This window comes from Hibiscus syriacus, unplaced genomic scaffold, assembly GCF_006381635.1.
Source record: "Hibiscus syriacus cultivar Baekdansim isolate YM2019G1 unplaced genomic scaffold, ASM638163v2 tig00005936_pilon, whole genome shotgun sequence".
Lineage (NCBI taxonomy): Eukaryota > Viridiplantae > Streptophyta > Magnoliopsida > Malvales > Malvaceae > Hibiscus > Hibiscus syriacus.
Genome location: NW_024062072.1, coordinates 60,955 through 131,106, shown reverse-complemented (window position 1 = coordinate 131,106; position 70,152 = coordinate 60,955). Strand labels below are relative to the sequence as shown.

Here is a 70,152-nt window from a genome sequence, read left to right as displayed (position 1 = left end):
TGAAATTGATTTGACTTTTTTTATTTGTATAATAAAGTGTTTTCTGCAATCAAATCTAGCTATTTTTAATTATTAACTTAATTTTTTTAGAAAAAAATTAAAAGGAAAGATAAATTCAAGAATTTTGAATTGGATAATGAATAAAAACTCTGTTAATGATTAGAGCGTGGAGGAGCGTGTGGATTTTGAATGAGAAAATGCAATTGAGGTTTATTATTTAAATATTTTTGTATTATTTATTAAGATAAATTATGTATTTAATTACCTAATTATTCTTGTTCTTTTTCGGCCAACCAATAATTTTCTTTTTCAAAATACTCAAATTAAAATTTATCTATAGACTGCAAACGAAAAAAAAGAACAAAGGTAAAAAAGGGGAATGAAAAGGCACAAGCCTACTAAAGCGGCACTAATTAATCTATTTCACTCATTAAAAGAATCATAATTATTCTTAGAGATCAAAAATTCGAGCATCAACAATTGTGATGGTGATTAAGCGTTAATTATCAAATAGTTGAGAATATTTATAACATATACTATTTTATATTCATTTTTAGCTTAATAAAAAAATACTAAGTAAAATTACAAGTTTATTTTTATTTACAGTGGTGTAATTGTTTATTTTTTTATAAGTTTAAATATTTTTTAATTTAATATTTTTTATTTACTTAACTATTTACTTTAGTCATTATTTATTTTATTTACTTATTATCTTTTAGAGCTTAGTATGTATATACTTTTTTAATTATATAAAATTCTATGGTTAATCTATTTATTTTAGTATAGATATTTTTATATTTTAAATAGTTATTTCATTTTATGTGTTATCATTTAATATTATTAATTTATTTTTTTGTGTAGTTATTAGATTATACTTTTTTATACATAAGTTTAATTTTATTTAAGATTATGAAATATTTGCAAAATAATTTTATTAATATGTTGAGTTAATATATTTCACGGTAAAATGAAAATACTCAGATTGGATGTGAAACACGTTTCTACTTATCAACTAAATAGGATAAATAAACTATTTTTTATCAATTATATTTTGATAATTGTTATGTAAATACTATTTTTAGTAAATACTTTATACATTTATTTCAAATTTACAAGTTGTTGATTGTTTATTGATTCATTTTATTCATAACATAAAGAGACATCCCCCTCAACTATTAAGATGTGCTTACACAAGCCAGATTCCTTTGTGTACCGAGTGCAACACCTCTACTCGGTCTAGTTGGAAACTGAATTGAATATGTCACATTGACTTATCGAAACTGTTGAAAACATTTTGATGTTTAATATAACAAATTAAGTATAAATGAATTTTAAGATTTTACAAATGATTTTCTAAGTATTCGATTTAATTACTCGAAAATCAAATTATTACTCCAAGTCTTCAAGATCAATTTCAAACCTTACTAAATGTGTAAAATTGTGTTTTATACTTAATATATTTTGAAACAATTTTCACAAAGTATTTTGAACCAAAATCAAGCCTAAAATCAATTTTTCAAAGTGATGCACGATGCACCAATCCAGCATCGATGCACCATGGAATAAATTGAACATCGAATGCATTTCATGCATCGATGCACATACTATGCATCGATGCACTCAGAGTTTTATGAAAACATCGAATGCATTTGATGCATCGATGCACTAGCCCATGCATCGATGCACTCAGGCTATTTTGAAACATCAAATGCATTTTATGCATCGTTGCACTCTTAGTGCACCGATGCACTAAGGTCCAACAGTCAAAATATTTGAATTTTACCCTTGATGCACCGATGCACCTTGGGTATGCATCGATGCACTGACGCTCTCAACTGATTTAATTAATTGTTTTCACACTTAAACGACTCTATTAACTTCACTAATCATCCCCAACATTCAGAATCATTTGAAGGAGTATTTAAACAAGCTTAGAAGCCATTGATCAACAAGAAAACACAAGAAACAAGAATCAAGAGAATCAAAGAGAAAGCATCAAATCTCAAGTTTGAGCATTTCAAGCCTATTTTTCATCAATATTCATTTTGCTTTCAAGAACACTACTTGTACTCAATTGTATTCATTTTTTAGTGTTCTTTTCTTTGTTCTAGAATTGTGCAAACCGTTAACAAGCATCATTTCTTCAATGGAGCTAACTATGCCTATTGGAAGAATATGACGTTGTATTTCATTCAAGTAAGTGACATGGGAGCATGAAATATTGTAGAAGACGGATATATCAAGCCTCTCACTCATCCAAGATTGTGAGTGAAGGAGAGACAAAGTTCCAGCTCAACTCCAAAGCCATCCATATCATATTTTTGTGCTCTTGGACCAGATGAATATGAAGAGTTTCATCTTGTACAACCCGCCAAAGAAATATGGATAGACTACAAGTCACTCATGAAGGCACCGCGAGGTAGAAGATCTAAAATTAGTCTTCTAACACATAGCTATGAAATTTCAGGATGAAACCAAATGAAGATATCAAAGCTATAACGAATAGATTCTCACGATTGTCAATGGTCTCAAATCATATGGAGATCATTCCAAACGAAAAGCTTGTGAGGAAGTTAGTTTGCTCACTTCCAAATCGTGGCAATCCAAGAAGACGATAATCATCGAGGCTAAGAACCTAAAGTCCTTAACTCGTGAAGAGCTAATCGGTTCCCTCCTCACTCATGATGACTTGAAGATGAGGTGACCTCGTAAGATTGACGAGACACCAAAGAGAAGGAGAAGAAGAAAAACATTATAGTTTCTCTCAAATCCACAAAAGATGAGAGTGATTCGGATGAAGATGACGATGACGAAAGGAATTGTTTACCAAACGGTTCAAAAATGATGGACCTTACCGAGGAAGAAAATTCAACAAAATGAAGGCCTAAAAGAACCAAAAGAGAAGGACCCTATCATTTGCTATGAATGCAAAAAAACCGGGCATTCAAATATGATTGCTCACAATTGAAGAGAAGGGTCAATCAAAGAATAACACAAGGCTCATGTGACTACATGGAGTGATGAAGAAGGTTCCGATGAGAGGAACAGAAGTAGCAAACTTGTGCTTGATGGCATTCGGAAAGATTATAAGGTAACCTCTAACTCATTTGAATTAGATGATTTATCTTATGATGAGTTATTAGAGGAATATAATGGGTTGACTTCAGATTATGAGAAATTATTTTTGAAATATAAAAATGATGTTTCAAATTGAAAAATGAAAATAAGCTCATATATAAAACCAACAATGATTTTGAAAGTAAAATTAGTGTTATGGTTTAAAATAACCCCTAGCTTGGTATGAAAGATTGCCAAATTTTTTAATTGAAAAAGGTTTTTCCAAAGGAAGGTTAACACTACATTATTTTTAAAGTATAAAGGTAAGATTTATTAGTAGTTCAAATTTATGTTGATGATATAATATTTGGTTCTACTAATGATGTTCTTTGCCAAGAATTTTAAAGCTAATGCAAAGTGAATTCGAGATGAGTATGATGGGGGAGCTCTTATTTTTCTTGGGACTCCAAATCAAGCAAGAAAAGATGACATCTTCATCAATCAGCTAAGTACGTCAAAGATATGCTCAGAAGTTTGGACTGGAAAATGGGAAACCTCATGACACTCCAATGAGCTCATCACAAAGCTTGACATAGATGAAGGAGGTAAATGTGGATGTTAAATTATAGGTCATGATTGGCTCTTTGCTTTATCTAACTCCAAGTAGACCGGACATTTGTTTAGTGTTTGCTTATGTTCTAGATTTCAATCATGCCCTAAGGAATCACATTTACTAGTTGTTAAGAGAATCTTTAGATACCTTAAGGGCACTCCTAGATTAGGACTTTGGTATCCTAGAGACTCTAGCTTTAGCTTGCATGCCTTTTCTGATGTGGATTATGGAGGATGCAAATTAGATAGGAAAAGCACCTCCGGTACTTGCCAATTCCATGGAAATATGCTGATTTCTTGGTTTTCGAAGAAACAAAATTGTGTTGCATTATCTACCACTGAAGCATAATACATTTCAGCTGGTAGTTGTTGTGCACAAGTTTTATGGATGAAATAATAACTTTTTGATTATGGAAATGAAGTAGGTACTATTCCTATAAAGTGTGACAATACTAGTGCTACTTGTCTCACTAAAAATCCTATCCAACACTCTAGAACTAAGCACATTGAAATTATACATCACTTCATTAGAGACCATGTCGCTAAGGAAGATGTAGTTCTAGAATTTGTTGATAATTTGCACCAATTAGCGGATATCTTTACAAAACCTTTAGACAAAGAAAGATTTTGGACACTTAGGAGAGAATTAGGTTTAACTAACCTATCTTCACTTAGTGTTTAAAATAATTTTAGCACTTTTAAGAATAAATGAAAAAGGCTTATAATAGTAATTTTTGATTGCATTCATTACTATTAGTTAGGGGGAGTTTATGTTCTTTGGTGAAAATTAATTTTATGTTCAAATGTAGTTTAAGAATTAATTGATTGATTGAACATGATTAATTTTCAATATGAGTTGCCAATACCACTAGAGCTAATTAATTTAGCATTCTGAGTGTTTTAAAACAGTTTTTGACATTTTTGTGCTTCATGCATCGATACACTTAATAGGGCATTGATGCATCCCTTTGAATGTGCATCAATACACCATGAAGGTACACCGATGCATGCCTTGAATGTGCATCGATGCATCTTTTGGGTTTTAGGGTTTATAAGACTTATTTTCTCATTTGTTTTAAACCCTAAAAACTAAACTCTCTCAGCCTTACGCCTCCTCTCCCTCTCCTACTCTCAAAATTGCTCCAAATCCTTCGGTTTTGATCGAAAATCTTTCTACTTCAAATCCTAATCTTGCTTTTATCATCAAATCATGCAAAACAACATCACATTCCTCTCAAATCCGAAATTTTCAAGGTAATTTTTCAAAAACTCTATTTTATTAATTTTTGATCTTAGGACTAGTTTTAATTAGTTCTATGATGAGTATTATATCAGGCATTGATTGTTTGATGATTACAAACTAGATTTTACAACTAACTTCATCATTAAAACTCACAAATTTTCAATAGATTTTTGAATTTTTGAAATAATTTTTTTCCCGAAAATCTAAATTTAATTTCTAAATTTGATGTTTTTGATTTAATTATGTTGTTTTCATGAAAACTATACATATTATGATTTTTCAAAAATTATTTTCAAATAGTTTTCAAAACCTTGCCCATTAGGATTCGGTTTAGAGAACCTTGAATTATTGAGGACTCAATTAAGTTTTGGGATTGATTATTGTGCATACATGTGTTTTAAATTGCAGGTTTCATTCCTTATTCCGATACCTTAACCATGTCCAATCCTAAACGTCCTAGGACTTCATCGAGTCGTTCAACCCGACCTCCTAATCCCGTTCCTCCTCCACGTAATAGTCTTATATGATCATGTTTTAATATGCCTGAACGTCGTAGAGACGACTTGTACTCTAGGTACATAAATTCTTTCCAATCCTATAGAATCCGGGAAGAGCGTATTCATTCTCTTCAAGCCATGATAGATATTGACTTTGAATACCTTCTGATTCTTAAAACTTGGAAGTTTGATAAAATGTTTCACCTCAAACCTATCGTCTATCATCAGTTAGTCCACATTTTCTACTCTAATGTGGTATGCATTCAAAACTAAACTCAATGTGGGACTATAACAATTAGATCCTATCTTTTAGGCCAATATATTAAGATTGACCCCGAGACTATAGCTTTTTGTTTTAGGCTATATGATGATGGGTTATATAATGAGAATGAAACTATGGAATATCCCTATGTTCCAAACTCTAGTGTTAGTACTCTACGATCTTATCACGATCGTTTTCTTCATTTGATGATCTCTTGGTGGTTTAGACCAACCGGAGATAGGTACTCCACTCTTCGTACTAGGGATTTATGGTGGATGCACTGTATCAAGATTAAAAACAAAATAAATCTGTCCCACATAATATTTAGTCAACTAGTGGATACCATAAACATTGTTCCTTCAAAACATGTCGAAACATTAGTTTATGGATGTCTTCTTAGTAACCTTTTTATCAAACTCGGTCTAAACGTCTCTCTCGACAATCCCATCCCTCTCTAAAATTAATCAATCTCACCTCATTGAAGAAAGATGATTGAAACAAGACGAGGAAACTGTCTTTGGGTCTTTCGACCCGGTAAGCAACCCGGGAGCGAGTTCTTCACGAGCTGCTCCTAGCTCCTCTCGTGCTCCTCCTCCTCCTCCGACACCGGCTGTAGACGATGATCCAGAATTTCAGCAGCTTATGCAAGATATCGACGATCATGTACCACATGATGAACTTACACCGGAACAAGCTCCATAAGAGGATCAAGTGCCTTCATATTTTCGTTCGTTTTTAGAGACATTTGATCTACGGTATGCTTCCATCGAATCCCACTTGACTGCTACTCACGAAGCGGTAAATCATTGCTTAGACACTTTGGAAGCTCGACAGATGGAGTTTCAAAGGGAGATGCTTGCATGTATGGATGCTTTCTCTCTTGAGATGCAAGCACGATTTCCTCCTCCTCCCGATCCTCCGATGGAGTAGATCTATCCTTGTTATGCTTTCTTGATTTTAAAACTTGGATTGATTTTGATGTTTCTAGAGTGTTTGTTTTGGTTTGTTAAATGTTTGAATTTGTTAAGAGTTGGATGATTGGATATTTGAACTTATATTATATATTTGGTTTGGTTGAATTTTCTTATTTTTGCATCATTAGACATATATGACCAATTATGCCATTTCACATTTGATTATGAATATTGTTTATGAAAGCTAATGGCTAATCTCTTTTGATCTTTGATCTTAGCAGCTTAAGCTATATATATATATATATATATAATTATTTGGCTATGTTTTTCAAAACCTTGTTTAGAACGTTTTAAAGTCTTTTTGATTTAACAAAAAGGGAGAGAAGTGTAAAAGTGTTAAAGGGGAGAAATGTTAGAGTAAGGGGAAGTAATTTTTCAAAATTTATTTTCAAAGAAAATCTTAAAATTACACACATGTTTTGTTATATCAAAAAGGGGGAGATTGTTGAAAACATTTTGATGTTTCGATATAACAAATTAAGTATAATGAATTTTAAGATTTTACAAATGATTTTCTAAGTATATTCGATTTAATTACTCGAATATCAATTATTACTCCAAGTCTTCAAGATCAATTTCAAACCTTACTAAATGTGTAAAATTGTGTTTTATACTTAATATATTTTTGAAACAATTTTCACAAAGTATTTTGAACCAAAATCAAGCCTAAAATCAATTTTTCAAAGTGATGCACTGATGCACCATGGAATAAATTGAACATCGAATGCATTTGATGCATCGATGCACCAGCCATGCATCGATGCACAGGCTATTTTGAAACATCGAATGCATTTTATGCATCGTTGCACTCTTAGTGCACCGATGCACTAAGGGTCCAACGATCAAAATATTTGAATTTTACACTTGATGCACCGATGCACCTTGGGCATGCATCGATGCACTGACGCTCTCAACTGATTTAATTAATTTTTTCACACTTAAACGACTCTATTGACTCCATTAATCATCCCCAACGATCAGAATCATTTGAAGGAGTATTTAAACAAGCTTAGAAGCCATTGATCAACAATAAGAAAACACAAGAAACAAGAATCAAGAGAGAATCAAAGAGAAAGCATCAAACCTCAAGTTTGAGCATTTCAAGCCTATTTTTCATTCAATATTCTTTTTGCTTTCAAGAACACTACTTTTACTCAATTGTATTCATTTTTTAGTGTTCTTTTCTTTGTTCTAGAATTGTGCAAACAATCTACCTTGTGAGAATTTCCTTGTAAGTTTGCAAATTTGTAATCTTCTCTTTGAGAAAGAGTGTTCACAAGAATTGGGGTATATTCTTGAGGGACTTGTAAGGTTATCTCTTTGGCCTTAAAAGAAAGAACAAATTAGTGAATTTGTTGGAAAATCCTTAATGTGGATAGCTAAGGTAGTGGACGTAGACTTTGGTTGAGAAAGTCGAACCACTCTAAATCGCTGTGCAAATCTTTTTAATTTCTGCAAAAGCTTCCACCAAAATTTTAATTGCCAATTCACCCCCCTCTTGGCCAATTCTATCGATCGATTAACTCAACAGAAACTTAGTTTAAATAGAATTAAAACTAAATTGGACACACAAATATTCAAACATTCACAACTTTAATTGAGGATTAAATTATTAATTTTATTACTCATGAATGTTTAATTAAAAACTAGAATCAATTGAGTCTAAATTACAATTTTATACATTTTAGGGACTTATTTGTTAATATTAAAAGTTTTAAAGATTATTAACAATATTCTTTTTATCGACTATACTTATGTTTAAACACATGCTATTTCAAAATTATGAATTTGAAAACAATTAAGATCAGTTCATATATCAGTTGATAAAGTTATGACTTTATAACTTAATTGTAATATTCAAAATTATGGTATCGACACTTAACCTAGTACCAATATTTTTAAAGGTAATATCTATTTAAGGTTTAAAATGACAATGTACCGATACCTTACATTGGGTATCGATATCATACAATACGAATGATCAAAACATGTAGTTTTATAAATTTTAGAAGCCTCGAAACATCACATCTTAGCTTAAGAAGTCTCAATTAACTTAAGAATGAATGTGGAAGAGGATGAGAGATAAAAAACGAAATAAGTAATGGAGGCATGGGGGTGAGGTCCTACACTAGCCTTTTGTCCCCTAAACCCACATTTTAGCTTTAAAAAATGAATAAAATTTGATTTGATCTTCATTAAGGGAAAAAGCACATCTTTAGCCCTCTTATTTTTCTCTCATGTTTAAATCTATTCCATAAAATTCTCAATTGAGCTCGATTTATCATTCAAAAGGAACAAATCTTGATTATCAACCAAATATACCTTGAATTATCAAATTCTAAGATTGTGTCAACACCTAAATATTGACTCAAAGTTTTTAGAATCTTACATAATCGATACAAATACATTAATTGTAACACCCTCAGACCGATACGAGTAACACGATCCAATCTGAGGTGTCACATTAGGGCCACCAGAGCGACCCACAATAAAAAAATCCGGGAAAAATTAAATTTTTTGTTAAAACGTGTAAAATCATAAAACAATTTATAAATAAAATACAAGCTCAGAAAATCATTTATATATTAAAAGTATAATTCAACAATATCAAGTAATAAAGCAGGTTTCAGAATCGGATATAAAACAGAATACAAACTACATGCCCCTTAATCACATGAACCATACTCCTCAAGCAACGCCGGTGGAACTCATTAACTGATGTCGATAGCTTCATTGATTCGATTCTTTTAACATGAAATGATGAGTAAAGAGTGAGCTTTGGGAAGCTCAGTAATACAAAAGTACCGGATGAATGCAATAGGCCATCGAGTATAAGGTATAACAAATTCCTTAGCGGGACAGTTATCATCAGATTCTAGTGGTGAATTCAGATTCCATTAGCTAAGTCTTCAGTTACAAACAAAAATTTACGGTCTGAAGGAAGTATTCAGATAGATATATTCAGAAGATTGAATTATGGAGTCTAGTGTGTTCCAACAAAACAGAGAAATGTGTACATATCCTTTAAAAACATTAGTAGTTTCAAACATATTTTAAAACCACAGTAATACCCTCCAACCAAACACTGATATGCAGTTCCCCAGAACTACATCCATAAGGACTTACCCTAGGCCCATTGGGCGTAGGAGCCAACCTAAGGAACACCTTGGGTCTATAAGGTCTTACCCTAGTCGAAGCGTAGGTGCCCACTTGAAGGGTGTGCCCTCAGGCCTATAAGGACTTACCCAATGCACACAGAAGAGAAGCCACCATAAGGTGGTACTTTAGGGTCCATAAGGTCTTACCACTAGGCCCAAGAGCCCACCCAAGGGTCGTCTTAGGCCCATAAGAAATTACCAGCTTGATCGATCTGAACCTCTATAAGGAATTACCAGTTTGATCGGAGTTGAACCTACATACTCCAGAATCCTACCCAGATAATATCCCAATAATATGTTCATCATTAAATTGCAGATTCCATGATCTATAAATCATGAACGATTATATTTTCCAGTGAAAACAAGTAACCAGAGAACATATATCATGTAGCCATAGTTCATAAACAGTAAATCAATACATCAGTAAATCCAAAATTTCAAAAAATCTCATTTTAAAACAGGTAAAACAATTATATAACGTATAAGGAACACACTAGAGGATCTAATTATTTTTCGGAGGTACTTAGCAATTATCAAGCGAGGGAAACACGAACTTCTTCCAATTGATTGAATTTAAAAAATGAGATCTCTATAAAAAGGGAGTTTGATAACTAACAGATTCATCAGTTATTTGGGAAGTGATTTATCAAGATCATATATTATTCATAAATTTTTCGGAGGCACTATGTAATCAGTAAGATAATAAAGAATTTATTATATCGAATTATTATATCGAAACTTACTAAGATTCGAATATAACAAGAGTGATTCCATTATTCAGTCTATCAGGGCATTTTAGACATTTTGATTCTTGAAGAATTCTTAGTAATGTAACCAAATAAGGGTCAAACTTGTTTACAGTATTCGGGATTTATATCAAATTATCAAACTTTCGAGACAAGTAGACTAATCAGATTTCAACATAGCGATACTTTCCACTTATTCAAACCGAGGTATGTCACCATTATTCAGTTCTTAATACTGATTGCTCTAGTTGAACTGATCACCTTCAACACCATTATTCCAATGAAGTTTATTTCATTTCTGTATTACAATGGTATCAAGAAATGTCAACGTGCTTGATTTGTGCTTTAAAACCCTTATGGACGGTACAATATATAAGTTCATCAACATTTTCAGACTTATCCAAGTCATCCGCTTAATTCTAGGTCATTGAGGTACTTAGGTTAATTAGTATTCAAGTTTATCCCTGTCATTTTGGATTTTCCAAAGTAATTCAATCATTTTAACAATTCAGATACGTACAATACTACCATTCAGTTCAACTTTGTCATATAATATAGTCATTTGAATATAGGAGATTATTTTAGTTATTCACAGCTCAATGACATTTCGATAATTCTTTTCAATCCAAACATAAACACTTTTTCTGGTAATTTAATCAAGTATATCCTTTATGGATTATTTGTTTCCACTTTCATGGATAATTCTTATCTTTTAACAATATAAGAGTATTTTCGTAATTTTACCACTTAAGGGTATTTTTGTAATTTTACGTAACAAAAGTATTTTCATAATTTCTCATCCAAGTATTTTTGGCATTTAACCTTCAAAGAAATTAATCAGAATTTTTGGATTATGAGATCAATTTATTTACTAACTAACCACTAAACTTAGAAATATTTCCAATCGGTCTACCAATTTCTTTTATGAGCCGTCTGAGTCTTATATAGTGTTATGTCTTTATTCCAACTTCAGTTTAAGTTTAATGATAATTAAATACACCTAATTGATCAATCATTTCCATTCATGCATTTACCATACCAACATGTTCCATAAAGTATACATAAGGTAGTAATATATTACCTCGATTTTTGAGCTTCCCCGATCAAACATTTAAACTCTATTTGATCGCTCTCGAACTTGAATCCAACATCCAATAATATCTCGGATACATGTAAAGAGAAATTACATCAGAAACAGAGCTTAATTGCGAAAACAGATCGAATCAGGAGGTTAATGAGTGAAAAACAACTTATCGGGTTGAATTTGGTGAAACAGACCTAAAAAATGGACTCAGGACGTTGAAAAATATCATGATAATTGTTCCCAAAAAAGTCAATAGTCGGTCAATGACGATCACGACCAGTCAATGTTCGGTACGGTCAAGGCATGGTCTTTCTCGGTTCAGCTTGGCTCGGCTCGGCTAGGCTCGGCAACTCGGCTCGACTCGATAGCTCGGCTCGGTACAGATTAACCCAAACGGGTCAGACCAGTTTAACCGGTTCGGTAGACCCCCTGGATGGTAGACGACGCCCAAGCGCAAATGGCAGCGCATGCGGCAGCTCTGGTTATCGGTTCGACGTGAAATTTTTCAGTCTCATAGATCGACACCTCAGGAGTCTCGTGCATGCGTTATTTTTCGATGAAACATAGCGTAATGTGGAATTTTAAAACGTTCAAACTTTTCCAACGATGACCAACGAGTGAAAACGGCGGAGCAACGGTGGCGCGACGATTTCGATCGGTTTTGAGCGTACGATGATGAAGAGTCCAACCACGCCAATGGTGAGGTAAACCGATGAGCGATGTGGCCGAAATCGAAGAAAATCCCACGCGCAACAAGGGGTTTCGACGAATTTCTTATGTTTAATTTGCGACAATCCATGGCGCTACTCGGCAAGGGGAAAAAGGGGTTTTTGTCGCACGTGACCGGCTCTTCGCCTGGTGCTGGTGGTGTAAGCCACCGCTGGGCTGTGACTGGTGAACGACGGTGAATGGCTGTGGGTAAACCAATTTGGTTTTGCTATGGTGTTTCACCGGTGGGAGTTGATTATGAGAAAATGAGATTTCATTTAGTTTAAAAATATTTAATTTATTTCACATCAATTATAACAACCTAACCTAAATGGCTAATGCTTAGATTTGGTTCCCCTCTTATATAAAAAATACGGGTTCAAATCCCACAAACTACATTTATTTTATTTATTTTACATTGAAAGGATGGGCAATTTTAAACTTGGGTCTCTGAACTTTCAAAAAAATTTAAAACTACCATAACATTTTCAAGATCTTATAAACTGATGCCGAAATTTGATTAAATAAATTTAATTTAAAAACAAGAGAAAATTGGGGTGTTACAGTATTTCACATATTTTAATCCCAACACAAGATTTATACAACAATAAGATCAGACTCGCTTCATATACATCACTGTTAAGGAGTGATGTTGCCCTACCAATAGCACCACAATCATTCTAACCGCCATGTTCACTTATGACACATTATGGATTTTTGTAATTTGCATTCAAAATGAGATTGTTGATTAGACACTTTCACAATTGTTATTCTTTATTCTTGATAGGTTATCTATTATCGTATGATTAGTCATGAATGAACTTGTCCGATAACACACTAATTCAGAAGATTTAATCTAATAAATTTTGGGAAAACATGCTTCACCTTTGTGCTTTCCCAAAATTTAAAGCATTTAAATTTAAAATTTAAAATCTTGAAATGCGAGTTTGATTAATCGCGTCTTTTACGTAGATAAAGAGATTGTCACAAAGACAGAAAGATGTATGCATAATATTTTTTTTTAAAGATACACCCAATACGACACTTTTATTTTACATATTAAAGATAGATACTATTTCCGTAAATAATTTTTGAAATGTGTTGTATTAATAAATATTAAAAAAAAAGAACCGTTCTATTGTGTAATGAAGCCTGCAATTGAAGCATTTACGAGTAAAAAAGAATTATGCGGTGCCATATTATTGAAAGAAACGATAAAGTAGGAAGGATTTATGCAATAGTAATTTGCTATATCAGACCAGGCTATCTTTTTTTCTTATACTCAACATTGATGAATAAAACAAGTTTAGGCGGTCAACGGAATTGAATCCACTAAATGATGAGTCAGCTTAATAGGTAACTTAAGCAACACGGTTTGCTTTTGCCACCGTAAAAGCAGCTAGCATTAAATAGACAACTACATTATTTTTTGCTGGGTTTTAATGTCAACGGAAGACTAGTACGAGCCCAAGGAAATCGTTGGGTAGATTCTATTAGTAGTCATTAAATTTTTAAGACATTTTGGTTACTAAAATAATTATTTTTATTGGAGTCACTATATTAAGGAATATTTTCATTTCAGTCATTGTACCGTTAAAAGCTTCTCATCAAGTTCACCTATCACTTTTTTTTATAAACTAATATTATTTAATAAGACGATGATATGCCTCATCGTTTTACGGTAAGAAAACATAGGAAAATAATTGCAAATGATTAAAGTAATTTCAGCTCCACATATATAACTGGATCCGATCAGAAACTTAACAATGAAAACACAACATAACCGAACATATATTATTTAGTAATCACCTCGTACTATTAAAAAAACCAGAAACAGCAAATACAAGAACACTGTCGCGCACCGCATAGAGTTATTAGGGTTTTCGTGATCCAGTTTCCTTATACGACTATGTTATTAGGGTTTCGACTTCCACTGGCTGTGTCTAAGGCGTCGATGGAACTATTTTGCTGTGTCCACAGCTGTGCATATCTTCCTGCCTTCGCCAAGAGAATGTCATGTGATCCCTGTTCAATAACCTTGCCACTCTCCAGAACTATTATCTGGAAGAAGGAAAAAAAGTTAAAAAGAAAAAAAAATACTTGAGCAGCAGGTAAATCTGGAAAAGATACAACTGACTTAGTTCAGGGATAGATTAAAGGACGAGGTTGGTTGAAAGGGAGAATATTCGAGGAACGGAGTCAGATTGAGTAAATTGCAGTGTTCTGCACAACCCAAATATCCCAACTGTTCAGTAACACAAGACTTCATAATTTCAGTAAAAACCTATGTGTTTTTTTTTCTCTGATGATGAACGCAAATTATTTTAAAATAAGCAAAAAGAAAAGCACCCATAACTAGATGAATTTTCAGGCTGAATAGGTAGTAAAAGATAAATATACAGTTTTAAGGGATGCTGCTAAATTTTTAATTTGGTGCGTACTCTGAAATTGCTGAAACTAGGATTGTATACATTTAAGTGTACATTTTTGAACCAAGACTAATCAACATAGTTGCCATGGAATCTTGTCTACTTGGCAAACGTAGGGAAAGCACAAGGAGAAAAAAAAATGTTTGAGAGGCTAAAGGTATATCCTCAATCACCTTGCATTTCTCAAATGTTTTAACCCAAGGTCATAGCAAATAGTAATTGGTAAAAACACATCATTCATGTAAATGGAGGATTGTGGACAATGAGTTGAAGGCCTGAAAGATGAGGAGGAGGACAAATAACCTTATTTTTAGTAATATACCTATTAAAATAATTATTTTAACAAGTATTTTACAAGAATAAATTACCATATCTCTATTTAAGAGAAAGATTGGAAGTAATGAAAGACATGTTTATTCCAATCATACAAGTTAAAAGACTCTCTCCCTAACGAGTCTTAGCTTAAGATCTCCCTTTGACAATTTCTAAATATTATTAATCATAGGTTCTTTCTTCGCTAGGTAGGAATCACAAGGAAAAGGCTTCACCAATCTTAGCGGAGAGAATTAACAAATCCCAAGTGGTAGAAGCCGGGTCATGAATGGCGCAAGTGTAGCAGAAACCAAGTCTAAATTGGGTAATCAGTTGCAACAAGTATCACTACAACTACAGAAACTTATTTTTATTGCAATGGAAGTCGAAAACAAGAGTTAAATGGGGGTAGGGGAGCAGTAACCAAGGAAACCACAATTTCAGAATAAACAATTGCCCGTATAGGGTCTAGAGTGGTATCGCCGTATGCAAAGTTTTATTTTCCCTTTGATTGTCAACGGACCCATTAATTTTGTTATACCAATGCAAGAAATTCATTTTTCAATCAGTGAACAACCAAAATAGGCAAGATTAGTTTGGCGGCCCTTCATATGTTGGGCGAGGCATAATTATGGTACTAGTAGATGAAGGAGGAACAAAATCTCACACGAGAGGAATTCAAGGAATACTGCACATTGACATTTGACTCAACACTATGTAATAACCCATAACGTAAATTTGTTAACTAGAAACAAACTAAAGCAATTGAGGAGTATTTGCCAAGGTTATCAATATTGTATCCGTAGGCATACCATTTTTGTTCTTATACAAGTATGTTTTCATACTGGCATGTTTCAGTGTATCGTTTTGGATTTATCGGTATTTAAAAAAAACTTCATATCTAGTCCAATTTTTGGTTTCTAATTAATATACATAATATTTACATGCAAATATAAGTGAAAAACACTCATTCAAAGGCGTAAATGCGTTTCTCATAATCAGCTCGAGGTGGAGTCCGACCGAAAAAGACCATTTCTGGGTCAAGTGGAACAAGACCTCAGCCGTCTCTTATTTTTCATTTTTATTGGCATTCCTATATATTTTGCCTTCTTAATAGTAAAAAAAAACACTAATAACTCAGCTAAGGTGCTGTTAATTATATACGTGTAAACATGTATACACACCTAGTGACATGATCCACAACTCGTGAACTAACATGTAGATACCAATTTTAAAATAACACATTCATGGCACATGTTTTTCATAGATATCCATACCTCATCGCACTGCATTGCTGTTGTAAGCCTGTGAGCAATGAAGATTGAAGTCCTATTATTTGCTAGTGACTTCAATGCATTCAATATCTCTGCTTCCGTCGTACTATCAAGGGCACTAGTAGCTTCATCACACAACCTGTGAATAGATATGAAAAGAAAATCATGCTATGTATATGACAAATATAAGAAACAGGCTTTCCTTTTTTGTGTGTGTGTGTGCCCCGGGGGTGGGGGTAGCATATCTTTCGGGTTTGGGGGAATCCATCTCACATGACAAGTAGATTCTCCATGAAAGGGTTAAAAAAAAACTATTTTTCAACCGAACATGGAAGGACATCATCTTATGTCCCTTCGATGGCCCAAATCCATCCGCATAGATAACAATCTCAAAATAAGGAAATCAAACACTGTAAATCAGTAATATATCAAACATAACAATAAAGAGTAGTTAAGATATGTACACATAATATATTACATCAAGAAAGAATGCTTACAAAATGGCAGGAGCTTTCAGGAATGCACGTGCAAGAGCTACGCGTTGTTTCTCACCGCCACTTAACTGGCAACAAAAGTCACCTAATTAGTTAAAATTTCTAGAGAATACCAAAAGGCAATCTATAGAAAGGACCTTTTTCGCATTAGAGTTCTTTGGACTGGAATTTATCGTCAGAATTTATTTATTGAATAGTGCATCTGATAGTTCAAATAAAAATCATACCATTATGACGAAGAAGCCTTAATCAGACATAATACCATTCTTATGATTTAAACAATCGTGAATAGAACCTCTAACCTTAAGCCCTCGTTCTCCAACAACAGTTGAATATTTTTCAGGGAAGTTCATGATAGTCTCGTGAATAGCAGCCCGTTTAGCAGCATCATAAACCTATATGGAAACAAGTGTGACTGTAAAATTATAAATAAAAAATAGAAAATAATTAATGCAGTGAAATATGAGATTAACCTCTTCGTTTGTCGCTGAAAGACGACCATAATGTATATTGTGAAATATTGTATCATTGAACAGTACCTGCCCATAGAGCACAACTGGTGTTCCTCATTGGTTTATGCATAAATAAACAACTACAAAAATAAAAAATTGCCTGTTGAACTAACACTATCTTGAGGCACAACACCAATAGATTGTCGAAGACTACCCAATGTTGCATCTCTTATGTCTTGACCATCAATCCTGATCTGTACAGAGAACTGGCCAGTGAGTCAAATTGTAAAAAGAGGTGCTAAATTTCTGGTCTTAAATGAAATGGCATGGAAGCTGTCACCAGCATGCAAAAAGAATAGCTTACCCAATGAGTAACAATTCAGAGTATATAAATGACTCAAAATTGTATACTCATTATGAAGACTGTAAAGATAACGTCATTAACTCGAGAGTTAAGATTCCCAAAACCAGAAACATGCATTGGTAACTTATAGTACAACTGAAAAAAGTACTTGTTATTACACTTCCTGAATGAGCATCAAAAAGCCTGAAGAGTAATCGAAGAATGGTTGACTTGCCTGAAAGTAAATTTTAAACTGATTAAATCAATGGTTAAATATAATACAATATAAGAAGTTAAGAACTTCGATAACAAAACCACAATTAGCTAAAAGTCTTTAAACATGGTAGCTGGAATAACCAACTGACAATCAAAACTAAAGGCAAGTACGAAAAAGAAAAAAACTTTTGCTTGAAGTTATGAACCACCATGACACCATCTCAGCGAGACATTTCCAACTAAACATTTGAAGCTCCACATGCTTTTCATACACCGGAAAAAGAAATAGTTTATACACCGGAAAAAGAAATAGTTTTCTCAAAGTCATGCATGTAATGCTCAAGTCTTGGGTGTTTGAGCATTCAACAGGTGAGACAATCATAACACTAGAACAGCCATGGATTTAAAGGAAAACAAAAATGTTAACAAATGTTCCATATTGTTAAATCCTAGATGGATATCCGACTTAGAATCAATCGAAAATAGGTTATGTGCCCAGGTTAACCAATCTAATATATGTGAGATTTATTTTATCTCCACTCTAATACTCATCCACAATGGACCTCTCAGGTGGCATGAATTAAAGAAAAAGGGTAACACCTGGTCTAATAACATGTTAAATGAAGAGAATTGAAGAAAAAGTTAAGTCCACCAATATGGTAGTCTCCTTGTATTTATGTTGAAACATTAAGTACAAACAAAGCAGTTAATATACCCTTAACTTACATATGTGACACCCAAAAGAAAATACCAAGTATGAGTTCCCATATGAAGCCTTACCACTTCCACTAGTTCCTACAATAGCCATACTTTTCCCAGCTGGTACAATAAATGATACCCCATCCAGAATCTTTCTTTCTGCCAGGTAACTATTATAATAAAAAAAGATGGTTAAATAAATTTAGTAGACACTAACTCGTGCACAATGTTAAACCAAACTACTGAATGATGAAAAAATAATCAAATTACACAACAACAACAAAAAAAACTAAAGCACATACGGATAGTCAAACCTCAATAACTTTTCTTGACAAATGAAGTTCATGATTTTTGTTTAGATTAATTTACAATTGATTAATTTAATAAGTAATGATGAACTTAAATGGTTTGGTTCATTTAATCCAAATGAATTTAAGATACTATATTACTTGCCAACATGTTAAGAAACCAAATGGGGTCACACATAATAGAACGTGACCAGTGCAAGATTAAAGTGAACATAATTAAATTAAGACTTAAATAAAAGTTGGGAACTTGAGGAACTACATTATATAAATTAAAGTCTAAGAAGACTAGTCAATGGTGCAAGTCATACTTAGAAAAAGGCTAGGATAACCTCCCCTATAAAAGGAAGGCTATGGCACCCCTCTTAAATAAAATTTACTCATCAATTACTTAGGATGTGGCAGTTGGCTGGATTAAGGATGTGGTCTCTTGTCCTGTTGTTTATGTTCAAATAGTTAAAGACATTATTCAAAAGCTTAGTGTTTTTGAAGGTTTTATTAGTTGGGTTAGTAGGACAGCCAATATAGAGGCGGATGTCCTAGCTAAGGCGGGTATTGGTTGAATTATGCTCTGTTAAGGGCTGTTTCTTTTTGGTTTTATATCTCTTGAGGGAGATGGTTTGTATTACTTTGTTATATTTGAGTTTATTGAATCCTAGGGCACTCCTTTCCTCCTTGTGTGGATTAAGGAACTATTTTTAAGTTCCGTTAACCACCAAGGGGGTTTATTGAGGCCTTTTATTCCTATCAAAAAAAAATTACTTAGGCTTTACTTGATATGAAAGACAAAAAAGTGAGAAAGAATTTTTTTTCTTAATGTAATGGTTAAGCTACAAAAGTAGGAAAGTGGTTATGAAACTTAACTATTTGATTAACAAATTTTCCATTTGCATTCCTTTCCATCCTTCATACCAAGCAATGCCTCAATGTTTGAGAATTCTTGAGAGAATTCTAGAAAGCAATTTGAATGACAATACAAACATGGTATTTTGACAAGCTTCCTCTCATCATTGTTGAAGGTTTTTTTCTTTCTTGTCAGTATGAACTTGGTCACTAGAAGCTGAATACTTCATGAAACACAATTTGTTCCAATCTTCCAGACCAAGAGGTATGCTCTATGCAATTAGCGTTGTATGATTCTACAACTCATCAACGTGATCAAATGATTAGGAAATTTTAAAAAATTTAAAATCTGCTGTTTTTTTTTAATCTGTGATTATATTTATGACCATCTCGCAATACAGTGCCGAGTTTATTTTTTATGTTAGAAATATCTAGAAAAATGAAATCTAGTATCTCTCCATTTACCTTATTTTCCTTTCCTAGCCCTTTTCTCATTCAAGCATAGGGTAACATCTGAATCACTAGAATAATCTAGCTCCACTAAAAGCACAAGTAGAGGCAGCTGCCCAATTATATGCCCATACACTAAATGCAAATGCTTGCCTTTAGAACATGACTAACTACGAAGATAACAGCTAATCACCTGAAATGCACATTGTCAAACAGAATTCTTCCCCCATTCAGCTTCAGAGGCTTTGCATCTTTCTTGTCACTGATATCAACCTTCTCCTGCAACAATTATTAAGTTGAATAACATATATTAGAAAAGCAACATGATATGATCCCCATATCATGTTGAATAGTTTTTGAATTACAAAACTGAATTCATCAGTGCTCTTGATATGGATCATGATCATTAGACACAATCAGGGTTTGAAAAATAATGTGAAGCGGTGAAACAAACATACATTAAGAATAGCAGGGCTCGAATGTCAGATAACATGAGTGAGAAAGTTAGTGAGAGAGAGCGTGTGGAGTCGAGAGACAATGTTTCTCCTGGTAGGGGTAGAGCAGTGCAGGGTGGTGGATCGTGGGTAGCTTTTATAGATAATCTTAGTAGGAGAGTACATAGAAGCATTTTATGGGATCGTTTTAGTCTTCATGGCAAGGTGGTTAAGGTGTTCATTCCTTTTGTTAATAGGAGACCTAACTATAAGGATAAAACGTTTGCTTTTGTGCACTTTGCAAGTAAGGAGGATTTGCTTAATGCAAAGAGCAAGATGAACAATGTCATGGTAGATGGGAGGAGAATAGTGGTAACGATTGCGAAATATCAGAAGAGCAGTTTTCCAGGGTTCCATAAGCGCAAAAGTGTAGAGGGGCCAGGAGAGGCAGGTGTGGAGGTATCCAAAAGGAAAAGTCCAATATGTCATGTTGTTGATGCTGGGAAGAAGGAGCTGTTGAACAAGTTTCATGATGGTAGAACTTATAAGGATACGGTTGCGGGAGTGAGAAATGTTGCTGGTCAGCAGGATATTAGCTCTGGGGATAGGAGGGAGGTGAGGAAGGCTTTGGACGTCTATATTCCAATGGAGGAAAGAACATGCTGAGAACGTCTTTAACTGGTATTTGTAAAGCGATTTTTGAAGTTGAGCTCGTTCAGAGGGCTTTACGAAGCGAAGGAATCAATGTCATGGTGGTAAGGTGGGGTTATGCAAAGAATGCATGTTTGATGGTTTTCCGATCAGCGGAGGAGAAAGAAGCAGCGGTGGAAAACAAGTGGGATCTTTTTGGTTCGAAAGGTTGGAGCCAGTTATGGAAGAGAAGTGTGTCCCTTTACCTTATTGTGAAGTTTCCATGGTTGGTGTCCCATTAAATTGCTGGTCAGTTTCTTTCTTTACAAGTTTGGAAGAGAGATGGGGCAAATTAGTGAAGATTTAGGAGCATACAACTCAAAAAGTCATATGCTGTTGAGGGTTGAGAGCCCGTTTGATATCCCGCCTTATGTCATCATTAATACTTATGGAAGATCTTTTATTATTAAGATTAAAGTTGAAGGCAGTGAGGATTTCTTTCTTGCGATAGAAGATGGAGTTGATGAAGAAGGTTATGTGGAAGGAACAATTGATCCATGGGAGGAAACCTCGTCGGAAGATAATCAAGGGGAAGAGCGGGAGGGTCTGCAGGAGCAGTTGAATTTCAAAAAGATGGCAGACACGCAGAACAGGGTTGAAGCATGGGTTAGGAATGCTACAACTGGGGGTGACACGCCTTCCGATGGTAATTTGATAAAAAATGTTGAAGTCAATAATATCTTTGGGGCTGACTTAGGTTCAGAGGGGACAGTACTAGGTGAGGTCCAGAGTCAGCAGCAAGTGTCAGGGGCTTTTTTTGAAGGAAGGATTAGGGTGCAGAGAAGGGGAGGTGTTATCTCGGGAAAAGATAAAGTGGTCACAGATGATGGGCTTAATTCCTGCATGGAGAGGAGAGAGGTGTTTGGGCCTGAGCAGGGAAGCCCAAGAGTTAATAGTAACGGGATAAGTCTACAAAATTATTTTATGGTTTACAAGCTTATTGCGGTCTGTAGAAAGGGTCTGTTTCTTCGGGCCAGCGGCGTCCCATTGGGAGGAGTGCTTCAGTTAGTAAAGCTGAGAGGGGTTTTTATAAGAATGTGTATGCTAGGAGATGGGATGCTAAAAGTTGTAGTGGCAAGTGGTCTGACTTTGTTACAGAAAAGGAGGATCAGGGGAGGTCAGAAGCTTTAGAATGTTGGAATGTCTCTAAATTGTTGGGGGTTAAATTTAAAGGAGGCGAATCAGAGTTCTTAACCAAAGTGGGGCCTTTGGTTAATGGGAGAGAGGATTGATGGTTGGGAGTAGGATGTTGGATTTATGGTGTTAGTAAGATTTTGATGGTAGAGTGGTCTATAATGTGTTGGAATGTTAAGGGTTTGGGTAGGAGGGTGAAAGCTAGAGCAATTAGGAGGTTTGTGGAGGAGAAAAAGCCAACAATTTTATTTTTACAAGAATAAAATTGGAAGTTGTAAGTCCTTTGTTAGTAAGGAAAATGGGAGGTAATTTACTCACTGGTTCAGTAACAGTTCCTGCTGTAGGTTCTGCTGGTGGGTTAATAACTGTGGAATCAAAAGGAATTTGTGATGAAGGAAGAAGTCATACACAGTAGATTTGTGGCAATAAAGGGGTCATTGGAAGGAGTACCAGGTACTTGTTGTTTTATTAGCGTATATGGTCCGAGTGTTGATGCAGAGAAGGAGCAGTTTTTTAGGGATCTATCAGCTTTTTTGGAACAGATTGATTGCCCAATATGTTTAGGAGAAGATTACAATGTGGTTTTGTCTCAAGAGGAGAAAGTTGGAGGAGCAGTGAATCCGGTTTCTATGAACAGTTTCAGAGATTTTGTTTGTCAGACGAATTTGATTGATTTGCCGTTATTTGGAGGTCGTTTTACGTGGTGTAACAATAGGGAAGTTCCCACTTATGAGAGGTTGGATCGGTTTTTGGTGGATCAGACATTTTTCTTCCTTTCCAAAATTAAGCCAGACTTTGCTTCCGAGGTCTGTATCCGACCATAACATCATTTGGTTGGAGAACAAGGAATGTAATTAGGGGTTGAAACCGTTTCGGTTGTTTAACTATATATGTTGGAGGAAGATGGGTTTAGTGAGATGTTGAAAAAGGAGCTATTTAAGTCCGACAAAGGGGAGAATACGGAGTCCATTTCCAAAGTACTTAATCGGGTGAAGGATGTGGCAAAGAGGTGGTCGAGGAGGGATTATCTTCAGCTGCCAGGAAAAATTAGAACGTTGGAAAGAGGAATTCAGAATATGGAAGTGGATTTGCAACAAGGATCTTCCATGGTGTCTATGAAATCTATAGTTGAAGCAAAGAGAGAATTATGGGAGCTACAAAAAAGAAGAAGAATCGATTTGGTTGCAAAAGTCGAGAATAAAGTGGAGATTGGAAGGAGATAAGAATACTAGATTTTTCCATCATTGTGCGGCAGTTAGAGGGAGGATAAATTGTATTAAATCTCTCAAAGTTGATAATGTAGTAACCGAAGATCCCAGTGTTATTAAAGCCTCTGTGGTGGAGTTCTTCAAGGGGTTGTTCAATCAAAGGAATACTTTGGAGGTTGAGGATTTAAATCTGGAATTTCTTAGATTATCGGAAGGACAATGTCTAGCTTTGGAGAAGTCATTTTTCGGAAGAGGAAGTATGGGATGTTATTGTTCATTCGGATAGCAACAAAGCTCCGGGTTCGGATGGTCTAAATTTAGGTTTCTTTAAGAAATTCTGGACCTTTTTGAAAGATGATGTCATGCTGTTTTTCAAAGATTTCTATGGGGGGATGGAGTGGGATTCGGAGGTAAACCATTCCTTTATTTCTCTCATTCCCAAGAAAGCCAATCCGGAGGGGTTGGAAGATTTTAGGCCAATTTGTTTAGTCGGTGGGTTATATAAAATCTTATCTAAGGTTTTAGCTAGGAGATTGAGTTTGTGCATTGACGATATTATAAGCCCGTCTCAATTTGCCTTCATTCCGGGAAGGAATATATTAGACTGCTCATTCATAGCAAATGAAAGCATCGACTTTTGGAGGAAGAAAGGGTTGAAGGGAGTAGTCTTCAAAGTGGACTTCAAGAGAGCCTACGATTCGGTGGATTGGGACATTTAGCTGAAAATAATGAGCAAAATGGGGTTTGGTGATAAGTGGAGGTCATGGATGCAACAATGTATGTCTTCAGCATCCATTTCAGTGCTAGTCAATGGGTCACCTACAGAGAAATTTCACACAGCGAGGGGATTGAGACAGGGTTGTTCGTTATCTCCTTTGTTGTTTAATTTGGCTGGTGAGTTAGTGCATTTGTTGCTAACTAAAGCAGTTGACATGGGACTGTTTTCAGGCTTTGATTTAGGTGTTCAAGATAGGGCCTTTAAGCTTTCGCACTTGCAATTTGCGGATGACCTCATAATTTTCAGTAAAAGCTCTACTCGGGATTTGAGGAATGTTAGAAGAGTATTATTAATTTATGAGTTATTAGTGGGGCTGAAGCTTAATCTAGTTAAGAGCAGAATTTATTGTATTAATGTTGAGAATGAGGTGTTAGAGACTTGGGCTAATGATATTGGTTGTGCGGTAGGATATCTCCCTTCTGAGTATCTAGGCTTACCCTTGGGGTTCAAGAGGAATTCGGCTGCTATGTGGGATCCAATAGTGAAGAGATTTCATGCGAAGTTGAGCGGTTGGATGTCTAATTCTCTGTCGCTTGCAGGAAGAGTAGTGTTGGTTAAATCAGTGCTGTGCTCGCTCCCGGTTTATTTTCTTTCCATTTTCAAAATTCCAGTTTCTGTGCTTCAGAAATTAAATTCCATAATGGCTTCTTTTCTGTGGGGGGTGCGGAGTGTAAAAAGAATATCCACTGGTTAAGTTGGAATTCGGTTAGTAAACCAAAAAGATTAGGGGGTCTAGGGGTCTCGAATTTATCAGTCTTGAATCGAGCTTTACTAGGGAAATGGGTATGGAAGTTTGCAGCAGAGAAAGAGTCCTGGTGGAAAAGGGTGGTATGTGGTGTTTATGACTTGGACCCGAAGTGCATAATGATGGGGAACTCCTGGCCAGTCTGTGCATCATGGATTTGGAGAGGTGTGGTTAAAAATTCCTTCTCCGATGATGGTTTTGGGGATTGTCTTAGGAAGAATATGCGGCTGAAGACTGGGAAGGGGAATTCTGTACAGTTCTGGAATGATGTGTGGTTGGGAGAAGTACCGCTGAAAATTCAGTTTCCCAGACTCTATGTTCTTTCGAGTAACAAATCGGGTAAAGTAATGGAGTTTAGGTGAGCAATGGGCTGGCTGGTGTGGGACATTCAAATGAGGCGAAATTTGTCAGATTGGGAGGTTGATCAGTGGTTGCAGTTGATGGCTATGTTGAATAATATTTCTTTATCTCCATGTGAAGAAGACTGTTGGATTTGGTCAGGGAATGGAGAGGGTTGTTTTTCAGCTAAATCTTGTATCAACATTTTCTATGATCAAGATGGTAGTGAGCAGAAGAGGGTGACCTGGGAGAGGCATATTTGGGTTGGGATTGCTCCTCCACGGGTGGAGACATTTGTTTGGCAAGTTGCTCATCAGAGAATAGCGGTTAAGGAGGAACTACTAAAGAGAGGTGTGGTTGGGATAGATGATCCTCTATGTTCTTTGTGTGGTAGGGAAATGGAATCAGTTACGCATCTCTTTTTGCATTGTGAGGTAGTTTGGGGTCTGGGGTCTAAATTTTTGAATATTTGGGATTTCTCCTTTGTGATTCCAAATAATATCATGGATTTTTTGAATTTGTGGGATGATTTACTCCCGAACTCAGTGATCTGGAAGTTTATTCCAAGGGCGTTGATGTGGTCAGTATGGAAATGCAGGAACGAGATCATTTTTCAGAAAGTAAAGATGGATAGGGTGAGATTGTTTTTTATTGTTCGTTTTAGAATAGCTTCCTGGTTTGTTGCAAAGTTTAAGGAGGTGCATGTCCCGTTAGACTCACTTGTGGGTGATTTAAAACTTGCTGATTTAGTAGGAAGACAAGGAAATGGTAATCCACATTTAATCTGCTGGGTCCCTCCTCCGGATGGGTTCTTAAAGATAAATGTTGATGGAGCGACAAGGGCTGGGATAAGGGAGGTATTGGCGGTCTGATTCGGACAGCAAGGGCATGTTGATTAAATGGTTTTCAGAAAGAGTCGGGGGTGGTCCTCCTATCTTGGCAGAATTGTTGGCGATTAAGAGGGGGTTATGTCTCTTGGCAGATTTCAGTTCTGTTCTGAATAAGAGGATCATTCTTGAATCAGATTCAAGCAATGCTCTGAAGGGGATAAAGAATCCGGGGTTATGCACTCCTATGTTTCATTTATTGGTGAAGGATATAGTCTCTTATGGCAGGGAAGGATATCATTATTAGGCATATCTTGAGGGCTGCAAATTGGAAGCTGATAAATTAGCTAAAGATGGGATAGGGTGATGTTTTGGTTACTGTTTGTTTGTGTTGAAGTGTAGGAATTTGTGCTGTGTTTAGCTGTGGTTTTTAAGTTTTATGTAATTCTTGAGGATGTTAGCAGATTGTGAGGGTTTGCTTATGATGTACTAAAGTTTTCATCTATATATTTCTAGGTACTCTTTTCCTCCTTATTTGTCCTTCATGTTACTTGTATAACATGGAGGGTGCAAAAGGGGGTTTTAAAAAAAAATAATAATAATAATGTGAAGCCCTCAGGTTTGAATCTAACCTGGCCTTTTAGGATGTCCTTCTAAAAATCTGGTTGAAGGCAGGACATTTTTTTTAATTAAAACTTTTGGGGTCAGGTCAAAACGTTTTAGAAAAAATCTGCCCCACCCCAGGATATTTACTAAAATACCTCTTTTTTTATTTTATACGTCAGAGATTAGATTCCAAAACTAAGTAGATTATGTAAATCTGTTAGGATCTTTGTAAAGATATTCTGTTAGTTAGGATCCCTAACTCTAAGGGATTATAATTAGTCCTAGGATCAATCTCTTACCTAGTTTAGAAGCTTCCTAAGATAAAACAATATTTTGAATATTTAAATGTATGAGTCTCCTATACAAAATAATAAGATTTTACTCTGATTTTGACATATATCCATTTCTGTATAGCCAAATTAGACTTTCAATTTTTATAAGATTTTATAACATGTATTGGTAAAAGTTAATAAAATATAGCATTAAGTAAAATTTTGGAGCAGGGCAATCAGAGTCGGGAATGTTTTCTTCTAGAGGCCAAGGTGGGGTTCAAAGATTAAATAAAATTAGGTTCGGGGCAGGTTCAGATACATATACACATAAAAATAAGCTTGGGTCACTTTAGCCCACCCTGTGCCATATCTAGGGATGGTATCTAAAATAGAGCAAATCAGCAAACAATTTTTCTGATTGTCTAGTTTTTAGTTATTTTTGGAAAATGGTTTCATAAACTATAATGTATAACCTCGAAGAATAAAAAAAGTGTCAAGCATCAAAGGCAACAAATCAAGACACTTTTAGTTAACAGATACTTCATCACAAATACCTCAAGTAACTGAAACATGGATTTCATGTCAACAAGACTCTGTATGGTCTCACGATAAACGCTTCCAAGGAAATTGAGAGGGAGAGAGAGCTGGAAAAGTAGTCCATTCACCATAACCTGTATTTTCAAATTAAAAAATAGTGGATATCACATTATTCAACAACTAATTTCTTTTGGAAAAATCAAAAGAAAATAAACTTTTGGGACAAGTACAAGCCAACAGAACAAGAAAAATGTTTTACCAAATCACCAACTGTCATTTGGCCATTCATAATTCCATGTGAACACAAAACCATAGCTGTGGATAGAGATGCACTAAATATCACATTTTGACCAAAATTCAGAAAAGCAAGACTCCGTTGTGTTTTCAAAGCAGCATCTTCATACCCTAGAAAGAGGTAACAAAGCGGGAGTAATAGAAGCAATATCAGAAAAAGTGTGAAGAATCAAAAGCATAAATAGTAGACAACTTTGCTCTCATGTTGTCTAACCCTCTTTGTAAAGTCACCAAAAGATCCTCCTCTAGTAAATGAATAAAGACTCTTGCAGAACTTGAAGAACCACATTACAAAATTTTATTTCACATAAAAACTTAGATAATGCCGAAAGCAGGCATCCTGATCCTCTCAGGATGCAATTTCCATGTACTTACTGTAAGAAGAAAGACAATGACAACTAACACATGCAAAGTGCAGGGAAATACTTTCCTTGGAAGCTCTAACATTTGGAACTTGGAAACAAGTCAAAAGATGTAGGGAGCACATTTGCAATGTAAATATGTGCCTCCACTAAACAAATTTAAGCCATTGGAAGTGTCGACTTTCAAATAATATGTGAAAAACAGCCGAGATTAGTAAATCCATCAAGATAAGGAATTTTAGTATATCCTAAATTTTATTTTCTAATTGTATTTTACGAATATTTCATGATTAGGTTTTATCTTAAGTAGAAAAAGATTTTTTAGGAGATAAAGATTAGGACAAGATACCTAGTTGTATTCTACTACTGTAATTTTCGGTCTATTAAAAACAGGCTGCTTTCTTCATTTCAGTAAGCAATTCGAACAGATTCTCTGTTCTTTCTTATTCCTTAGAAATTCTACATGGTCTGTTCTTTCTTCACATGACATCTCTCTTTCTTATTCCTTATAAATTCTACACGGTATCAGGCTAGGCAATCACCATCAATAATAATACATCATGGAAAACCCAGCCACCCATCCCCCACCCACTCCTATCCTAAACCACAGATTCAATGACAATAAACTGATGCTGCCCAAATCCATCAGCCCTAGTGATTGAGAGATCAGTTACTATTTCTTTTGTTGCTGACAACAGTATAGTAAAACGTTGGATAGTCAATTTTGGTGCTTCAGATCACATGACTGGGGATCTCAGTGTGTTTTACAAATACAACCCACAGCCTAGTCTTTCCACTGTTGGAACGGTCGACGGATCACTCTCTAAAGTGGAAGGGATTGGATCAGTTCAACTAACAAAGGACCTTCTTCTATCCTCTGTCCTTTATGTTCCAACATTCGCTTGCAATCTGATTTCTGTTAATTAATTATCAAGTAATTTGAACTGTCACTAAATTTGATTCCAACCTTTGCGAATTTGAGGTAGTGGATTCAGGGAGGCTGATTGACAGTGCTGAATTGTGTGGTAACCTCTATTTGCTCAAAGGGAACTCTCCTCTACATGGAAAAGTTCATTCAAGTTGTGTAACCAACTCTGTTCCTACAATTTCTCTTAATTCTATTGTTTTAGATCCAGTAATGTTAGGGCATTTTCGCTTTGGTCATCCAAACTTTGATTATCTTGCAAAAGTATTTCCTCATTTGTTTAGTAATAAAAAACCAAAATACCAATATACCTTGTTTGTGAAAACATCTTCAAATGATAAGAATACCATTCTTATTGTCTATGTTGATGACATCATTATAACAGGAGATAGCACCGACGAAATAATCAAGCTAAAAGGTTTGTTTTTTGTTGAATTTGAAATCAAAGACCTTGGAGCTCTCGAGTATTTTCTAGGGATGGAGGTTGCTCAGTCCAAAGCAAGAATTGTGATATCCTGTAGAAAGTATGTTCTAGACTTGTTAAAAAAGACAAGCATATTTGGGTGCAAACCAACAGAAACTCCCATGGATCCCAATCTAAAATTGAGAATGAAGGAACATTGGTTGATAAAGGGCAATATCAAAGATTAGTTGGGAAGCTAATCCATCTCTCACATACAAGACTAGACATTGCATACTCAAGTAAGCATCAGAAGCCAGCATATGAACGATCCATGTGAAAAACATCTTGAGGTTGTTAACTGATGCAAACTAGGCTGGAGAATTAACTTAAAAAAGTCTACAAGTGGCTATTGCTATATTGTTTGGGGCAATCTAGTTACATGAAGAAACAAGAAATAGACAGTAGTCTCAAAAAGTAGTGCAGAGGATGAATTTTAAGCACTTGCTTCATGACTTTGTAAAGGAGTTTGGATTAAAAGACTGTTAAAAGAGTTAAAGGTTGTTTCAAAGGATCACTTCAAGATACAAAGTGACAATCAATCCGCTATAAGCATTGCCAGAAATCTTGTTCATCATGAACGGGATTGACAAACACTATATTTCAGAAAAAGTCAACAATGGGGACTATGTAACTAACTTATACTCAACAGCAGCTTGCCAAAATTCTTACCAAAGCCCTTCCAAGGACGTAGATATAAGTCCAAGCTAAGTTTGTACAACATATACAACTCAGCCTGAGGGGAAGCGTGGAGAATTGCCAAGAATAGCAAATCTATCAAGAGAAGGAATTTTAGTTTATCCTAAATTCTGTTTTCTAATTGTAATTTACTTAAATTTTATGGTTAGCTTTATCTTCTTAAGAAGACAAAATAAGCCTTTTTTAGGAGATAAAGATCAGGAAAGATACCTAGTTGTATTCTACTACTGTAATTTTCAGCCTATTAAAAACAAGTTGCTTTCTTCTTTTCAGTAAGCAATTCAAACAGATTCTCAGTTCTTTCTTATTCCTTAGAAGTTCTACATGGTCTGTTCTTTCTTCACACGACATCTCTCTTTCTCATTCCTTAGATCTACATGATTCACATCACCTCTAGTAAACAAAGTTCTTTATTGATTACTAGAATTCAACTGTGAACAAACTAATAATCTCAACTGTTGACCTTCCAAGGTTACTAGAATGTAGAAGCTTGACAGATTAGTTATGCGATAACATCCATTAATTTAATGAAATCTTACTAAATGCATAGTGGTAAATTCACCATAACATTTTAGATAACGAGACTAGCATTTACAGGTAAACGACATAGAAAAATAGGATTGAGTTGCTCTAATTCCATTCTTTATATAAGCTTTTACAATGAATTGGGTTGATGGTTCAATATTTCCATATTGAGAGGAACCACTTCAGAGTCTACAGTCTGCCTAAAATACTTACTCTTTAAGAACTCGTCATACTTTTCAACTTCGTATGCTTCATTGTTGAAATATTTAACTGTCTGAAATATAAGACCGAAGAAAACAATAAATCAGGTATTAATGTGGGCCATATAAGGGAAAAATTACCTAACACAGAAAGATAAAAAGTTTGCTACAAGTTAACAATAAAATGAAAATCTCATAGATTAGAATATAGCCTGACCTCATAATTGATAAGTGAATCAATGGCCCTTGTACTTGCATCATTATCAGCTTTATTCATAATCTTCCTAAATTTGGTTCTCCACTGAAAATAACAAGAGAAGCTTAAGCAAGTAAAATGTTTCACTCCTCACAAGATAAATTAAGGATCCTGAAGAAGTATTGACAAGAATGACGGTACCTGAGTCACACTCAAAGTAAATGCAATATATGCAGCAACTGAGAGAGAAGTTATCCAAGCAAAAGGTGCTCCGAATTTGTATGCTAGTATACCCGATACCATAGATATCTGGAAGGATAGATATTAACTCAGTTGTATTTGTTAAGAATTACATAAGATCTAATGGACTACCTTTTAATCTTAAAACTCTGATAAAGATATTGAATATTGGTTGTCATAGTGGATGGCAGCAAAAGTCAAGCATTCATAGTGGGTGGGAGCACATGAAAGCATAAATTAACATCTTTAAATAGTATATAGCTTATCAGAAATTGAACCAAAATCAAACCTCTAAAATGGTGGGGACAACATTGAACCCATAGATGAAAGAATAAAATTGATTGCACGGCTCCCACGATCAATTATTCTATTAAGAGCACCAGTTTCTCGACTGAAAATAAAGTGAACGAAAAGAATAAGAACCGGGAGTGCAAAATTAACTGCCTAAGGCAAAGCACATTGTAGGAGAGACATCTATAATGGAAGTGAGCATATATAAACAAGTTGGTGGAGGGCCAAAAGGAAAAAAAGAAGTAAATGTTAAAGTCATTGTAGTGCGTCTAAGATTGAAAGGCATACCTAAGATGGTAGCTAAGATCAAGATCATGCAAATGTGAAAACACCTATAAAAGAAAAAATATTAGCAAAGTCTAATTAAGTGAAACATGCAAAAGATGCAATCTTTTAAAGGGTAAAAGTACATTATTTGAAATTCCACATGCCTTCCTGGAAACAGAGCGGATTGTCTGTAATGCTACTTTTGAAAAGATAGTAGTACGTAGTTCTGCCCACAAGAGAGGGATCATAGTTAGAGATTGAAACAAGAAAATGAAACAATGAAACAAAACTCGATTATGACCTATTGACTGATAGTTTAGCTCATCAAAGAGAGACTGAAACCTTAAGACTCATTAGAGAAAGACACGTATCTCTTTAAGGTTTTATATAGAATTATGCTTAGGATTATTATCTCATACTCACAAATCTTATTACATAAATAGGAAACATATTCTAGAAAGGAAATAAAACTGGATAAAGTCACAGATCATAACATTATTCCGCTCCTAGAAAAAGAGCTTGTCCTCGAGCTCAAAGTTAGGTTAAACTAGGCAAAAGGTACCTTGCTCGAGTTATTTACATTTTTACCTTGCTCGAGAGTGTTTGATGCATAGGATAGGAGAGACTCACAGAGGCTATGGTTTAGTTTTCTCACTTCGTATATACCAGAGTTGGTAACTTGTTTAACAACAACCAATTTCTCCATTCCTTGATTCCTTCACGCATTTAATCTAACACTTAGTTTTGGTTTCAAAAATAGTTTCATCAACATGTTGCAATGTACAATCTAACATCTATTCTATTTTGTTTGCAGGTACAATCGTGTCTTTAATGGACAACTTTTACAATACAAGAGTTGTGTTTTTAATCTTTGACTTTTCAAGACAATGTGAGATTTACTTGCCGCTTAGAAACTATAATCCTGTATTAGTTTGGAATATGTAGTAAGTAGCTTTTCCCCCTAAACAAATATGCAACAAGATGGTGTCTCTTTATTTGAACCATCAATTAGGAGATGTATCTTTTAGAGTTTTAATGTAGTTGCTATCCGCAAATTAAAACACCAACTCCTAGCATTATAATCCAAGATATACCATTCTGTCAAATTTTTCACTTTTAGCTCTACTTTGAAGTTTTGAAGATGAACCTCAATTTCTTCTGTTGAAATGACCCATTTCACATATTACGGTTAGAATATCATTTTCAAAAAAAAAAAAGTTACGGTAGAGTTTCTATAATGCACCCATTACTTTTGATGGCATCTGAATAACGATAAATACCATTATTAATACTACAAGTTATATACTAACCAAATATATTAGAAGAGAAAAGCAGATACCGTTGAAAGCAGAAGCTCCAGTACGGGCAATGCCATAACAATCAAAACAGCAGTGGGGGTAAGTTCGACTTCTTCAATGTGTAAGTTTGCTTCCAAATCGGCATCAATTGCATCTTCTAGGGTGGTGATATGTTGCTTACGAGCCGCTCCATCCAAAATAATCCTTTAAACAAATGCATACTTCCACGACTCGGGACTAGTCTTGATCTCAGTTGCGATATAACCCTGCCACTAACAGAAAAAGCGGATTCCGAAGCTACCGTAGAAGCTTGGACGGTTAGTAAATCACGGGCATGGCGGCTAGAATCGGAAATTGGCTTCCTTTTCTTTCCACCAAGCCAAAATATCCAAACTTTCAAACTCTTCAAATGTCATTTTGATAGAAAATCGCATGACATAATTCCCAACTCGCTACTTGGGGGTGGTAGTACGTGATCGTTTGGATTGGGAATTTACAAGAGTGTTAAAAGATTCAAATTTAGTTACTTGGACGTCTACTAGATGATTCCGCATTCATTCTCATTTGATCGTGTATTACACTACTGATCCATATTTATTTAATAAATTGCAAACATGTCTCGAAAACATTTGTTAAAATAATTTATTTGGTTTGGACAAAGTTGGGTTCATCATCGGTTAGATAAAAGCAAACGCAATTTGTTCAATTAGTGTTTCAACCCCACCAACATTTAACGTTGGGTTTAAAGCGGCGGCACAAGTAAAAATGGGGGGAATCTCCTTAAAATATTTTAAAAGTTTTCCTTCATTGCAAAGCCAATTTCTTGAAAAACTTCGGTTTCAAATTCAAAGTCATTTAGTCGGGTAGCCAACAAAAATATTTGATTAAGAACCAACGGGCTAGTAGGGTAATAAACACGGATAAAAAAGTGTTGCATTTTTAAAAACCTCAAGCAAACGGTTATTTTGGCTATTTTCCCAACTCGAATCGGATAAATGTCTGGGACATGACCCCTCTCGAAAAGCCGATCGTGAAATGTTTGCAATGTTTCCCTTGCCTTAAGGCAGTATGCATCATCATCCAAGTTGAGTTCCAACGAGTGGACAATCCAAATTAGGACCCAAAGCTTTTTATTAACAGACTTACAAATCGTTTATAATCATTTAGTCTTTGTTGTTGTTACAAGAATCGATTTATCATTGTTTTAAATTCTAATCTAATTGGCTCAATAACCTCCAAACCGGCTTGCACGGATAAATTAATTATGTGTGCAACGCAACGGGTATGAAAAACACCGTCTAAAATCGGTTGAAGTAATATTTTCAATCTTGGAATCGCGTTTGTATTATTCGATGCATTATCAAAAGATATAGAAAAAACTTATTTTCTAATTTATAAAGACAAATTACCCGTTTTAAAAGTGTAAATAAATTAGCACCGGTATGCGGCTCACCGAATAATTCAAACGCGATTGTTCTTTTCATCATTGCCAATTATCTTGATCTAACCAATGTGACGTAACGGCTAAAAAAGAATTTACGGTATTATGAGGGGAACTCCAAACGTCACATGTAAGCGACACACCATAACGGTGTTCTTGGAATCCTAAAATCATTTTTTTCCCTCGCCGTACGCCACATTTTATACATCTCTTCTAAGGGTAGTGCATTAGTTGTTGAATTGTTGTCGTGAAATCTTCATCATCAAAGTGGTCGAACGGCAATGCTTTGTAATCACGAACTTTGTAAACGCTTCTCGTAATTTTTCGTTGTCGTAAACAAAAACACCACCTTGCGGTTGTAAGATTCGATTGACTGGATCCGATCTTGAGCGAAGTGCCTTGCATTTTGTCAAATGGTTCTTCAACGTTGTGTTTCCTTCCGATGCAAGAAACTTTAGACAAAGTTTACAACGCGCCCTCCTCGATCCATTTGACATCACATAAATCGTAGTGATCCCAAATATCTTGTTTCGAGTGTGTTCGATCACTCTCACGACTTCAAGGTTTCCCCCGACGGAAGATTCAGCAGTGTACTCATGATGAATAAAAAATTACAAAACTAAGATTTGAGAGATGTTTAAGTGTTGTGTAATAAGATTTGAGAAAGTTGTAACCAAATACATCCCCAACCTTTATACATGTTTAGGGTGGTAAAATGGTAATTTTTTAAAGAAAAAAACGGTCAAAAACGGTCACAAACGGCTATATTAACGGCTAGTTTTTAAACCCAGACCGGTTTTTTTTTCGGATAAAAACCGGTTTTTTAACCGGTTTTTTTCAAACCGGTTTTTTATCCGGTAAAAAACCGGTCTAGGTTTTTTTCTCCAAACCGGTTAAAATAACGGTTTAAAAAATCCGATCGGTAAAAAAAACCGGTTTTTCCCAAACCGGTTTCGGATATTTTTTCGGATTCGGATATTCGGATTTTTGTGCACCCTATTGACAAGCCAAAAGATTCTGGGATGTCAGGTTCACTCTCATAGATTCGCCTCCCATTGTACGCTTCACATCGATCTCATGATATTGATGAACTTGAAGTTTTACTTTGTCAATCTGCTTAGAAAAATACGCATGAGTTAGCGGCGGCTAATTAAGAAATTTTACCGATTAAACAAACAGATATATGAGTCGAACAGTAGCAATTACAAGTTCGAAATGATAGATGGATGAACGTGCATCAGCAAGTTTCGACTGCAATCATCAAACTGCTTTCTTCTGTACTTTTTGTGATAGGAATAGAAGGCCTCAATAAAACCCCTTCGTGATTAACGGAACTTAAAAATAATTCCTTAATCCGCACAAGGAGAAAAAGAGTGCCCTAGGATTTCATTAAACTCAAATATAACAAAGTAATACAAACTAATCTCCCTCAAGAGATACAAAACCAGAAAGAAACAGCCCAACCATATAAGTAAAACAGGCAAACCATATAAGTAAAACAGGCAAAACAAGGTATAATACCTGTCAAAACAGACAGAACCCATATCTGAGTTGGGATATCACCGAGCTTCTTCGCCAAAGTGAGCGAGGATCTTAGGATCTCTCTGGCTTGTCCAGTGTCATGTAGAGCAAGAGCCAAATTCCCAAGAATGGTCAGGTACTGAGAAACAAGCTGAAGGTTTCCCATTTGAACATGAGCAATCTGCAAACCCTTGGCCAGCCGATTTCTGCATCAAAGTTGTAATTTTAAAGGAACTGATTGGAAAAAAAACCCTAAACCATAAAATTAATTCAAGCATGCTATATCGAATGAGAGTATTTTTTTTCGTTTTTCTTACGTAATAATATTGTTTTCTTCCTTTATATAAGTTAATGATATCAGTTGTAGAAGTATAAGAATCTTGTTCATCCAAACATGTTCTCTTTTAACCTGAAATACTAAAATAATAGGAAATACACTGCCCTTTCGAGCATGCTAACTTATCTTTTCATCATTTTTAATGACCATCATTTTCCCACTAACAGCATCTTCAATCCAACACAAAACTTTAAACACGGCACATCACTTTGAAGCATAATCAAAATTAGATGCCCTATTCTAGAGAAAATTGTTCATTTTCATTGGATTTAAAGCATATGCCAAAGCCATGGAGATAGTATAAGGGAGGAATGAATGAATAAGAACACGTCATTTCAAATATACAAAGTTGTTTAGCATCATTTTCTGACACACATACATTGATGCTATAGCTATTACAAAACATGGATTACGGAAATGCTTTGAAAAAGGAAATTGGATTGTTTTAAATGTCACATACATGATGGACCAAATTAACTGAACCAAATAGTCAACTATCTCTCAATAAAATGGGACTAATCAAATTAGAAACTAACCGTGCTTCCTGCAGATCTTGCTGCTTCATCAATAGAAGGCCATAAGCAAAAAGGATGCTTGCTTCCTCTCGAACCCCAATAAAGGAATCCTTCATTCTGTAAACTGGTCTAATTAAATCAAGCGCCTACATGCAACATGAATATCAGTAACACAACAAGATAAGCTAAATTACAATTTTCAGCAACAATGAATTTTGTAACCAGCAACCTGTGAAGATGATTCAGCATCACCAATACAAAAGAATGAAATGGCTGCATAAGCTTGGCACATGATTTGCATTGATTTGCTCTCAGTTATCTGAACATGTGAAACAAAATGGACACTTTAAATTTCACAAATATTCATCTGGAAAACAGGACATAAGTAGTGTAAATTAGATAAAATCAGCAATAACAGAATGAGCTTGCTTATATTAACATTTAACTACCCACCTCTATTTCAAAAGCAACAATAGAATATTGAATTTGTAACTGGTGCCAAGTTAAAACATCATACCTTTGCAGCTTCTACATAGTGAAAAGCTGCTTCATCATAACAACCAACAGAATGGGAGTATTGCCCCCTAAGCATCTCAATGATGCTCTCACAGGCCTGTAAAATTGTTGGAAAGCGAACGAACCAGTTCTTCATTTGCACCAATGCCTGTAAGATTAAAATGCTATCTTAGTAATTCAAATTCAAGAGTTACTGATAGTGTCCTGGCATGGAGAATATTAAGGATCATTCTGCCATATAATTGTACAGTACGTAGCATTTACGTGCCTAGTGGAAAATGACATGTTAAAATACAAATAGATAGTGGACTAAAATAAGTATTCAAGGCATATACCATATCATTTGAAGGGGGTACCATTATTCTCACTGAAGGCAAACAAATTAACATACTGAATATATGTATTCTTACACTCTACAATAGTAGTTTCAATAAACCTGAAATGGTAACTATCGATAATCAATTCAACTTAGCTTAGAGAAGAGAAAATTGGAACTAGAAAGTCTATCTTCTTTTCTTATGTTTTTCTATTTTTTCATGATATGCAAAGTCAAGGATCCTTCAAACCATTATAAATATTAAAAATACAAAATAAACCACATACACAAGCATGCATAGATTTTGATACAAGTTATCAATTTGTCCATTAAGGTGCTGCCTAAATGAGGTAGGGAAGTATATCACACCCCTAGCTGACTCAAACACAAAAAAAAATCAGCAACGTTTTAGAGATGAAGTTTTTAGAGAACAGACGGACAGTTAACTGGAAATAATTGAAAGAATAAAATCTACCTCTTGAGCTTGAAGAAATTCAGACCGTGTAAGCTCCACAGCAACTTTATTTTCAAGGAACTGCATCAATAACATTAAATATACACCAGCCATCCAGATTGCTGAATGTTTCAAATCCACTTCTACTCAAGCAAAATCAAGAAAGTTAACAGTAAGAAACGGAAACTCACTTCAGGACGACAAATGCATGGTGTAAAAATAAGAAAAGCAAACTAACCTCTCACATCATCAGTTATCCCAAGCCTGACCAGTTCCTCTGCAAGAAATAGCAATGCTTCGATTCTAAGCATCCATCAATATAGTTTAAGGGGCTACATAGAAACTCCACTTTTCTATTATCCTCAAAAGATGGTAAAAGAAGAGAAATTCAAAGAATAAAGCAATGACATCCTATTTTAAAGAACAAACCTTTGATGATATGCATTCCAGACTGAATTCTTTTATCACAATCTTTGAAATTTCCTTTTGGACGGCCGAATATGATGACCATAAGATCAACAAGGGCATAGACAGCACTTTTTGGCAGCCATTCCCCATTAATGGGAGGTGGTGCGAGGAAAAGCTTATCTTGCAGTGCCCGTTTGATATTTCCAAAATATGTGGGTTTGAGGGAATCATTTCCAGTTGAAGTCTGTTGGTGCATGTTCTTGGAATCTTGCTTCTTAGCAGCATCCAATTTGTCCACGTGTTTGATAGCATTCTTGTAATCAGAGTTATGAAGTCGGTAGAAGATAGTAGAAGCTCATTGTAGAAGAGTAAACCCAAACAATGGGCTCTCTTCGATAGGAAAGAGGAATTAGTACCATATAGTATATGAATCGCAGATTAACAAGGAGACAAAAAAAAAGACATGGTTGAGCTTAACTGACCCTATCTGAGGGCATAGTCTCCCAGACCTGATCGCAACGCTGAAGAGCTAGCTCAACCTCGTTTGCAGTTTGATCATCCCATTGCATAAGGAGGCGGACATGCAGAATAGAAGTCACGAAGAACATCTGAAGCTCCGGATAGCAAATTTGAGTAGCGATTTCATAACCTGATTCTAAAGTGGAGATTGAGTTCTGATAGTCTCCTTCAATAATCAGAGCGTTTGCCAGCTGATAATTGAAGTTACAACACCATAACTTCACCGACAAACTGCAAGTTCAAGGAGTGCTTAACACTAGTAATTTACTCTATTAGACAAAGTTCTGGTTAAAAAAACTTATCTTTAAAAAAGAAAAACCTAAGAGCAAACATACTCGGGAGCCGCCGCAGAAGTAAGGAGTAGAGCCTTGTGCAAGATCTGCTTCTGAGGAGGGATGGCACCAACGAGATGGTAGCACTGGCTGAGCAGTGAGTAGGTTCGACACTTCAAATCGAAGCAAGAAGGTATGGAATTGAGGAGCAACTGTGAGCGTTCGAGGTGGGACTTGGCATGGTTAACGTTGTGCGAGTGGCGCAGCAGAAGAGTGGCTATTCGGAGTCGAGTCTTCACCTCAAGGATGGGAAGAAAGGAGTCGTGAGACTGGCAGATTGCCTCTAAGCACTTCACCGCCTTCCCAATCTCTCCCTTCTTCTCATGGTAATCTGCTAGTCCCCACAGCCCTTCAGCTACTGCTTCCATTCCCCAATTTTCACAAACTAACTTTAAACCACGATTAACCCGGTTCCTCTTCACGGCAAATCAGCAGAAAGAGAAATTAGAAATGAATGAATCGTAAGAAAAATCATACTGTATCTCCCAATACCAAATCCGAATTCTTCGCTTCTGTCGCCTGCAGTAGCCAAGGAGCTGCACCAAGTTCCTATGCCTTAACCTTCCCATGCTCACGATTTCGGAAACAAACTCCTTCATTCCTTGTCGCGAATCATGGGAGATTCTCTTGACAGCAACTTGTTCCTTCGAAGAAGGTAACACTCCTCTATAAACCCTTCCGAAACCTGTTTCAAATCGAAGGCAACAACGCAGCTACCAAATCTAATGGGCTCCTACAAACTTTTTCAAATAAAACCGAAAAGGTCGGTTGTTGGATTTTAAATAAACAGGCCTCATTAGTCTGGTGCCCAGATAATATGGATTTAGAGATGACGTTGAGGATGAAAACTTTCATGGAAATTAAAGTTAATTTTCAGTGAGATTTGATTTAAAATGTTATTTCGTTAATTTAAAAAGTTGTACAATTAGTAAGAATTTTGATTATAACTGAGAATGTTATATTATGATGAGTTTTAACCTAAAATATATATGTCGATAATATTTTCGGTTATAATCAAATTCTTAACGATAACTTTTGAGATTACAATCAAAATAATTATGTAATTTACATAATTTATTATAGAGAACATAATAATTTTAATTTCATCATAAAATATTACCCATATTACTCTGAAAAGTTACGCTTTTAGTAGGTTTTTCAATCACAACAGATTTTTACAGTTTTTAACTTTTTATTAACTAATTGTATTTTAGAATCATTAAATAGATTAGCTTATATACAAACGCAGGCAGCCATGTTGTGATGTTAACATGAAAACATACATATTAATTATCAGTTGTTGTTTCCGCTTAAAATTGTTAACAAGAGTATTTGTAATTAGACAAAGGACGAAGAATTTATGTTAGAAATAAGCCAACTAGTGTTGACATAAATGGTTGTGATTCAAGAATTTTAGCTTGTAAGATCAAGTTTAAATCCCACCACCGTCACTTTTGGTGGGTAATTTATAAAGTCCTATGTAAATCTCAATTAGAACTTAAGTATGTCTTAACCCTAGACCGGGAGAGTTACCCTGACCTAAACTTTAGTGTACAAAATAATAATAATAATAAAAAAAATATAAATATAAATATAAATAAAATTATATCAACTCCTAAGTTCATTCTTGTTTGTAATGCTCTGCCATGCTGAAGCAGGCAACACCAATGCTATATGAGAAACATGAGGAATTTCGTGGACCTCATTTTCCTTTCTCAAGAAAGAAAAAGGGAGAATCACATGCTGGAGTTGGGTATTAGCTTAGCCAGCTGTTACATCCGAAATTACGATTTTCATATTCTCTACCAAAGTATCAAATCATATGCAAAACAGACTACCACATTGATCTTTCATCTGTTACAGAAACAATTAGAACTAAACAAAAATCGATAGCCGAAAATGCTATATTCAAACTTTAACTCCTGTAGGCAAGAAGGGCTCCCACCATCCAAATTCATATTTTGGATAGGGTGCCACCCAGTTTTCTGGCTTCTCAAACTCCAGCTTGGTAGGATTTGAGGCTAAAGCTTCTTCAAGACTGTCAGCTCCGTAGCTATCCGATAAAACTCTGTCCAACCTCAATTTCATAAACCTGCAGAGCAATTCGATTACGATAAAAAAAGATGCAACTTAACCATGCTAATTAAAACTACAGCCAAGTCATACTGATAAAAGGTTCGGAAATCGTTTGGGATGGAATTCCATCGGTGTTAAACCGATAACCAGGATACACTTTTCCCTGCAGAGGGTCAAAACTAAAGCTATCACCACCACCGTGGGATATCGGTTTCTCTTCCCTTTTGCCTTCTAATAAGATCTGGCATTCAAATCTCTGTAATTGCACCATTCTAGGTTTACCATCTCCTAGAAGAAGTCCTAACCGAGTTGGAAGGTAGTGAAGCCTAACAAATGACTGTTGTGTAATACTAGTCATTCAATATCCAGGTTTTATGCAGTACTCGTGTAGGAAGAAGAAGATGGAAAATGAAGCAAAAACGAAACATTTTTTTTGGGTTCCAAGTCTTACGTGATCCAAGGGACATTAGTTGAAACCAAGGCAACAGCAGGCCTGCGCAACCTCTTTGTAATGTCGGGAAATTTCTCTAAGAACTTGGGCTCGATTACAAGCCAGAAGTCCTGTTCTTTATCATTTTCTCCATAGTACCGACGCCTCTCATACAAGAGCTCCTTGAAGTGTTCCTCTTCATCGAGCATGAACTTTGCATTCGCAACAACAAAATAGTATTTTTGGGCATGTTGCTGGAATATAAGAAGAACTTCAGAATCAGAAAGTAATTCATACCACCAGAAAAGACTCTTTAACAATACCATTCTGAACAGAAAACTAGCATGGCCTCTTCCATTCCTGATTTTCAAGATCTTTATCAACATAATGAAAAGAAAAAACATATTTGAGATCTCCAAAGTCAGACAAGACTCATTTTGCTTGATTGACAATCAATAAAGTGAAGCCTCATTTTAACTCTAACCATCTATCTAACGGAGGACACATTTTGAAATTTTTCCTGCTATTGGTTCTACTTAATAATGAAAGATCAAAGGCTTTCAAAACCAATGGGGTTAAATGATACCCTGAGACAATTAGAAGAAGGAATATTTTGAATTGTGAACCACATCTTTGCTTCTCATTGCCAATTGTTAAAACTAGTAGAACAGGTCTTTCTTGTTGATACATACATTTATTTATAATATCAAGGAACTTTATCAACCATTTTCTTATTGCGGAAGATGTCCACATTCAAAGACGAAGCATGATTTTATGTCCCAGGGTGTGAATCTTTAAGAAGTTATATTCAAAATTTAAGGGATGCAAAATTACAAAATTTCAGGGCTTCTGAATTAGATCATCAACAAAAAATACTTAAACTACATGATAAATAAAATTTTTATGGGTTGCAACTGCCCCAACACCCCTCGATCCATCCCTGTCCACATTAACCGTATTCAGCAGGATATTTGCCACAAAAATGGAGAAAACAATGAGAAGGAATGCATGGTTGCATAAAATTAGACTGGTTATTGGTTTGGAATGAAGTTTATTACTAAGACAAACAGAGTAGCGGTCCTACTACCTGATTAAAAGCAGTTATTATGTATCTACACAATCGGTATATGGACAGAAACATAGCAGAATATCATGACTCAAAATACCCAATTACTGCAACTATTTGATAGACGATGGAGAAGAAACAATAGATACAAGAGTACCTTCTCGGGACTGAGCTGGTCGGAGTCAACTGCAGCAACGGCAGTCCTAAAGGATGGTGTGGTCCTGGAAGCTGAAGTGAAGGAGCTCTTAATCAACAACTGGGCGCGGTTGTTGCTGCTGGGAAACGCTAAGGCTTTGGCTACGCCATCGTTGCTGCATTGGGCGGCGAATTGTGCCGGAGCACAACCCGGACCAAGTGTTAAACTTGCAGAACTGAGCGCACCTAACATTTCCTTCTCTTTGATGTTGTCTATCGGACCAGAATAGCGGCTGCAATCGGACTCTTGTTTTGAAAGAAAAAAGGTTGTTACCTTGCGGAGGGCAGAACAAGATTTTGGATTTGCCTTTACCAATTTGTAGCAATCTAGACTAGCTAGACAACCTTATCTTGTTATCTTGTAGCTTCTACAAGTCCCACGTAGGCGAAACTGGTGTGCGGTGGCTAAAAAACGGCTTGACAGGTTAAATATGTGATTGATTAAAATTTAAATCGGTTATGTTATATTATTTAATTGAAAATATTATTAAGTATAATAACATATTAGGTAACGTTTATATAATGTAATAGGTAGCGCTTATATAATAAAATAGACATTTAATCAGAAATATTATCAAGTACAATAACATATTAGGTAGCGCTTATATAATAAAATAGACATTTAACCGAAAATATTATTAAGTATAATAATATATTAGATATCGCTTATATATGTAATAAGTAGCGTTTATATTGACCTATTTTATAAGTAAATCGATATTTATACCGGTAACATTGTAAATTTACTTATTACATTATAATTATCGGTTTCGATGTTTTTTGGATCGATACAACTTTAAATGTATCGACACTTTATGCATGCACCTCGTTGGACATTCATTCTGGAAACAAGTATCGACATAAACTTAAAGAGTGTCGATACATTATTTAGACCTATTTTTTCATAAAACCGATATATTTTTATCTGATACATTGTAAATTTACCTATCACATTGTAATTATCGGTTTCGATATTTTTGGGATCGATAGTTTTAATAAATGTATCGACACTTTATGCGTGAACCCGTTTGGCATTCATTATGGACAAAATGTATCAACACAAATTTAATAAGTTTCGATACTTTATGATGACCTATTTTCTCATAAAATCAGTATATTTATACCGGTTACATTGTAAATTACATATTACATTATAATTTTTGTTTCGATATTTTTTGGATCGATACTTTTTAAAACATGTATCAACACTTTATGCGTACAATCCTTTTGGCATTCATTTTGGACAAAAAGTATCGACACAAATATAAAACGTGTCAATACATTATGCTCACCTATTTTAACATAAAATCGGTATATTTATACCGGTTACATTGTAAATTTACCTATTACATTATAATTATCGGTTTCGTTTTATTGGGATCAATACTTTTAATAATTGTATCAACACTTTATGCGTGCACCTCGTTTGGGCATTTATTCTGGACAATAAGTATCGACACAAATTACACAAGTGTCGATACATTATGTTGACCTATTTTCTAATTAACCGGTATATTTATACCAGTTACATTGTTAATTTACCTATTGCATTATAATTATTGGTTTCGATGTTTTTTGGGTCGATACTTTTAGAAAATGTATCGATACACATTTAGGTAGTTATTGTACACACCTAAATATGTCACACGAATTTAATGTTGTACACACCCTTCAACTACCACTACCAATACCGCATCCTATTGAAAGCACGACTCCCAGAAACATGTTGAATGAATGAACCTTTACTTACATCTCCATCAACTCCGGGACCACTGAACTTGCACCAAATTTTTTTTGTCATGGAACATACTGATGCAGACAATGTTAAGCTAACCGAGGAATGTCATGAAGTACATAATGTTGATGAATCTGACAGATTGGTTGGTTAGCTCTTCTCTTTACGTGATCAAGCTTGTTACTTTTACAAGGGATTCGCACGGGAACATGGGTTTAGTGGATGTACGGGAACAACACGGCTTGACGTGGAAGAGAATCTGAAGACACAATAATTTTGTTGTTCCAAAGAAGGGTTTCGAGTATCAAAAGGCAATACTGTTGATCGTCAACGTGCTCATACGCCAGTCACAAGAACAGGATGCAAGGCTAGAGTCGTAGTTACAGCAACAAATACAAAAAATCACTGGGTTATAAGTAAGTCTTATCAGAAACATAATCATGCATTGTGCACACCTGCTATGACACCATTTATGCGTTCTAATAGAGATGTAAGTAAGGCTGATATCGATGAGGCAACAACATTGAAAGAGGTCGGTGTTGGCACGTCACAAGTAATGAACTATTTAACACAGCAGACAGGGGGCTATCATAATGTTGGATTTACACATAAAGACCTCTACAATGCACTTCAAAAGGTCAAACAAAGGAAATCGTCGATGGGGATATGAATGTGCTTATTGCTTACTTTGATTATAAGAAACATGATGATCCCGAGTTTTTTATAACATACTCGGTAGATGAATCAGGGGCATTGCATAATCTTATTTGGTTGGATTCTACATCGAGATCAGATTACACATGCTTCGGTGATGTAATTGCGTTCGACACAACGTACAAAGATAATTTGTATGGTCTACCAATTATGTTTATTGTCGGTGTCAATCATCACCATAACACAATTGTGTTTTCCACTACCATAATTGCTGACGAGACGTCCCAATCTTTCGAGTGGGTGCTACAGAATTGTTTAGAAGCCATGATGAATAAATCGTCTATTTCAGTTGTCACCGATGGGGATAGGGCAATGCAGAGGGCTATCAAATCTGTTATCCCTTATGCTAAGCACAAATTATGTTATAGACATTTTTCTCGCAATGCACAAGCTAACATTGGTGACCCAAAATTTACAGCATCATTCTCAAAATGCATGGTTTCCTGGTGGATAACCGAGGAATTCGATATTCAATGGCGTTCGATTGTTTTAGAATTCAAAGTCGAAAAGCATCCATGGGTGATTGAGAAGGGACATACTCGGCACGTATACGCACAAGCATATCTAACCGATCATTTTTTTGCCAATATTCGCTTAACACAAAGGTGCGAGTCTATGAATGCTTCACTAGCGATTGCACTAAAACACAAGAAGACATATTTAGATGTTGTTCGTGCAATTGAAGATGGAATTAGTAGAATGCGTATGAACGAGTTGAAAGCGAATTACTTAAGTTCCCAGATGAAGCCCTTCCAGATCACAAAACTAGTCGAACTTGAAAGCCATGCTGCTGAGATTTTTACCCGCGAATCTTTTTGTGCGTTCCAAGATGAACTTGAACGGGAGACATTGTACCGGATTGAGGAAGAGATTCAATCCTTATCAGATGAATATCAACATTATATTTTGACAAAGTACAAAGAAAAAAATAGGACATTTGAAATTAGTTTTAATTCTTGTACGGAAAACCTAATTTGCTCATGCAAAAAATTTGAGACTGTTGGACTTCCGTGTCGCCATCAACTTCACATTTTGAAGCACTTGGATTACACATATTTGCCCGGGACTTTGATTCAAAGTAGGTGGACTAAGGATGCGAAGGCTTCTGCACCCAGTTATGTTGACTTGAATGTGCCTCAAGAAGTGATTCAAATGGCAAGGTTCGTTGCTCTACGTTCAACGTCAAGTAGGTTATGCTACATTGCATCAAAGACAGACGTGTCTTCAAAACCGCAAGAGATGAGATGAAAATACTAATAGAAGAATTTGAAAACTCGTTTGGTTTGAATGATTCAGTCAATCAGAGCAGTGTAGTAAACAACGTTCGCGGCCCTCAACGAAAATAACGCAAGCGAAAAGAAGTACCGAGGGAACAAGGTCAAGAAGAAAATTAGGCGATGTGGGTACTGCAACGGTGAGGGACATAACAAACTAACATGTCCTCAAGTCAGGCTCAGTTTGAATATAAGTACGCCTACATCATCTGATTTTTTCGAAGATGAAATGGAATGACCATTCAGTCCCGCACATGATGACAACGATCTCCATATATCGTAAGTATCAACATGACTCCTATTGTGTATAAAAAACATGTACAACAACCTATTGCTAACTTTTCTCATCTCATACATAATTACTTTCACATACAAAATTATAAATCGTATGTAACTTATACAAAATTAACCCTACATTAACAAAATTTCCTCTCTTAGTCTATTTTGATTGTGGCTTACGAGACCGTTTAATATTTCATCCGCATCATCATATAAAAGCTAAACAATCTATAGACTATAGTCTCCCGCAATCATGACCGGAATCAGTTCTATAACTGGGATTATCCAGGTTAATCATGTTGACTGCATAGCCAATAAAACCTGGGGGTCCAAATGGTAAGCTAGCAATTGGTAAGGCAAGCTTCCTTTGAGGGTTTAGGGCCCTCCAACGTAAGGAGCGCATGATTGAACATTACATATAATAGTTGTATTCAGTTGTTGAAGAATTGTTCTTAATTTTATATAAGGATAGTTGTTATGATATATGTTAACGTTTTGGGACCAATTAGTTAGACGCGTTCAGTAGCCTATATCCTCGAGGTAGAGCACAAGAAATTTGGCATTTAAAGATTTACCAAGAGCGGTAGCTTTTGCTCTGAATGAATATCGAACCTAGAATCAACTTTGCAATTATGCCTATCATGCTAAAGAAAACCTGCTGAAAAATAGGATTTGCACACAACTGCAAGCATTTTAAATGCTAAACCCAACTCTTCACATGGAAAATTTTCCATAAAATGATTGACATTTGCATAATTTTCAATGTGAGTAGTTGGGTTTAGGGTTTAAAATGCTTACAGTTGTGTGCAAATCCTATTTTTCAGCAGGTTCTCTTCAGCATGATAGACATAATTGCAAAGTTGATTCTAGGTTTGGTCTTCATACAGAGAAAAAGCTACCGCTCTTGATAAATCTTTAAGTGCCATATTTCTTGTGCTCCGCCTCAAGGATATAGGCTACTGCACACATCTAACTAATTGGTCTCGAAACGTGAACGTATATCATAAAACTATCCTTATATAAAATTAAGAGCAATTCTTCAACAACTGAATACAACTATTATACGTAATGTTTAATCATGCACTCCTTACGTTAGAGGGCTCTAAACCCTAAACCCTCAAAGAAGCTTGCCTTACCAATTACTAGCTTACCATTTGGACCCTGCAAGGGGTTTTATTGGCTATGCTGTCAACATGATTATGAGCTTCCTTTATCCTTTCGCATTCAGTAAGACTGTAGAGATTTGAATCAATTAAATTGGATTAAATACCATTTCGAGAACAATTACATGAATACATTGATACTTAGTGGTCGCTTTCGATTTTCTTCAATATTGATACGCTAGGGCTTCATTTGAAGGTCATCATCTTCGTGAACAAAGATTGAACTTGCAACCTATAACCATTCACAAATAACAAACTTTAAAACCTAACCCTCTTTTCAAAGATTTTCTAAAAAATTAAGGTTTCGACAACATACCTATCGAACACAATAAGGGAAAAAAAGTGTCCAATTTGGAAATCAATACCATAATATCGATAAATTTACATGAATAATTGATCGTAACTGTTATGAACGCTGGTATTCGTCACAGAGGAAGAGAAGAGCACTACTTTTAGGGTTTGTCGATTTAGGGTTTGTAGTGTTACATATAAATAATGAAGGAAGAAAAAACGCGTTATTTATAAGTATCGACACAAATCTAAAACGTGTTGATACATTATGTTCACCTATTTTCTTATAAAACAGTTACATTGTAAATTTACCTATTACATTATAATTATCGGTTTCGATGTTTTTTGGATTGATACTTTTTAAAACATGTATTGACACTTTATACGTGCAACCCTTTTGGCATTCATTTTGGACAAAAAGTATCGACACAAATCTAAAACGTGTCGATACATTGTAAATTTACCTATTACATTATAATTATCGGTTTCGATGTTTTTGGGATCGATACTTTTTATAAATGTATCGACACTTTATGCGTTCACCCTTTTGGGTATTCATTATGTTCAAAAAGTATCGACACAACATTAAAAAGTGTCGACATATTATATAGACCTATTCTCACATAAAACCGGTATATATATACCAGTTATATTATAAAATTATCTATTATATTATAATTATTGGTTTTGATGTTTTTGGGATCGATACGTTTTAAAACATGTATCAACACTTTATGCGTACAACCCTTTTGGCATTCATTTTGGACAAAAAGTATCGACACAAATCTAAAACGTGTTTATACATTATGCTCACATATTTTAACATAAAATTGGTTTATTTATACCGGTTACATTGTAAATTTACCTATTACGTTATAATTATCGGTTTCGATGTTTTTGGGATCGATACTTTTTATAAATGTATCGACACTTTATGCGTTCACCCTTTTGGGAATTCATTCTATACAAAAAGTATCGACATAACATTAAAAAGTGTCGACATATTATATAGACCTATTCTCACATAAAACTGTTATATTTATACCGATTATATTAAAAAATTACCTATTACATTATAATTATAGGTTTCGATGTTTTTTGGATCGATACGTTTTAAAAATGTTTCGACACTTTATGAGTGCACCCGTTATGGGCATTCCTTCTGGACAAACAGTATCGATACAAATTCCAGAAGTGTCGATAAATTTTGTAGACCTATTCTCTTATAAAATCGGTTTAGTTATACCGGTTACATTGTAAATTTACCTTTTACATTATATTTATGGATTTCGATGTTTCTGATATCGATACTTTTTAAAACTGTATCGACACTTTATGGGAAACTTTAAGTTTGGAAACTTTATGTATGAAAACTTTGTTGTGGAGATTATAGAAAACGATTCTTTAATAATGTGTTTCGATACATTTGCACGCAAATGTAAAATACATTAATAACTAGTATTGATATTTCAACAATCCTCAAATGTATCTGAATACAGAGAAGAAAATATTAAATAATCAATGATAGCATGCATATTAGCTAAGTTAATAAGTTTTGAAAAAGGTAAGTTGTTACCTTATAAATAAAATTGCATAATTGATTCATATTTTTCAAGTAACATACGTACACAAGAAATTTATACATAACAATGTTCAAATAATGTATACATAATAATGTTCAAATAATGTACCCACAACAAAATTAATCCGATCAAAAAGAGTTATTTCTAACGAAATCCAGAACATTAGGCCCATTCAACAAAATTTCTAAATACTCTCGTATGTTACCGCCTTTTTCTGAGGACATATATAAATAATTTCAATTATCAAACTAATGAGGTGCAATTTTACTACTAAATTCGCATAAGTAGAAATAAATTTGTGTCATACCTAGAGCATTGTCACCCGAATGGGAAGAATCGTCAAAGGAATGTGGACATATGTAATTGTATTTCTATTTAAACACATAAATTGTTAATCAATCAATGTATGAACACCTGTTTAACTGGAAAAACATATTGCATAAATGTAACTTACCGAATTATAAATCATTTTTCCGATGAAGCATCGACCAACAGTGTATTTAGGTCGTTAAAATAAGGAAACGCGTTCCAAACATCATTGAGATCTTTACAGTAGGTAACACTATCATATGTTTTGCAATTTGCTTGATCCTGTTCACAAACAGTCAAACATAAATATGTAGGAATCATAGACAAATAAAAGTCAGCAAACTGTAATAAGATTCATCTTACCCAAGTGAATAGAAAATGGTCAGATAGCAAAGGTAGTTTCTCAAGTACATGGCTGATATTATGCCTGAGATTGTAATCAAGTTTGAATGTTAACATTTAATTGTATATTAACGATTTTGGCTACAGTAATTCAATTGCTCAACAGTTCTAACCTCATCTTGGAAGACCAGATGACAATAACAAAATTGTCTACACAAAAATGCATAAATTCATATAATCTTGTTATAAGGATAACATCTACAACATGAAGAAAATGAGATTAAAGTTATAAGCTTATATGTTAAAATAATGGATACAAAAGAACATAATTAAAACCTTTTGGATGTCTTGGGATGTAGGCAAGGACACCATTGACATAAAAAATTATAAGTTTTCTTACAGGCGGCTTTGCAAACACGATATACTTGTTTGGATCATCATAATCATCATCATCATCATCGTCATCTTCATTGACCTCTTGGTTGTCCACATCTGTTAAAAGAAAATAAAATACATTTTAGAACATGTAAATGTTTAGAAACATAAATAATTAATTACCTAACTCGTTTGATTTCATTGACGTAATTTGTCACGCAACATGGAGACTTCATCGCACAATGATGAAATATCGTCTCGTATTCCACTCACAAGGGAATCAATATGCTCTCGAAAATTGACCATGTATTCCATCACCGTCTTAATTGTGACATCCTCTCCAACTGGAGCTTCTGGAGTTTCTTCCATCATTGCGTCTCCAATTGATTGGTCGTCTTCATGGCCAATGGGGTCCATTTCCTCCATCTCTTGATCTAATCCGACCTCTTTGACACACTTCCAACCGACTTTTTCAACAAAATCATATCCCGCTTTTTTAATAAATAATATGTCAATCTTGCGGGTTAATCGAACAGGGGCGTCAAGCGAAAAATTAACTTCTTTCTTATTTAACAGATGGGTTATGACACATCCATATGGTAGTGAAGTTTAAATTGTTGCTCCATTTCTGACCATATATACAATTGCGTTAAATATCAGTTTAGCAATGTTTGGAGCCATTTTAGATTTATACTTTGCTATCCACCAATAATCGCTGTCTCGAAGCGTTGAATGTTTTCCCCCTGTAGGCCGGATGTACCAAGAGAGCATTTTGTGAAACACTCTCGACTCTACATCTAGGTGAATTGGGCTATTTCTAGTAACCCGTTGTATTGTAGTGTCTAAATTATTTTCATCTGAATCCCCTTTATTCTCGACACCTAGACCCTCCGCAATAGTTTCCGGAGATATATTTATATCCTTCCCCATGACATGGGTATTAATTCCTATTTTATTAGTCTTATTAGGCTCGTGCTGTAAGGAAGCATTGTTTTAGAAGACTCTAACTAGATTGGGGTAATATTTTGGTTCTACACCAAGGAATTCAAGCCAACCCCAAGATATAAATATGGATTTAAAACTAAACGCATATTTATCATCAAACAAGAAACCCAGGTCAATGACACGTTGGGGACAAATCTTCCTTACTTTAAAACTCATCTGCCATCTATTTTTCTCCGTATCGGATCTAAAGTTCAGAGTTTCGAACGACCTGATTTCCTCATAAGAAGCGATTGTTTGAGAAGGAGGTTATGGTTGAGAAGAGCTTTGAGAAAGACCGCGCTTCTGACGCTGAGGTTTTGGAGCCATTTTGGGTGTGGATGCTATTACAGTGGAACACAAACACATTCAGGAAAAAAAAACTCTAATGTGGAAATCAATGAAACCCATAAAATAATGATAAATTTACCTGAATATATGATCATCACTGTTATGATAACACTAGTATTTGTCAGAGAAGAAGTGTTTTCTTATGCCTTTAGGTTTAGGGTTTGTTGATATGGAGGAGTTTATATCGATTATAATCTATAAATAATAAAGGAGAAAAACACGCGATATTTAAAATGATATCAACACAAATTTAATAATTGTTGATACTTTATGATGACCTATTTTCTCATAAAACCAGTATATTTATACAAGTTACATTTAAAATTTACCTATTACATTATAATTATCGGTTTCGATGTTCCTGGGATCGACACTTTTTAAAAGAGTATCGACACTTTATGCATGCAACCCTTTGGCATTCCTTCTGGACAAAAAGTATCGATACCAAATCCACAAGTTTCGATACATGTTGTAGACCTATTCTCTCATAAAACCGGTATAGTTATACCGGTTATATTGTAAATTTACCTATTACATTATATTTATGGGTTTTGATGTTTCTGGTATCGACAATTTTTATAAATATATCGACACTTTATGCGTTCATCATTTTGGGCATTCAATCTGGACAAAACGTATCGACACAAAATAAAAAAGTGTCGATACATTATGTAGACCTATTCTCACATAAAACCGGTATATTTATACCAGTTATATTACAAAATTACCTATTACATTATAATTATGGGTTTCGATGTTTTTAGGATCGACACTTTGTATAAATGTATCGACACTTAGTGGTGTACCCTTTTTGGGCATTCCTTCTGGACCAAAAGTATCGACACAAATTACACAAGTGTTGATACATATTGTACACCTATTCTCTCATAAAACCGGTATAAGTATACCAGTTACATTGAAAATTACCTATTACATTATAATTATGGTTTTCGATTCTGGGATCGACACTTCTTATTAATGTATCGACACTTAGTGGTGCACCCTTTTTGGGCATTCTTTCTGGACCAAAAGTATCGACACAAATTATAAAAGTGTCGATACATATTGTACACCTATTCTCTCATAAAACCAGTATATGTATACCGATTACATTGAAAAATTACCTATTACATTATAATTATGGGTTTCGATGTTTCTGGGATCGATACTTGTTTATAAATGTATCGACACTTTTTGCGTGCACCCTTTTGGGCATTCCTTCTGGAAAAACAGTATCGATACAAATTCTAGAAGTGTCGATACATTATGTAGACATATTCTCTCATAAAACTGGTTTAATTATACCAGTTATATTGAAAAATTACCTATTACATTATAATTATGGGTTTCGGTGTTTCTGGGATCGACACTTTCAATAAATGTATCAACACGTTATGCGTTCATCATTTTGGGCATTCATTCTGACAAAAAGTATCGACACATAACGAAAAAGTGTCGATACATTCTGTAGACCTATTCTCACATAAAACCGGTATATTTATACCTGTTATATTACAAAATTACTTATTATATTATAATTATGGGTTTCGATGTTTTTGGGATCGATACGTTTTATAAACGTATCGACACATATGCTTACCTATGTTTTGGAAACTTAACGTTTGGGAACCATACTGAACAAAATGTTGGAAACAAATCTTTGTGTTTATTAATTTTTCATTTAAAAAAATCTATTTTTACCAACTACATTGTAAATTTACCTTTTACTTTAAAATTATTGAATTTTGTAGTTATTGTACATACCCTCTATATGGTATGACCATTCAGTCTCGCACATGATGGCAATTATGGTGACATTTGGAATAATACAGACAACGATCTCTATATATCTTAAGTATCAACATGACTCTTACTGTGTATAAGAAACATGTACAACAACCTACTGCTAACTTTTCTCATCTCATACATAAATCTTAAATCGTATACAAAATTATAAATCGTATACAAAATTATAAATCTTATACAAAATTAACTCTACATTTACATCATCGCTTACTTTTGTTATTCTTGTGTCTCATGACAGCTTTTGTTATCTCGTATCTTCGTTGATTTTGATTGTGGCTTACGAGATCATTTAATATTCGCGATCGATCCCACTCTCCAACAACCTATATTCAAATTTTCAGTACGTTAAGTATTGTAAACCACATCATTCAATCTAAGACTTTTAACAAGTTAACCGCAAACGAATTTTTAATTCCACTTACAAAATCACCAGTTGCCCTTGTAGAACCGATCGATTCCATCCACATAATCACATTCATGCCGCAATCATATCTGTAACAAAATTTGAAAACCACACATATCAATTATGAAACCTTCATAAATTAAGTTTTCTATTTATGATAACATCTCATACCCATTCAACTGCTCATTCTTCTTATGCTCCACAAATTTGAAATTTTTCAAGGGGAACTTTCCTAGAGATCCACATTATTCTACCCAATTGCGTTTCTTATTATAACTATCTAATATTTTCATCTGCATTAAAAAATATGAAGTTATGATCCAAACAAAATATGCATTATAATTTACATAATGTCCTTTCAGAAATACCAATCTCTTAGCATCATTCACTCTTTGTTTAGGTGCTTCAGATGTAAACAGACTATCATATATTGTTGCAACATGATCTACCATATCCAACACCACCAGATACCAATGTGAATTATGGTAGTTTATTGTGATCATGATCAGCAACAAATTTTACACCCAATTTGACAAAATTCACCATTCTATATCCGAAAACATCATTTGCAATTCGTATGGTGTCTTACCTTCTCACAGTCGGTGAATTTCACATAGTTACCCAATATGAGACCCCAAAAGGTAGCAATATTCTCAACAATTACTTTGTTGTTGGCATCCAACGCCTGTTGATGCACATACGCGACAATCATTATTAATTTACGCCTATAACACTACTTTTCAACATTTATTAATTTAACTCACCGCTAAGTGGTATGGAAGGTAGCCAATCCTCGGAGTGATTTTTTCGAATCGTAGCATACTGTCCAGGCGAGCAAATCAATAACCTAACAAAATTAATTACACAATCAGAACATATTCAATAGGTTTTAACATTTTGTACTTTCTACTTACCACACCGCTAACCCATTCCGTAGGCTTCAACGTTGCAACTTCGGATATATTAGCAAATTGATTTCCCATTAAGATTACAGAATATCTGTATGAATCATTAGGATTAATATCTTATCATGAAATATTTAAATATCACTCACAAAACAATATATTTCACTTACCCCGATGTCATCAATTCCGCTTGGAATATCCATTTTTTCAACCTAAAATTTTTCATACAAATTTGTCACAACAACATGATAAAGATCAAATTAGGTTTTCTTTTATTCAACTTACCTTTCTTCTTCTTCTGGGGTGCAAGATATTCCGAATCCAAATCTGCATCTATAACACTCTCCGGTGTATAGATCACATCGACATCATTCCTCCTCATTTCCTCCATCTTTTCTTCTTCCTCCCTCTTTTCTTATTCATATTTTTTCAGTTCATCGTATTTTTGCTCTACATAGCTCTTCATCTCTTTTATTTCACCCTTCAATTTTCCCCCTTCATCCAAGTATTCATCAACCACCTCCTTCACCCCCGTAAGTTCACTCCTCAATTCCACAACCTCCTTCACCACTCCATTAATTTTTTCACCCCTCACCATCTTAAGTTCACCCCTCAACACCTCAACTTCTTTCACTACTTCACCTCTCAATACCTCAACTTCTTTCACCACTTCACCCCTCAACACCACAACTTCTTTCACCACTCCATTTATTTTTCCTTCCACTTCCCTCTTATGCCTCTCAAGTGTCTCTTTGACTCTCTCAAGTTTTTCTTCGACTCTTGATTATCTTTGCATGATATCAAATTGGATTTTTTTGATATCAGTCAATTAAGACATCAAAATGTTGGATTTACTATGTTTTCCCTCACCGTCATCCCCAAATACAACCACCTCTTCTTCCTTCTCCTCTGCATCCACTACATCCTTGCCAATAACCTTTAAAATTAAATTACAATATTAAGACATTGATTATATTCTTAATATTATTTAATTACATTTATTACACTTTCTTGCTTCCTTGGTCTATCCAACTTCAACTTCGCCATCACTCTAACCACCTCTTCCTTCCCCCATGCACGGATACGTGCCACTCCGGTTCTTTCATAAGCCGGCACTACCTCACAGCCCGACCAAAAATTGAACAGTGCAACCTGCATTTATAATAAAATTTATAATTTTATATAATAACTATATTATCATTTTATATAAGAAACAAAAACATTCTTCAACTCATTTACCTCTAAGATTCCTATATACCCTTTGAGGTATCTCTGGCTGCCCTTTTTAAAGGTGATTATTGATTCAATCAATCTCGAATGGACATATTCAGCCCAATTGAATTCACCCTTCAAGCCTTCATTGCAAATGAGCTTCATATAGTCCTTGTTCGTTGACGTATCACCCGTTGGACAAAAAAGATCCTGACAAGGTACAATAGAACTCGGGCCTTCAGCTTATCCCCCCTGTAAGATCCACTTTTGATTTCCTCTTCAAGTTCAATATATTTCACCTTCTGTTTCAAACCATATTTGGAGGCAAGTGCTTTCCAGTCCTTACTCTTAGAGACGTCTACAACACTTTTGCCTTCATTTCCTACCCCAAGACGGCTGCAACACATGGGATCCCGAGAGAAAATGAAAAATCACCATATTTAGCAATACATTGTTTGATATCAAATTGTGCCATCAAGGATCGATACAATTCCCTCCAAATAGGTTGATCCCTTACTCCTACCAACGATCTAAACCCCATTTCTTCCAGCATATTCAACTGACCATTCTCCTTAAGGTGTATAATTAATGAATTCACCCTTTTAATGCTGCACCTTGTCGACACTTCCTACATTTTTTAACAATATATAATGTTATAGTACTTATATATTTTGTATCAATGTATTTACAAGTTTAATGAATACATTCTTTTCATGTGCTTTCCTCCATTCTTTGTATTCTTCACTATCCATCTTTGACTGTGCGATGTAAGGTTCCTTCTTAGCATCACTCATCGAATTCCATTTCTCCAACACATCATTTCTCACCTAATATTAAGCATAGACATTTTTTAATCAATATATTAACGCTAAATAATACTCAATTTCAATTTCAATTTACATGTCTAACCGATGTGTTCGCCACCTTCCTTCATCCTTTTACATTCGGTCATACTGTCAACATTTAAAATTTGTCTTCAATTTAAAGTTCTTAAATACTTTAATCCAATTACCATTTCAACAATAATAACAAAAAGACATTGATACTTACTAGAAGTACATATATCCACCCTTTGGTTGCTTTCGAGTCTCAACCTCAATTTCAAAGTCATCTGCGCCACCAACAATATTTTCACCCATTCACTCCATTTTTCCTCTATATAGCAGTTTACGCAAATCAAATTAAATACTTGTTACATACACTTTATTCAATATACAAATATAGATAACTACTCTTGTGGTAAAACGATTTTCTTCAAAAGAATTTGAATGACCACTACAAAATGTGTCGGCACATTTATACAACCTAAAATATCATTTTCTACCTATAATATTATAACAGGTATCCATATTTATTTTCTACCTATAATATTATATATTGGTCCCAAATCATTCTTGGCTTCAATTTGAAATCCCCAAACCAAACCCAAAAACCCTAATCTCTATTTCCTTCAAACGAATGAGAACACTCAATACTCCAAGTATTGACACATTTATACAACCTATAATATCATTTTCTACCTATAATATTTAATAAAAGTATCAATATTTATATTTTACCTAGAATATCACTTTCTACCTATAATCGGTCCCAAATGCTTCTTTACTTAGAAAACCCCAAACAACACATAAAAACCCTATTTCTGATTACTGTAATAATAAAAAACTAGGTTTCGAAAACGTACTTTTTGATTCGACTGCAGCAACAAACAAACAAACTTCGCTTTAGAAACGCCTTTTGAAATACATCAACAATTACGCTTCGATTTCAAAAGCTCGTCCGTTCTATCTATTTTTCAGAGGATATTTAACTATGCCCTTTATATTTTCATCGGATATGTAATTTCTATTTAATCGATACAACTACAAAAGTGTCGATACTTTTATGTCATGTGTCGATACTTTCGATAGTATAATTACCTATTTCTTTGAAAGTATCGATACTTTATTACGCGTACTTATTAAAGTATCGACACTTTCAATATATCCGGTAGCGCTTTACCTGTTTTGTCATTTAGAGATCGGTTTTATCATATTTTTACCTTTTATATCGTTATGGATCGATACATTTTTTTAAAGAATCGACACTTTATATGCTCTAAAACTGCTTCTCCTTTAAATTTACAATGTGTCGATACTTATATTAAAGTATTGACACTTTCAATATATCCAGTATCTCTTTACCGGTTTTGTCTTTTCCTGATCGGTTTTGTCATATTTTTACCAGTTATATCGTTGTGGATCGATATATATTTATAAAGAATCGACACTTTATAGGCGCTAAAACTACTTCTCCTTTAAATTCACTATGTGTCGATACTTATATTAAAGTATCAACACTTTCAATATATCCGGTATCTCTTTACCGGTTTTGTCTTTTCCTGACCGGTTTTGTCATATTTTTAGCTATTATATCGTTGTAGATCGATACATATTTATAAAGAATCGACACTTTATAGGCGCTAAAATTGCTTCTCCTTTAAATTCACTATGTGTAGATACTTATATTAAAGTAGCGACACTTGCAATATATCCGATAGCGCTTTATCGGTTTTGTCTTTTCGTGATCGGTTTTGTCATATTTTTTCCTGTTATATTGATGTGGATCAATATATTTTTATAAAGTGTCGACATAAACCGACAAGCTAAGTTTACCGGTTGCCAAATTTTTTAATATTTCTTCATGATTTAGACATACTACATTATTATTACTCAACATTTCTGGTAGCGCTAAACCGAATTTGTTAAATATCTTTTAATGTATCCGGTAACGCCGTATATTAGCCCGCATTTCTTGAGACATTCTCCCACGTAGGCTGCAATAATTGGGGAAAGTTTTCATTTTTTATTGTGTAATGTTATCCATTATCTTTTTCAGAATAAATAATTAGTGTTTATAAATTTGTTGTGAAAAAATCTAAACGAGAAACAATAAAAATAGATAGAAGAGTAAAGAGAGATAATTATATTATTATTTTAATATATGATAATGAGAGTGGTTGATATTGATCCGTGATGATCAGTGGTGACAGTGATGTGTGATGATCGACTATATGGGATTTTGATCAAATTCAGATGTTAAATTAATATTTTATTTAAAATTTAGGGGTTAAAATAATATTTTATTAAAAATTTAGAGATAAATTAGTATTTTATTTAAAATTTATAGGTCAAACTAAAAGTTAATCTCTTTTGACTAACATGCAAGTCATTAAACTAACCCTAGTGACTAAAATATATCAATTCATAATATAAGTGATTAATAAATAATAAATTGATAATATAAATAATCGAAATATATTATTTTTAAATTTTATGAGTAAAAGTGTACAAATATAAATAAAAAGTGATTAATCTGATAGTTTAACCTTATTTATTTACTTCTAACGTGGGCTTTATTATTATACAATTAGGATGTAAAATTTGCATAGATTAGCCCATTTTATAGTTACGTTGTATATGTACGTGTAGACACCCGTTTTTGTCCGGATTCTCATTTATTATTAATTCATTATAATTATAATTATTATTATTAATATCCTTTACATTTTTTGCATACCCAATTTTGAAGTTCATTAACAAACCCGGTTCAAGCCCACTAGGAAACCAACCCGACCAATTTCAGGCCCAGAGTGAAGCTCGTTTACAACCCAAACCCACTAAGGTTTTCACCCTCTACCCCAGCGTCGTCTGTATTTCCAACCGTTGGGTCCAGATCACTTATAACAATTAGTTTTAAACCCTAAATATATAGCAGCCAATAAAGATCGGCTCACCAACCGGCACGTGCACCCCACTGCTTGTCTCTTCGCCGTGTGAGCCGCCTCTGAATGACTCCCACGTCGACCGTCATCAGTAATTCGTACCGAATATTGATCGAACCTGCATCAATCAATCACCAATTCATAACCAAATCTAAAACCCATTTTAAAATACCATAAATCCTTAAAAATTGAGATTTCAACAACCCTAATCAGAGATATCATTCCCCTATTCTAGGTCTCATGATCTGACCAAAAAAATCAACAAATATAATAGAGAAATAATATTCAGGGGAAAAAAGGGTCCGAGGAGCAAAGAGAAAAAACCAGAGAGAGAGCAAAGAAAAAGAAAGGGTTTTCGAGGGAGAGAAATAAGATTCGAATGAAAAACAGAGGGGGAACCACCTTTCAAAGAAACCTGATAAGAGCAATATACCTTGGGGACCGAGTCGATCTGACGGTTTAACAGCAAGGTCGATGGCAAGAAAGTCGAATAGTCTCGGCCTCGATTCGTCAGTATCGGGGCATTTTCTTCAAAATAGAAGCCCAGATTCATAATGGGGAGGTGGAGACGTGTCGATTGGTGGTCATCTCGCTCCCGTTTATCGTCAACAAGCGACGGTAGACGGTAGTTAATGGCGGTCATTACGGTGAGACCTCACCAATTTCTAGAAATCCTAGGAACCCCGATGAAGTATTGAGAGAACTCTCCAAAAAATGTTTTGGGGAATAAGGCAAATGAAGAGAAAGGGTCGGTTTTGGCCTCATTTTACCTATTTATATTACGCCTGGAATGGCGTCGTTTTGAGAAGAGGGATGTGTATTTTCAGCGTTTGGGTTATTTGCAAGATAGGTCCTACGTGGCTTGTAATCTTTCTATTCTGATCATTAATGCAACTTTATCTTTCTATTACTTTGAGCTTATGTAACACTCAATTTCCCGTATACGTTTCCGTACAGGAGTCATATATGTCACATCACGTTTAAAATTTTCCACTTTTGAAAAAACAGTATAAAATTTGTTTCCAATCATAAAACATTTTAATTTAATAAACTAAAACATTCATTTACTTATAATATGTAAATAGATCTTAAAGGTTCGAACATCTTTAAAATTCGTACATCATCATAGTTCAAAATACTTTTTAGAGCATTATAATAAATATATTACATGCCAGCTAACAACATCAAAAGTAGATATAGCTGTCGTACAGTTACTGATGAGGTGACCCTTGAATGATATTGTCAGATGCACTCTTTACTCTGCTCGTTAAAACCTACGCGTGAAATAAACATACGTTAAGTATTTACTTAGTGATGCAATAACACTAATGAGGTGAAATCAATGCATCAGTATATCATAACTATCAAGTTCGAAATTTATTGTTTTTAGTCATTATAAGTTTTTTGGGGTGTACACGTAGTGCCGATACGGTCGTTCATAAACTTATTATGAATTTCGTGGGTTGCACACTTAGTGCCGATACGGTCGTTCATAAACTTATTATGAATTTCGTGGGTTGCACACTTAGTGTCGATACGGTCGTTCATAAACTTATTATAAATTCTGTGGGTTGCACACTTAGTGCCGATACGGTCGTTCATAAACTTATTATGAATTTCGTGGGTTACACACTTAGTGTCGATAGTACACATAGTATTGATACAACAATGCAGCATATGCAACTAAGTCTCTATCACATTAGCTAGGAATGCTATACACCCTTTTGACATCATTTTCTTTGCAGTCATGGCTGATATCACATTAGATGGTGATTTCGCTTTTTCGCCAATCACTACTATTTTGGAGCCTTCAGCATCCTTAAAAAATAATCGCTTCTTGCGATAGTCAACCCATCCATGATGTGGAGACAACCAATCCATGCCCAAAATAATTTCAAACTCATCGAAGGGCAACTCCATCAAGTTTGTCGGGAACACAACCCCTTAAATCTTTATCGGGCATTTCCTACATACCCGATTTACTCTCGTACTATGGCCCATAGGGTTTACCGCTATCATCTCACTAAAAACTGGTTCTAAAGGAATTCCTCTAGTTCTAACCAACTTTGTACTAATGTATGAGTGAGTAGAACCAGGGTTAATAACAAAATAGGTTCATCAAAAAGATGGAATGTACCTGTTACAATCTCCGGGTTATCTCGATCTTCATTAGTCTTAATATTATAAATTCGGGCCACTCCTTGAGTCTCTTATCGCTGGTTCGACTCAGATTGACCTCCGAATCTTCCTCTTCTTCTGCTTCTACTAGATGCTACTGCTGATCTCTCAGTTTGCACTGATCTATCTCCGGATCTCTATGGACAATTTCGAGCATAATGACCAGTTTCTCCACAATGAAAACAAGCGCCAGAGAGCAATCTACACACTCCCCGGTGAAATTTGTCACTTGTCTGACATGGATTAGTTCTTTCTCCATATCCTCTACTTGATCTAGCGGTAAAATATTATGATTGTTTAGTTTCTGAGAAGCTGTAGTAGAACTAACTCTATCAGTATATCGGGAAGTCGAGCCCTTGCCTCTTTTAGCATGATGGGAAGTTGAAGATATTCCAACTCTTTTTCCCATCTGCATACTCTGCTCTTCTTTTAGAGTCTCCTCTTGAGCTATTTCAATAGCATTAGCTTGGTTAATAAGTTCTTGCAAACTATGCAAATTCAAACCCAACATTATCTCTTTCAACTTAGGCCTCAAACCCTCAATGAACCAATCACGTCAGACTTTATCATTGGGAACTACCTAAGTAGCATAATGACTAAGCTTGTTGTATTACGCCTCATGCACTGCTCGATCGCCTTGTTTCAAATTAAGAAACTTCAGCATCATTGACCGAATAAACTGCTCCTCGATGTACTTGTTCTTAAACTCATCTTGAAATAATTGCCAGGTCACTTGTTCAGGTGATGCATACATCATAATATTTGACCACCACACTCGAGCTGATCCTCGAAGTAAATATACAACTCCGCCCAACATCACCATAACATCATTTAGCCATAAATCAGTATCTATTAGACTTTCATCATCTTCTACCTAAAACTCAGGAGCTCCCAAACTTCTCAACTTTTTTGGGATTAACATCTGCGGCGTTGGAGGAACAAGGGGAGGCAGAGGACGTTAGAACCGAGTCAAAATGGCATCAAGAGCTTGCATAAAGGCTTCAAACTCTGGCACAAGCATACCCTGATGTGCAGGCACTAGCATTTTCAGATGGTATCGAATGCTCACTATTAGCTTCATAGCTCTCGCTACCCAATCATTTTCTATTTTCTCATTCAGTTGCCTTCGCGAGTTCGAAGAATCTGACATTTAATATAACATACATAAAGATAACACCTAAGTTAGTAAGGAGTGACATCAATCATATTCTAACTATACTCTATCAGTAACCTTGACATCTTAGTGGAATGTAAACTCTTTTTACATTAAAATACACCTGGGTTCGACTGACAATCGGCTAAACCTGTAGCTCTGATACCAATAAATATAACACCCAATTTCCCGTATACGTTTCTGTACACGAGTCATAGATGTCACATTACGTTTAAAACTTTCCACTTTTAAAAAACCAGTATAAAATTTGTTTCTAATCATAAAACATTTTGATTTAATAAACTAAAACATTAATTTTGTAACACCCCCAACCCGTATCCGATCCGGATACGTGTCCGAAGTGTCAAATTGACTTTTCAAACATTTATTCGTATAAAATAGTGAGTAATTTAAAAACTTTGATAGCATTTAACTTATTCAAAACGTTTACAAAGTATATCAGAGTTCACACAATTTATATCTTTAGACTACATGCCAACTACACTCTATATACAGTACATATATTTTCTGATCTGACATTTGGTAAGGAGAACTGACCTGTCTTGCTCCGCATTACTCTTTACTCTTCTCGAAACCAACGTGTGAAACAATCACACGGTAAGTCGAAGACTTAGTGAGGCATAAAAACTTATAATGCACTTTATAACATATATCAATACATGCATGTTCTGTTCTATCATGTTATACCAAATTACATGCTTTCTTCGTATCATATAAAATCATATCAGATTAATTACAGTAAATACATACATACACATAACTCATCATTAACAGTTTATCATGTAATCACATACTTTTATGCTTAACCTTTTCAATCAAACACTATACATACACAACATCATATCATTTCTATAACATTTATCATATCACTAACATATATTTGTTTATATCTCTTGATTAGCCCATGTACATATGTAAGAACTATAGATATGTGAGTTTATGGAGGTTGTGCACTAATGCTGTCACCACAGCTCATATAAATGCACCGAAGTGCCACATAGAATTGCACCGTAGTGCCGTAGAATAATGTCCATAAGGACCACATATCATTCCTTAAGAATCATATACATATACTAGGGATCAAGTATGTGTCTCACCAGACTTCACACATGTTCCAAAGAATATATATATGTCCCGAAGGACCACATATCATTCTTTAAGAATCATATACATATACTAGGGATCAAGTATGTGTCTCACCAAACTTCACACATATTCCAAAGAATACATATATGTCCCGAAGGACCACATATCATTCCTTAAGAATCATATACATATGCCAAGGATCAAGTATGTGTCTTACCAGACTTCACACATGTTCCAAAGAATACATATATGTCCCAAAAGACCACATAGACCCTCGACTCTTGGCATGCCAACTATACCCCTAACTCTCAAGACACATAACATGGGCATTTTCTTTTATACTTATCATTTCACATAACACATAGTTCAATTACTCATAGAACATTTTCATATGAGTCACATTTACATGTCACATAGCTTATATACTTTCTCACGTAGTTACATAGATCCATATCATATAACATATATCCCAAAGTGCACATAATCACATATATCATATCATATAGCTTATATCATTTCTCAGATATTCATATAAACATACATATCATATCTTGTTCACATATGATCATATATGTTTCATATAACACATAGAAACACCTAGAACACTTTCTCATAGCTTATATCAATTTTCAAAGTCCTTTCATATTACCTGATGACATATATCATATAGATATATAATAACGGATATCATATTATCTACCTTATGCTCCATTTCTTTGTATTCCCTTAGATTATAAATTATGTCATATTTCTAAACATATATCATTTAATAGTATTTTTATTTAGGTACTAATTAATCTCTTTACTTAATTCAATTTCATATATTCATTATAATATTTTCATATAGCTCCATTATCCTAATTCTCATAATAAATCATACCACTATGTACTTGTCCAACTCATGTTTCCATTATGCATATACTGTTACCCATGTTTACCTAGTTCATATCACTTCTTATAAACTCACTTTCATCATATTTTCCTATTATTACATATTTTATCTCATAACCATGTATACACATAGTCTTATATTTCATTACCATATTACATATATTTGTTCTCCTATGACTCTTAATAAACATCTATTTCTATTTCCCTACATCTCTCGACTTATCTTCTATATTCCTATAATTTCATAACTTATTTTATATCATTTTCCCTTTTCACTCACATAAACCATCTATTTATTTAGTTCAATTTCTCATGACTTCCACAATACTCTTTAATAAAACTTTGTAGCTCTTCACTTTAATACATAAACCATAGTTTCCTTTAATTTATCAATCTTCTTTATATAACTTATGTATCCTTACTTATGCCCTCGAATTCATACTATTCTCTTAGAGTCTCCTAACATTTCTCGTATAATCACTTATACCATATCATATGACTTATACTTGATTATCTTATTCTCTCATGTTCATTTCATTTCTTATGACTCTATCATATAACTTATTCCATGTTCTTCCATTATTACATGATAAAGTCTTACATAAATCATATAGCATATACAAAGCATATCATTATCTTTAGTCATGCATACATACAATCAATGTAATACATATAATCACATATAGTTATAACCAACACATAATCATGTCTATGACTTCATGCATATTACTCTAGGAAATAGACTCATCGCAAGTCTTATTTCCATTAAACACTACATGCCACTAGTATGCACTCACCTTGGCCTCACTAGTCAATTCCAATCTCTTATCTTTCCCTTGATCGATCTTACTTTCTAAATGTTCCGGAATTGGTTTACGCGCAGAATCTACATAAATGTACATTTTGAGGCAATCATTAGATAACTACACCTTGTAATTGGATACTAGCAACTTAAACGAACTTATTAAACTCATATTCACAATTTTCCTTTAGGGGGGAATCGGTTCCCTCCTGTGGGGGTATCGGTTCCCCCTTGACATTCTGGAATTCTGTCGTTTGAGAGGGTATCGGTACCCCTTTGAATGGGTACCGATTCCCCCTAACCCAAAAATCATTTTTCAGCACAAAATTACTTCATTTCCTCTCAAACACTTCATATATCATCCCCTTTTTCATTCTTAACTCTAGTACACATACTTAAACCAATCTATATTCATTTATTTCATCTTAAACCTCAAAATCCTATCTTCCATATGTAATTCAATAATTACATCAATTTTGCAATATGTTTCAAATCCAATTCTATTACTCCAAATCTCTTAATTTAACCATGGACAAGTCAAATTTAACTTCCAATTTAAGAAATGAACTTTATTCCAAGATTTCATTTGTAAACTCTAAATCTTTAATCTCTCTAACTCCACCATCCTTTGCTTTTAAGATGATTTAAGTTTTCCTTAAGCTTAGTTATTATCTAATAATCAAAACCCAACCTTAAAATCAACAATTCAATTATAAACAAAGAAACTTACCTTTGGCTCTTGGCTTCCACGTGAAGAAGAAGAAGAAAGGAGAAGAGAACTCTGGAGAATTCTCTCCCTTTCCACGTGCATTTATCCTTACCAATCCCATTTTTAATTCATTCCTTGGTCAATTGACCCTTTTGCCCTTTATTTCCTTTAATAATTACTAAATAACCTTCATCATAAATATTTAATAATCATTGAACAATTTCATTCTTATACTTTAGTCACCAAATTCTGAAGCTTTACAATTTGGTCACTAACCCGAGATTGCGGATGTTACAAATCTCCCCTCCTTTTTAAGAAAATTCGTCCTCGAATTTTCACTGGACATCTTGATAGAAACATATCTTCTAAAGTTCTCATGTTGCTTCATTTAATTAACCTTTCTTGTCATCATCAGAAACTTACTTTTCAATCCTTTAGTTTTCCAACTATCTTTTTCGTTTATACATTCATCTTCTGTTGCTTATCATATAAACAATAACCAGTAATACCAATCCATTGTTGTCTTTTCTCTCATTCGATTATGCATTTTTCTTTGACCTTTCTAAAATTCCATATAATGTCACTCATCACGTTGACAGTAACATCCATCTCATCACTCTATATCATAAATCCATCTATTTCTTCATAACTCTCTAATTACCTTATAACCATACCAAACTTGTATTTCGTCATCATTTGACCAAAACACAACTTTAAATCTTCTTCAATTGTGATTAAACATATACTTTAAGGAGTCAAACAATATTTTCACATCACCTTGCACACTTTTCGTGTTTCTATATCGAACTTATCATTTACACTTCCATACGAATCCTCACTTCATTCACTATATCACATTTACGTAATCAAAATATACAACTATATCCCATACAATTTCATCACAAAATCTTGTTAGTCAACGCTAACTCTTTCATTCTAAAGTACAAATCCATATCATCTCCACACTCTTTCTTATACACAATATTATCCCTTTGTTTCAAATTCATAACTCTGATTTCATTCATATAATGTTACTTATCCTGTAGACAGTAACATCAATTCTTATCACTCAAAATCAAAAATCAATCAATTGATTTCTTTCCTCATTTCCTAATTAATTCACCACAATCCCAACTTTTACTCATTCTTTCATCCTTGTCTGTATTACAATACACATAATCTCTTCATATAACCTTACATACTTTTCTTACTTTTAATCAAACTTATAATCTGCACTTCCTTATAATCATTTATCATTTTTAATCCTTTCATTATCAAAATCTTCTTATAACATAACTAAACTATATCTTTTCATAACTTTGATAATCAACTTTACTTGTACAGAACCTTATTCTTATCATCTATTGTACTTGTATTTCCTTCAAACATACAAATCTTTATCTTCTTCACCACAACACCTTACTATGATCAAACTATACAACTGTATCCAAATCCTCTTCATATTTGGTTATCATAACCTGTCAATATATTATAATTCCATTACATTTTCATCACATACTCTTGTTAGCCAATGCTAACTCTTTCCATCTAGAATACAAACTCTTTTACAAACAATAACCGCGTCACTTGATCTTTTAACATCCTTACGGTGACACTCGTTCACCATATTCCATCTTATCCACATAATAACAAAACTACTTTATATCGTGTTTCCGATTCAAAACAATGAAAACTTTCTATCATTTTTTAGATATGATTTCAGCTTTCTGAAATCAACTTTTGATCTTACTAGGCATTTCCTGAGGTGTCCGCTCTTCATCCTGCCTGGCCAGGGCAGGTGAATAGCTATCACAATCAGGAATATCACCTTTCACTTACTTCAAAATTATCACGATCAGATTTCTACTGTATTAAACTATTCTTGTTCTATTAGCAAGACAACATACTCCTTACACTATCATATCAGAAATTTTTCACTCTATGTTGGCATGTACACATTTTATGACACTTTTAACTTCGGTTTATGCCGAGAATCGGCTAAACCTTGGCTCTGATACCATTAAATGTAACACCCCAACCCGTATCCGATCCGGATACGAGTCCGAAGTGTCACATTGACTTTTCAAACATTTATTCATATAAAATAGTGAGTAATTTAAAAACTTTGATAGCATTTAACTTATTCAAAACGTTTACAAAGTATATCAGAGTTCACACAATTTATATCTTTAGACTACATGCCAACTACACTCTA

At 34.6% G+C, this 70,152-nt stretch overlaps 3 protein-coding genes across 3 annotated transcripts; all 3 read right to left on the bottom strand.

The window, feature by feature from the left end:
- Positions 1 to 14,129: 14,129 nt before the first annotated feature.
- LOC120200277 (ABC transporter B family member 25, mitochondrial-like) lies at positions 14,130 to 35,982 on the bottom strand. Its single transcript, XM_039201163.1, is given in 21 exon segments — positions 14,130 to 14,402; positions 16,360 to 16,495; positions 16,854 to 16,918; positions 17,153 to 17,245; positions 17,324 to 17,389; positions 17,476 to 17,556; positions 17,825 to 17,880; positions 18,642 to 18,730; positions 20,352 to 20,437; positions 27,746 to 27,862; positions 27,988 to 28,133; positions 31,207 to 31,267; positions 31,411 to 31,494; positions 31,591 to 31,698; positions 31,919 to 31,947; positions 31,950 to 32,020; positions 32,209 to 32,252; positions 32,352 to 32,413; positions 33,527 to 33,565; positions 33,568 to 33,594; positions 35,931 to 35,982. Coding segments are annotated over 21 exon segments (1,674 nt in total). The 3' UTR covers positions 14,130 to 14,240.
- Positions 35,957 to 40,461, bottom strand: LOC120200285 (sister chromatid cohesion protein SCC4-like). The gene is given in 11 exon segments (XM_039201168.1): positions 35,957 to 36,039; positions 36,448 to 36,653; positions 37,321 to 37,445; positions 37,529 to 37,618; positions 37,817 to 37,963; positions 38,607 to 38,728; positions 38,824 to 38,862; positions 39,015 to 39,341; positions 39,344 to 39,383; positions 39,476 to 39,743; positions 39,848 to 40,461. Coding segments are annotated over 11 exon segments (1,734 nt in total). The 5' UTR covers positions 40,213 to 40,461; the 3' UTR covers positions 35,957 to 36,034.
- Positions 40,462 to 41,642: 1,181 nt separating this feature from the next.
- On the bottom strand, positions 41,643 to 43,952 carry LOC120200286. The gene is made up of 3 exons (XM_039201169.1): positions 43,574 to 43,952; positions 42,372 to 42,604; positions 41,643 to 41,936 (listed from the first exon to the last, which is right to left on the bottom strand). The coding sequence occupies exons 1-3, from the start codon at positions 43,802 to 43,804 to the stop codon at positions 41,753 to 41,755; spliced, it is 648 nt and encodes a 215-aa protein (XP_039057100.1). The 5' UTR covers positions 43,805 to 43,952; the 3' UTR covers positions 41,643 to 41,752.
- Positions 43,953 to 70,152: the final 26,200 nt, after the last annotated feature.

What these genes read in the sequence shown, in the direction of transcription:
- LOC120200286 (XM_039201169.1), bottom strand. Translation starts at nt 43,804, where the DNA reads ATGTTAGGTGCGCTCAGTTCTGCAAGTTTAACACTTGGTCCGGGTTGT. An exon ending in ACCAGCTCAGTCCCGAGAAG is followed by an intron (nt 42,605 to 43,573) that starts GTACTCTTGTAT and finishes CTTATATTCCAG; the next exon opens with CAACATGCCCAAAAATACTA. An exon ending in ACTAATGTCCCTTGGATCAC is followed by an intron (nt 41,937 to 42,371) that starts GTAAGACTTGGA and finishes ATTGCTCTGCAG; the next exon opens with GTTTATGAAATTGAGGTTGG.